This window comes from Ambystoma mexicanum, chromosome 4q, assembly GCF_040938575.1.
Source record: "Ambystoma mexicanum isolate Mex_15411 chromosome 4q, UKY_AmexF1_1, whole genome shotgun sequence".
Taxonomy (NCBI): domain Eukaryota; kingdom Metazoa; phylum Chordata; class Amphibia; order Caudata; family Ambystomatidae; genus Ambystoma; species Ambystoma mexicanum.
The window spans coordinates 158,397,976-158,470,064 of NC_090928.1; positions in this window are offsets into that span (position 1 = coordinate 158,397,976).

The window sequence follows — 72,089 nt, forward strand, 5'->3', positions numbered from 1 at the left end:
ATTAAGTAGCAAACATTTAATCTGTCTGTCTCTGCCATTAGTAGGAATTAAAGGTCTGTTGGATGGATATGAAGAGGGTATATCCTGCGCCAGTGATTGTCTAGCACAATCTGTTACAGAGGACTGCTCATTAGTGTGGGGGGAAGGGGGTTTAAGTCAGTGATTTGGCAGCAGTGTTTGATCCGACGATTATGTTCATAGCTGGACCACCCATGGTCTGGTTAATGTTCAGGTTCAGATTAGAGGCTACTTGTTTCAGCGTAATGATAGTCTTACTATTGCAAACGGTATCAGTACTAAGTTGAGAGTTGCATAATGCAACGTGAGGAGAACTAGTACGAGAATAACAAGTGAGTTAGAGGTTCCATAGAGTCTTCACTCACTTGTGCAGGTAGAGATGTCTGTGATGAATTGAGAGGGCAGTGCCAACATTCTCACATGGGAGGAGGGCTAGCACTTCATATTTCCCTAAAATAGATGTAACCCGCTTGCTCCCTTTTTTTGAGGGAGCAGAGCCGTACTGTTGGGCAGGGACCAGCTAGGCAGAGTACAATGCTGTATGTCGTAAACCAGCATTAACCGGCCTTGCAGAACGTGCCGGCGCTGACACGCTGATGCCAGAAATATAAACCCTGATAAGTGTCGGGGGATGTAGTTCAAAGAAACTACGCTTCTAGGCAAACAAGGTCAGTTCAACAGTTCGTACGGCAAAGCAGTTTTAAACCACGAGATTGTGTGCTGCTTATGTCGTATCTAGGATTCTGATCGAGTAATGTTAAACAGTGACAATCAAATGAAATCAAGTTCCTACGTCTTCTTATGTTGATTGTGGTTGGTTTTTCCGCAATGGTAAATCAAATTGACATGCGTCCATACTTCTTGGGCCGGTACCAATATTTTAACTTTGCTGAAGTCTGTAATTTTCCAGCAACTCCCCAAACTAGTGCACTGTCAGTGTTGCATTCTAAGGTCTTTGTAATGAGCGAACATAATCTGTGTTTGTTGTGAATTCGTTGTCTTCAATGACAGCCACGGCTTAACTCAAAATAGCTGATGATCAGCTTTGCTTGGTGCCATGGGCCGGGCTGTGGAGCTCTAATTTGGGGTCCTCATCTGTCGGTATCATGTCTGCTGCTTAGCTGCCTGAGATGTGCTGGTAGTATGGTATGCATTCTTCGACAATGCTTTCGGTGTCTCTCCATTCTAGCACAACATGCTGCTCTGAATGGACAAGTTCTTCTGGTCCCAGTCACAATTTGTTTGTTCTTGAGCACTTGCAGGGCCTGATTCATGGAACATTTGCCAGCTTCAGAGTGAATTTGTATTGCTGAAAAGAGGCTTTGCACTGCCGACACAAACCCTGATTCATGGAACCATGCAAAGTGTATTTTTGCCGCACAAAGTTGCCCGGAATTTGCACGGGAAAAATATACTTTGCTGAGTTCCATGAATCAGGGTTTGTTTCGGCAGTGCAAGGTCACTTTTCAGCAGTGCAAATTCACTTGATCCGGCAAATATTCCATGAATCGGCCCACACTGTCTAGTGGTGTTTGTTATGGTTCACAGGTATGCTGGAAGCAATACTCACAATACATCAAGGGGGATAGTCTTGATGCTACTGGGTGTGTCCAATGGGTGCGGCTGGGGGACCTCATCAGCAATCAAGTGTTTGGGATGCACATGAGAATTTGGCCAGCTGCAGACCCATTGCAGATTGGCAAGTACTGGGGCTGAGCGAACAGTACTTTATAGTTTCATTGCTGATTTGGGCTGGATGGAACACTCCAAGTGTTGCATGCCAAAGACTCAATGTCCTCTGAGGGTCCAGACCTGTCGTACAGTTGGGCTTGGGGGGCTGAATACTTTGTGACTACTGTCATTTTGAATGCTATAATGATATTTTATTTGTATGTGACCGAGGTAGCAGACCCAAGTGAAAGCCAGGAAGGATAGATCAGGGGCAACGCCTGTGACTTGGAAGCAAGCCAGCACAGGTTCAAGTCCTGATCCTGCTTATAAACCACTCGCTGGTATTAAGCACTTTATAAATGAACAATAAAATTACATTAAATCAGTGGATGCAGGAAGATGGCATCATTGTGGTGTGCAGTAGTAGCAGGGTTTCCCGTTCCTGGCACAGTTGTCTCAGGGCCAGCTGTTTGCTCAATAAAATCCATGTACAGTTGAATGACAAGTTTGATCAGTAAGTGAAACATGGATTTTAGATGATGCGGAGGGCATTCAGAGAATGGCGCTGGTGGACACAAGAGGATCATTTGGTTTGTGGCCTTCTGGGCTGTGATGGCACCATAGACTGTGATGCAGAACATGCCCCTTCCGTCTCTGTGGAAAGTGTTTTTGTTGTTTATGAAGCATTTACTTAATTTTATGTTTTGCCATATCACACTCATGCAAGGGCTTTTGCCTGTGCATGCAAAGCACATTTGCACATTCAGATGCAATTATGCCCTTCAATTGCTCAGTTCTGCGGACTATACAAATAGCATCATATTTTATGTGTCATCTAGCCTCCCTCCTATTTTTGCACTGCATAGATTTTTTATCCTCCTGCACTTGAGACCTTGGCACCCCATTTTCCTCCTGGCATGTGTAGAGGCACCCCAGCTTCTGCCTGACATGTGCATAGGTCTGGCGAATGGCATGGATCTCATGAAAGCCTATTTCTCACGTTGTACATGCACCGCACAGTGTTTGTGTTGTAGTTTCATCTGCTTTGTAGTTCTTTGACTTGCCCGAGTGACATGTTTCAGTACCATTGACCATGCATGGAGGTTTGTGGAAGGGCATTTCAATTGCTGATGCATTCATCAAGGTGAGCTGGTGGGTGTGTATAAATGGTGAAATCGCCTTGATCTTTGGTGTTGAGTTTGCATTTGCTGGGTGTTTCCGCTTTGGCCCCTGTGTGTGTTTTCCTTCATTGTTGTAGGCAAGGTTTTCATGTATTTTTGCGTTTTTGCAGTAGCACCGAACTCTAAGGTGATGACTGCTCGATTGGACCCGAAATATACAAGTTAACACAAATATTAATCTTATCAAATGTATCTGCAGAAGTTGATTTCTCTATTAGAACGTGTATTTCTCAATTTTTTTTGTTAAGATGCAACAGTTAATGGTTTACAGCTCTTCTCAAAAGTAACCTCCATTCACTAAGAACTAGTATTTTTGCAGTTAAAGTCATGTGAACTATCCAGTTGGATGAATATTTGTGTTTTATTGTTGATTAACAATAAACGTGTTATACTCGAAGTCTAATGATTTCTGTTCAACACCAGTTCTAATAACATTCTCGAAGTTTGAAGTTTGAGAAATGTGTGCGTGGTTCCCTTTTGCCTTTTTCCTTTTGCCTTTTTACAATTACCCAAAACCTTAAATTCCATAATTGAGAGTCTTCATAAGGGCCGACTACTCTTCTCTCCAAATGATTTTCTGTTTTAAACTGGTAAGCCAAAGACAAGAGTTATTTAAAAAAAAAATGCTTGAAGATATAAAACCTCATTATTAGAAATAAAAGTACAGTGGAGCTCAATTTGTTCTTAACAGGTATTGGTTTATGTTAAAAAGTTTACTCAAAGCCTCAATCTATCGCCATAATGGCTTTTCAATAACATCATTTGCATACAATTTGAAAAAAGACTGGGAATTGTTTAGCTAAAATGTAAAGAGCTCGTTTTATGCAATAATTACTTCCACACTTCTTTATTGCATGCTATTAAAGGCTTTATCAAAATCTAAAACATTTCTAAACTGGCCATGGAAAAGGCAGCCAGGACTTGTAAATGGGAGACAGTAATAACACACACGAGATAGATCGAATTTATTTGATGACAAACTGCTTTAAATGCTCCACAGTAGATTGTCAGGGCCTGTAAAACCACTTTATTTTGTTAATTGGTCATTATCAGCCACGAGCTTCTGGCAGTGACTAATATTATAGAAAGAGAAATACATGTTGTTGAAACAGCAGAGAAGGATTGTAGCCTTGTTCTTAAATGCAGCTGCTGCTTTGTTATTAATGGAGAATCCTGTCATGATAGTCTCAAAACTACTAAAAGAAGTGTACATGCTTATAGACCTGTTGGAATACACAATACACACGGATAAACAAAATAGAACCTCAAATATTTTCTTTGCTGTCTTGTGTGTAATACATTTCTTAGACTTATGATTATTAAAACAGGGGATGACTTAAATAAAACTCAAAGCCTTTATTTCAAAAGGTAAAGACAGAAAGCGAAAGATGGGAGTTTAATCATCATGAGCACTCACAGTAAATTGGTTATTTAAGGTCTTGAACAAAATCTACTGCAAAACAATAAAACCTGTAATTTTTCATTTTTAACCTTTGATACCCAAACTAAATGATGAAACACCACATGACTCAAAAACAGACAGCATTTACTGGGCAGCAATCTAGAAGTTGCTCCAAGAAGTAGATGTATCAGAGAGGAATTGTCCTTTGGAATGTCATGGCATAGCATTTTAAGGACATAAGTGTGCACAGGCACTTTAGATGTATTGCAAAAATGTGGCTATATGACAGCGTTTCAAAAAAAGATTACATAATGGTCCATACAGATAAGGGTGATGCTGGCAATATTATACGTAGATGAATTACCATCATGCAAAAAAACAGAAATTAAAAATTAATCCGGTAGCTGAATAGCAGATAAATGGGAAACTGAGAAGATTGGTTGCTAAACAAGTGGTAAACATGCATGCTAAGTACTTATCTTGGACAACTGTTCAATATAGCAATCACCTGCAATTCGGGGGGAGAGTCCATGGCCGCTAACGGCCCACCAGCCCGAGCGTAAGCAGGCCAGAGGGAAGCGAGGGCTGCAGGCCATTACCGTCCTTGTACATATGCCTGACAAAGGGGCGATAGCTAATCACACCCCCAAATTTTCCCAGGGTGCAAATAGCATAATTTTATGTTTTCAGGAGATGGTTTATGCGTATTGCATGAAGCCAATCTCCCGGGGAAAAAAAGATGGCCACCGCCACAGAAAAAGGGACTTAGTCCCTTTTCCATTTCCAAGGCAGCGGCTACAGGAGGGTGGAGTCCTGGGACCAGAGCACAAAACTCTGGTACAGTAGGTAAGTGGGGCAGGAGGGAGAGTGTGGGGAAAGGGTATTTATTTGGTGGGGGGTGGTGGGGAAATGGGGAGGCAACAGGCATAGGCTCCCTGTTGCCTCTCCACAATCAAGATGGCGACACCTGGGGAAGGGCCACGGATGGAGGAAAGAGCAGGCGGTATTCAGCATATTCTCGCCTGCACTTCCATGAACCTGATTGGCTGAGCAGCCTTCCCCGGGTGCGAATTAAGCAACAGTAACAAATACTGAAGTGTGATGTTTGAGCTCAACAATTACACAGGAAGTGGCATCACAAAAGTAGCATGACAACTTGTGTCTTAATTCACAAGCCACAAAGAACATCTTTGGCTCTCTTTATATGGAACACAATGGTGGCTGTACCAAATGGGTACAAGATTTTATCAGTAGACTTAACTTGCCTAACTAGTGTATTCATTTCACATGTGTTTCCCAGGTGTACGTTGTCTGTGGATTCTTGCATCCTGGTGCTGCCTGGATCCAATGGGATTACGGTCCCCTGTGAAACTGGATATTTCAGGTTTCACATCGTCATGCTCTGTAAAAAGCAGGTATTAATATCATTATCAGGAATGCTGATTCATCAGGTGAGTGTATGCTGTTGCTCTCCTCACAGTTATTTCATGGGGCAGGGTGAAGAGAATATTGTACAGCCAGAAAGTGTGAATTGGTGTTAGAGTTGCCATAACTTTGGTTAATCAAATCGTATTGCTGGTCTCTCAACTACAGTTTTATACTGTCATTTTATTGCAACCCTTTTGTCAGTTAAGGGCGTACAAGCAGGCATTAATTCAGGGGAAGGGGTCATGGGAGGAAATTCATTTCCCTTAGCCCATTGATGCAAAAGGCTCAGAATCTACAAGAAAAGTACTAATGTTTGATTGACACTGAGATGGGCCATATGCCTTTTAAAGTCCAATTCCACCAGAGCCAAGCACACTTGGTTGACTACGGCATGAATAAAAACAAATGTGAGGGGGTGACCCGCCACAAATAACCATACTCGAGACTGGAAGTGTCCTGGGGTTTTGGGGACAAGTCAGTCGTTGTCAGGAATAAGGGCAAGCATGTGTACACTGGGCTCAGAGGGCTAAAACACTGAAAAGTCCAACAAAACTACAATTCCCAGCAGTACTTGGGAGGCTCGGTAGTTTACTGTCGTGCGCGCATGGGGCCAGCTGATCATGATTGCTAACGGTTTATGAGCGGCCCACGCCGCGCGGCAGGTGTGGCTTATTTTGTTTGGAGGTCGAAGCTGCGTCGGTCGGAGCAGCATTCGGAGAAGTCAGGAGCCGCCCGCTATGAAATTGGCAGGAACACGGAGGCGGCGGGCGTGAGCACTTTGCAGCGGGGAGAGGAGTGATCTTCACGGCTGCTACGGGCGACAGCATTCGACGTCCGGGAAGGCTCAGGAGCTTCCCGGACACAAGATAAGTGCGGAAAGGGTTTATTGGTCATTAATGAAATGCACATGTGATTACGAGCATGCTCATAGAAGTACTCGGCGTTGAGAGACTGTGCACATTTTTCTGTTCTGCTGCAAGGAAGCATTCGACAAATCTTTATGTTCTACACGTTTAATTATTGTCGTGCTTGTTGTACTTGTTAGTTGCTATAAGTGTTGCATATACCAGCCCAAAGGGCCATGTGTCATGTCTTCATCTTGGGAGTATTCCCATTGTATGTTTCATCTGCTAATCATGCTTTGTTGTTTCATGTCAATGACATGCAGTGTGTGAGATACATGTATTAAGATGTTCTCAAGGTATGGGTTATCAGGTAACAGGCAGTAATACCACATATGAAATCAAGTAATCAGAGTATTGCAGAGTATGATGTTATAAGTATTACTAAGTGTAGGCTTTTTCCCTGTACTTCCCCCAGTCCTATCCAAACTAGGTTTTCCTATACCCTCTATCCGGTGTTCCTAAAACCCCTCACCCTGTCCACAACCTCTCCCTAACCCTCTTCCCCCCACTGGCTGCCACGTGGTGTCCTGTCTATATATATATATCAGGTACCTGTGCCAACCACGGTGGGAGGGTCGACTTCATTCGGCTTCTGTGGTTCGGGGGAGAGTGTCGACCTCTCCTCCTATTATTGTGTATTGTGACATAATAAGCCACCCCCATATTGGGATACTCAAACCACCCAAGCCAAATGGAAGCGACTCCTCCGCCTTTGGCCGATGTGCTAAAGGCCCTACAAGATATGCAGTTAGAATTAGCTCAGACAAGACAAGAAGCTGATAATTTGAAGACTCAAGTTCAAAGTTTGGTTGCTCAGAGAACTCCTTTGGAGGGGGTAGGTGCAATGGGAGTTGCCTCTTCTAGTCAGAATTCCACGGTAATTGTCCACCCTTCCAGTAGTGTCCCCTTGGCAGCCCCCGAGCGTTTTTCGGGGGATCCCAGAAAGTACATGATGTTCCTTACACAGTGTAGATTACATTTCCTGTGTAAACCTACGGCCTTCGAGACTATTCAAGCTAGAACGGCTTTTGTCATTTCATATTTAACCGGGGATGCTGCAGCATGGGCAATGCCTTGGTACAAAAGGATGATCCCCTATTATATAACTGGGATGGGTTTTTGACGGAATTTGGCCGGCTATTCGATCGCCGAGAGGTATCTCTAGCTCAGGATAAGGAATTGTTGGGATTAAAACAAGGAGTGCGGGACCTAGTAACGTATGTAACTCAGTTTAACAGGCTAGTCATAGAGACAGACTGGCCAACAGCCAAACAAACAGTATTGTTTTACCAAGGATTACGGGAGGAATTAAAAGATGCCATTGCACAAGTGGAGCCACAACCGAGCACATGTACTGCTATGATAGATTTAGCGCTGAGGTTGGATCATCGCATGAATGAAAGGAAAGGTGATAAAAAGAGACCGGAAGTAGCACCTTTTGTACGACTAGACAGAAGTAGAGGAGGAAGGGCAAGTGAAGCAGAACCAATGCAGATTGGAAGTGTCAGAGGGCCATTATCGGCGGCAGAAAAGGAACAACGTAGGTCCAATAAGCTGTGTTTGTATTGTGGGCAAGCAGGGCATTTTATACGAACATGTCCCAATACTCCTCAGAAGAGTGGTGAAAAGAGTTCAAAGGAGGCGGGAAAAGAATTGGGCCGGCCTTGAGTGGAACACAGGTGTCAGGCCCATTAGAAGTAAGATTCCCCAGGTGGATTGCAAACACGGTGGGTGGGACAACTTCCCATTTTTACATTCTTGTTACATTATGTTTTGCTTTGACGAAACAGGAGGTTAGGGCGATGGTGGACTCAGGGGCCACAGGTAACTTTGTAGACATATCACTGGCTACTCAGTTAGGGTTACCTGTAGTTGACAAGCAGCAGGTAGAAGGAGTCCAGTCGGTAGATGGTTCAACATTAATATCAGGTCCCATACGACAACAGACTGAGGAATTGGAAATGATTTGTGAAGGAGGTCATCAAGAACTAATTACCTTTGACCTTATAGCAGCCCCGCAATTTGGGTTGATTCTGGGAATGCCATGGTTAAGATTACATAACCCGCAAACTGATTGGGTACTACGGACAGTAAGGTTTGATGAACAACGGTGTCAAGAACACATGCTGCTTGAAACAGGCCCCACAGCATTGTTAATTGAGAAGGTAGTAGGGCCCCAAGTGGTGGGAGCAGTGGAAAAAGGAATTCCCTCACAGTACATGGAATTTGCAAAAGTGTTTGACAAAAGAGTGGCGGAGCAGTTGCCTCCTCATAGGACCTATGATTGTGTTATTGAACTAGAAGAATGGGCGAAATTACCTTCTAGTAGAATATATGCCCTTACAGAGAAGGAAAATGAACACTTACGAGAGTATCTTGATGAAATGTTGTCTAAAGGATTTATTAGGCACTCTACTTCTCCAGTTTCTTCTCCATTATTTTTTGTCCCTAAAAAGGAAGGGACGCTACACACATGCATAGACTATCGGGCATTAAACAAGGTGACCATCAAGAATCGATTCCCTTTACCTTTGATTTTGGTTCTATTGGACCAAGTAAAGAATGCAAAGATTTATACCAAATTGGATTTAAGGGGAGCCTATCATTTGATACGGGTGAAGGAGGGAGATGAGTGGAAGACGGCATTCAGAACAAAGTTTGGATTATTTGAGTATCTTGTCATGCCGTTTGGTTTGTGTAATGCCCCTGCTGCTTTTCAGTTTTTTATGCAAGAAGTATTGCATGAGTTTATTGATCTCTTTGTAATTGTGTACATTGATGATATATTGATTTATTCAGATTCCCCAGAACAACATGTAAAACATGTAACAGCAGTGTTGAAAAGGTTACAAGAATATCAATTATGTGTGAAATCAGAGAAATGCGCATTTCATGTAAGTCAGGTGGAATTTCTGGGTTTTATATTGACAAACACCGGGATTGTGATGGACCCAAGGAAGGTGCAAGCAGTAGTGAATTGGCCTTCTCCACAATGTATAAAAGATATACAATCCTTCTTGGGGTTTGCTAATTTCTACAGACGTTTTATTGGCAATTTCTCCAAGATCGTTAGTCAAATTACACAACTACTAAAAAAGGCAGTGAGATTTACATGGAGTGTGGAGGCAGAGCAAGCATTTCAACAACTAAAAACAGCGTTTACTACCGCTCCTGTGTTAAGGCATCCTAAACTAGAGAGAGCCTTTCAGGTGGAAACTGATGCTAGTAATGTGGCAGTAGGAGCTATTCTATCACAAAAGGATGAAGAGGGAATTTTGCATCCTGTGGCTTTTTTTTCTAAGAAATTGTCAGGGTGTGAACAAAACTATTCTATTACGGATAAAGAATTATTGGCCATTCGATTAGCATTTGTGGAATGGAGACATTATTTGATGGGTGCAAGACATCAGGTGGTGGTGGTAACAGACCACAAAAACTTGCAATACTTCACAACGGAACAATCACTAAGCCCTAGGCAACTACGTTGGTCTCAATATTTTAATGAATTTGACTTTGTGGTTACATTCAGACCAGGTAGTAAGAATGGAAAAGCGGATGCTTTGTCTAGACAACAAAATGTGGATAATTCAGTAGGGGAGATTAAAACTGTTATTTCACCTGAAAGAATTGTCGGGGCTATTACACAGAAAATCATTGAGCAGGTCAAGAAGGCTTTACCAGTTAGACAACTGCAGGAATGGTGTAAAACACATCCCGCACGTACCCTACGAGAAGGCTTACCCTATCATCAGGGTAGACTGTACTTGCCCACCAAGGAATTACAGAAGCAAGCATTATACTTGTGCCATAATTCTCCATTGGCAGGGCATGCAGGTTTGAGAAAAATGCAAGAGATGCTAGGGAAATATTTCTGGTGGCCCACAGTAAAACAAGACTCGGAGAAGTACTTAAGGTTGTGTGAGAATTGTGCACGTAACAAGGCAGAGCATGGGAAGAAGAGAGGGTTGTTACAGCCCTTACCAACCCCAAGTCAGCTATGGACTTCCATTTCGATGGATTTCATTACGGATTTACCTCCTGATAATGGTTATGATACCATTTGGGTAGTAGTGGACTTCATGTCTAAGCAGGCTCACTTTGTTCCATGTGCAGGAATACCAGGAGCAGGAAAGTTGGCAGAGTTATTCTTGCAACATGTGGTCAGATTGCATGGGTTACCAAAGTCTATAATATCGGATAGAGGTTCACAATTCACCTCCAGGTTTTGGCGTGCCTTTTGTCAGATGCTGGGAATCAACTGTGCGCTCTCTACCAGCTATCATCCTCAAACTGATGGGCAAACAGAGCGCGTTAATCAGACCCTAGAGCAATATTTAAGAGGGTACTTGGGAGATGGCAGAGATTCTTGGGTACAAGCGTTATGGTTGTCAGAATTCACCTACAATAATACCTATCACACTTCCCTGGGAATGGCACCAAATGAATGTTTATATGGACAAGTGCAGAATATGCTACCCGAACATTTGCCAGAAGTGGGACAAATCCCCGCGTTACAAGAGCGAAAGCAGTTGCTTCTGGAGATCAGGCAAAAGGCACGGGCAAATTTAGAACAAGCCAAAAGACAATATAAAAGTCAAGCTGACAGACATAGACAAGCAGGTCCTAAATATGCAGTGGGAGATAAGGTGTGGTTATCCACACGAAATTTAGCCTTGATAGGCTCGCGAAAATTTCTGCCTCGTTTCATTGGGCCTTACGTGATAATTAAATGTGTGTCAGCCACTGCAATGAAATTACGTTTGCCAAAAAATGTACCTATCCATCCGGTATTCCATGTCTCTTTACTTAAACGCGCAGCTCCGGGGATGACTGCTAAGAGACCACCAGCCATCATGAAAGAAGGCCAGATGGAGCATGAAGTGAAAAGTATTCTGGATGCAAAAATAAGGAATCAACGGTTATGGTACCTGATTAACTGGACAGGTTATGGGCCGGAGGACTGTTCTTGGGAGCTGGCAGAATCAGTACATGCTCCAAGGTTGGTTAAACAATTTCATCGACAACATCTGGGTAACCAGGTCCTGGGAAGGGCCCTCGGAGAGGAGGTAATGTCAGGAATAAGGGCAAGCATGTGTACACTGGGCTCAGAGGGCTAAAACACTGAAAAGTCCAACAAAACTACAATTCCCAGCAGTACTTGGGAGGCTGGGTAGTTTACTGCCGTGCGCGCATGGGGCCAGCTGATCATGATTGCTAACGGTTTATGAGCGGCCCACGCCACGCGGCAGGTGTGGCTTATTTTGTTTGGAGGTCGAAGCTGCGTCGGTCGGAGCAGCATTCGGAGAAGTCAGGAGCCGCCCGCTATGAAATTGGCAGGAACACGGAGGCGGCGGGCGTGAGCACTTTGCAGCGGGGAGAGGAGTGATCTTCACGGCTGCTACGGGCGACAGCATTCAACGTCCGGGAAGGCTCAGGAGCTTCCCGGACACAAGATAAGTGCGGAAAGGGTTTATTGGTCATTAATGAAATGCACATGTGATTACGAGCATGCTCATAGAAGTACTCGGCGTTGAGAGACTGTGCACATTTTTCTGTTCTGCTGCAAGGAAGCATTCGACAAATCTTTATGTTCTACACGTTTAATTATTGTTGTGCTTGTTGTACTTGTTAGTTGCTATAAGTGTTGCATATACCAGCCCAAAGGGCCATGTGTCATGTCTTCATCTTGGGAGTATTCCCATCGTATGTTTCATCTGCTAATCATGCTTTGTTGTTTCATGTCAATGACATGCAGTGTGTGAGATACATGTATTAAGATGTTCTCAAGGTATGGGTTATCAGGTAACAGGCAGTAATACCACATATGAAATCAAGTAATCAGAGTATTGCAGAGTATGATGTTATAAGTATTACTAAGTGTAGGCTTTTTCCCTGTACTTCCCCCAGTCCTATCCAAACTAGGTTTTCCTATACCCTCTATCCGGTGTTCCTAAAACCCCTCACCCTGTCCACAACCTCTCCCTAACCCTCTTCCCCCCACTGGCTGCCACGTGGTGTCCTGTCTATATATATATATCAGGTACCTGTGCCAACCACGGTGGGAGGGTCGACTTCATTCGGCTTCTGTGGTTCGGGGGAGAGTGTCAACCTCTCCTCCTATTATTGTGTATTGTGACAGTCGTGGCCAACCCGATCATCTTCATACGTTTATCAACCCCCTCCTCCATAAAGTATTCTGGCCCTTGTTGTAACAGAACAGCCTGCTATTGGGCTATCTCTTCTGGTGAGGGACCCTTCTCATCTTCATCTGAAAAAACGTTGGGTCTCAAGGCTTGGGGTCTCTTCTGGCTTCCGGTTTCTCTTCTTGGGATTTGTCATTTTCTTGTGGTTCTGGAACCTTTTTAATCGTATGATTCATTTGGGATATCTCCTCAATATCCTGGCAAGGTTTCTTGCTGGATCCATTCCCTAAAACATAATCTGGCTTTGGACATACTTGCAGGCTTGTTCTCTGGTTTTGGGACTTGCTGGAAGCGATAAGCAGGAACAGGACTTGCTTTCTTCTTGTTAGCTTCTCCCAGGAGGGTCATCAGTTTTGGAGACAACCTTATAGAGTCTCTTCGGTTTTCGGATAGGGTATCGCTGGCTCCAGTTTCCTCTGGAATATTCTGCCTCTCTGACCCGGATTGACAGTCAGTCTTCAGAACCATCAGGGATCTACTTGGTATGAACCTTGGGTCTAAGGAACCAAATTTAGAGATAGACCTTACTTCTCTGGATAGGGTAGCCTCACTCTCATTCTGGTATGGATCTACCTGTCTTCTGGGGTTTGGGTGTGGCCCAATCTCTGAATGCACAGCAGTTTGCTTTCGTGGCAGACTTTGGGTTCTCTCTGCTTCAGCTCCCCATATGCTTAATTTGGACACCCAGACAGTATCCAAACAAAAGTAGCTGAATACCTCCACTGCTCGCAGGTGTATGGTTCCTGTGGATAAGTTAACCAAGATGGGCTTGGATGTTAGCTGGATACTGTGCATGGCTGAGGACTGTGAGAATTTCATACTGGGATTTCTTTTAAGACTGATAAACTAGAGTAAAATATCCCACACAGTCCTGGGATAGGTCCACTAGCAAATCGGGCTCGATCAGGGCCTTCTAATTGATGGGAATATAATGTTCATATGCACTCCGGACCTCATAGGAATTCTCCCAGGGTGATCTGTGGATTGGTATATATGCACAAATTGTCAATGTTTGAAACATCAACTCGGCAACTCTCGTTCCTGCCGACAGATGTTCAAATGTGTCTTGCTGTGGATACATTTCCTCCATATGGATTGTGGTCTTCTGATAGATGTAGGCAATCTCTGTTTCGGGATATGGTCAATCCCACTTCTGACACCACATGTGATGGGGCTGCCCACCACAAGTAACCATGCTCTTCACTGGAAGAAGTTCCAAGGGTGTTTAATTAAAATTACAAGAGGTTGGTCTAAGGGATTCATGGGTAGGTCTCAGGGCTAATGGGTTCTAGGGAATTTGGCGCTAGGGCACCGATCAAGCACTGCAAGTACTGTTTGCGGGGGCAGCATTCTTGTCGGGTGCCGCCGTGTCTTGGAAGACTTGTTTCCTGGGTTTGGATTCGGACTGGGTCATTGACTGCAATCTCATATTGCCGAGCCGTCCTGAGTGAGAGGAAAGGACGTCTATTTCAGCTACACCAGCTTGCCTGACCTGTAGAAACAAAAGAAGGGCGATCAGAGTGTGGGGACTCCGCCCCCCCGTGCGCACTCACCCTGATAGGAGGAGCATAAAAACACAGGCACCAGCGCACCCGTGCGCGCACCGATCAAGCACTGCAAGTACTGTTTGTTGGGGCAGCATTCTTGTCGGGTGCCGCCGTGTCTTGGAAGACTTGTTTCCTGGGTTTGGATTCGGACTGGGTTGTTGACTGCAAGCTCATATTGCCGAGCCGTCCTGAGTGAGAGGAGAGGACGTCTATTTCAGCTACACCAGCTTGCCTGACCTGTAGAAACAAAAGTAGGTGACTGTTATGCACGTTGTGCAGCTTCCAAAAGTTGTGCTTGTTGTGCACGTTGTGCCTATTGCGCACGTTGTGCTGTAACTTATTTAGCATCTTGCTGATACATCTCTTCTCTAATTTGTTTAAGGGCGATCAGAGTGTGGGGACTCCGCACCCCCCCCGTGCGCGCTCACCCTGATAGGAGGAGCATAAAAACACAGGCACCAGCGCACCCGCGCGCGCACCGATCAAGCACTGCAAGTACTGTTTGCTGTTCACGGTGCGCGGCGCGGGGCGCGGGGACTTGTGTAAAAAGGTAAAATGTATGTCTAGGACAATATAGGTTACTATCGCACCGCACGTAGAATTGTTGTCCTGAGTAGTTTGTATCTACCTCAATTCTGACTTATTGTCCGGTCATACTTTCACCCAGTTACGACTAGGCTGCTGTGGTGATCCGTAGTTAGCAGTAGGGGCGTTTTATTTTTTCATATTGCTAAAGCTATAGTATAGGTAACTGGGATGTTCGAAAGGCACGTATGTGTTGATGCTTATGCTGGAAACCTGGTGTGAATTATAAGGGGAAAGGAATAATACAGTAAACAGTTAGTGGTAGCAAATGTTGCTCCCAAGGCTATTTTGTATTACCTACATCAGAGCATGGTAGGAATCCTACGGAGTGGGCCGATTCCTATGCTGGGTGGGGACCTAAAAAAAAAACAATAAACAAGGGAAAAAACCTACCCCAATTGCTTGCGGAACCTTCGTATTCCCAAACCAACCAGATACCCTTAATTCCTCGATAACTGTATCATTTGATGGGGCAATGAGTACCGTTGAACCAAAAGAAAAACTGAGAGAGGAGGTGGCTGCAAAGTGGGATTTGAGTAACATCGATTTCCCCCTGCTTCCAAATCTGGGGGGAACCCCCCCAAGAGTCCATAGGGAAGACGCTAATAATCAAGCCGACTCTGAGGCTTCTAAGGATATGAATGGCCTCGACCCCCCAGTAAGACCGTCTGTATTAAATCTGGACAACTCCTCACCAGGTATATCACACCAGGATACATCCCTCCTTGCCCCAGTGATCTCAGCTGAACTGGATAGAAGGGTAAGACTTTCAATTGCCCCCTCAACACCGGTAAGGATAAGGGGGGCAGGGTTTGACAACGTACATCTTCATAAACCCCAGATGGGTAGACCAGAGGAGAAAATGTGTCCAGATGAGCATCCATTGAAAGGAGAAAGTTGCACGTCTAGTCCTATTAACATAGGGGCGACCAAGCCAGGCTCCCATGCATGCTCAAGCCCTACCATACCCGTTCTCTCCCAAAAACATGATTTTAGGGAATCGTCCCAAAAACATGATTTTAGGGAATCGTCCCCCAATGAGCTGGAAAAGGAACTTTTGGTGGAGGAGTATGAATCACAAATAGAATCTTTTCCTGTCCTTACTAGGATTTTGAACCTCTTGGATAAGGGGCATGAAAGAACCCATGGTGACATACAAGAACTGAGACATATGTTGTCTGAGTGTTCTGGGAAACTTAGTAGACTGGAAGGATTTGTGCATGCCCAAAGCATCTACCCTACCTCACAACACCCAATAGAACAAACGTCGAAAAATGAAGTAGGGTCTCAAACAGAGGAGATGGTAACAAATGGTGGGAATATGGAAATGAGATACTCCTTAAACCCCTGGCTAAACTGTAAATTGCCCAAGGAGAATTTAGATCTGATTAAAGCTGTCCCTGACTCTAGGGAAAGCTACCCATGGCTGGTAAATAAGGGGGGAGAAACACAGGAATTGCTGAGACTCATATTAATTAATTCAGAAAAAATCAAATTGGTGGAAGCTTCTAGGGCCTGTACACCGCAATCTAAGGGAACACAGTTACAAATACTCCTGATTCAAGCCCCGGGAATAAACCTGATAGCCCCTCCACACTACTGAAAGTAATGGAGAAGGAGGTGGCCCAGAACAAAGCACCAAAGCAGGAGATAGACTACCCATATGTGCATGTTATATCTCGTAGAGAAAAGAAAATGAGAGCAAGGGCACTCAAAAGAAGGGCAAAGAGCGAGGGTGTAGTGAAAGAAATGCAAATTAAGAAAACTCAAAACCAACCGGCTACAAAAATAAAAAACTCCACCTCAAACATCAAAGACATCTGTGCCCTTTCGGGGGAAGAGGGAATCGTTGACTTTGCTCAACTAAACGAGGAAAGCAAGTTGGCCCTCGAAGTAAAGGTAGTCTTAGCGACCCCGCCAAATGGGATGGAGGGAAACCATTTGAAATCAATCATGGTAGACTCTTTGAGGCCTGAGTTTGGGGAAGCCACAAACACCCTATCAGAGGCTATCAATCACAAAGGAAAAATCATCAAATCCGCCAAAAAAATCAAAAAAGCGATTTACTTAAAAAGAATAAGAACGAAATAATAATAACAGCAAATTTGAATAAAACGGAAATAAGTAAAGACAAGCGAAGTATTCAACATCTCTTTAATACTAAAATTAAAGATAGGATCCCGAGTGTAAATGAAATAACAGTTAAAGGGGAAAGTGTAAAAGCGGCCTTGGCTAAGGAGATAGAGACTCCCTGTACTTTGGATATGAAAGAGGGGAGTGAAGATGTAAGTGCAAGTGATGGGAGAGAGGAAAATGTAAAGGCGCATCCCCTTGCCCCTATTGAGGATATAAAAAATGTGGTGCAGGAAGCTCTTGTCAAAATTCTCCAGCATCCATCTAAACATGGTACTTCTTTATCGAGCCTGTTGCGACAGCTGGACTGTGAACGCCAGGTAGATATACAGGTGAGGGACAATCCTGTTATGGATAGAGAAGCAATTGAATCTCAAACCTCCCAGGAAGAAACGCCTGATGTAACTGATATAGTAACAAATCAGAAAGCGGAGCCAGAAAGGACTCTGGTGTCTGCGCCTAAGCCGGCTAAGAATGGTCAGGGGGGAGGTACCTTCGGTTTTGGAGATAAGGATTTTGAAGACAGAATCAGAGAACAATTTGATCTGTGGAATCAGGATAAAGACAGGGAAAGAGTAAGAGACTCCAACAATGAGCCCGACAGCCCGCCTGTGATTCGAGGGGGGGTCGGGAGTAGGTGGGGACATGGTAGACAAATGAAGTGGGAAGAACCTAACATTATGTCTCAAGGGGTAGGGTCCGAAGACAATAGAGACTGGAGGGAACCAAAGTTCAGTGAAGATCCCAGCGTAATGCTGAACTTTGTACTTACAGTTGGAGGGCCGCCATCTTTACATCGAGGGAGAATTCTCTCCTTGTTCAATGAAATTCCACGTCTCTCTTTAATAACATCGGGGGACATCAAGCTTATTGATTTTATTCACCCCACAAGATATGATTGTGTGAGGATCGTATTTTATTCAAGGGTAACCTATGAACTTGTTCTGGTAGAAGGGGCAGCCCTTCAAAGATTTGGGTATGATATAGTTGATTTCAGTAAAGGTACAGAATCCGATGGGGCCTGGGAAAAATTGGGTCATCCCTTAAGGTCATATGAGAGCAACACAGATGTGTGTAATACTTTTCCGGGGAAAGTTCTAAACGAAGTGGCAGAACTCAAAATGTTGGCAGAGTCCTTAAAGGAAGCCCTGGGGAAGATACAGTTATTGAAAAATTCCAACTAAAGTACTACTAGGTTGCACTTGCTGTCATGGAATTCTCGAGGATCCCGCCCGCTACTATATTCGGGTCAGGTCTGTTCGGACCTGCTTAATTACTCCATAGTAGCTATCCAGGAAACATGGGCAGTAAATAATATATCACTAGATGGATATACTATTTTTCAAGAACTAGCCCTAAAACACCCATTGGGTAGACCTATGGGGGGCCTATTAATTGCCATTAAGAACATCATCAATCTTAATATTATTAAGAATTTTCGGATAAATAGTGGTTGCATAGGGGTCCTTGTAAAGGTGGACGGGAAGGGCACAGGGAAGCACCTACTAATTATCAATATATATTGGCAACCAGGAAGGGACCTAAAGTCTTCTATTGACTCGACTGGCTATATTATTGATGAATGCCTTGAATTGGATAATGAGCTCTATTACATCCTATGCGGAGATTTCAATTCAGAAATTTGCATTAAAGAGGAAGGTGGCAGTGACCTGGGGAGTATGTGCAAAAATAAAGGGTGCGATGCGAGAAAATCTGCTCAAGGGAATCTATCGACTCAGTCTCTCGGAGGCTGGGGGATGAGATGTGCAAATGATTTGATGGAGGGATTGGGAGACACTACTACATGGTCAAGTGGGAAGTGGAGCTCCACTATAGATTATATTTTCGTCTGTACAAAAACCTTCGCTCTTATTGAGGGATTCACCCTGATTGACTCCATGGAAAGTGATCACAAGATGCTGACTGTTATAATGGCAATGATGGAAAGCGTGGGTGAGGACCCCATTTATGATGTTCAGGTACTCCTTAACACCCAACATAATAGAGTTGTGTGGCACAAGGCTAATATAGCCAAAATAAATAGATATTTTCAGGAGGATTTTGATAGTTCTACTTTCGGTCATAAAAATGTACACCCACAACTCTTTTTCGGGGTATGTCTCTTTTGCAATTCACTCAAAACTAAAGAAAAAAAATAATAAATTAGTTTTGAGGAGACAAGAGCCTCACAAACACGCGTTCTCGGAAAAGATGCAATGCCTTAAAAAAAACCGAAATCGCAAAATACGGGGCATACTAAGTGCCCACAAACAAGGCCTAGTGAATATAGATTGGAGGGATCTAAATCGTGCAAAAAATAAATGGAAAACAAAAGCTAGATGTTTGCGTGCTCAACTGTATCAGGAGGACGCTATAGATATGTTGACTACACTTAAGGAAGTGAATTCCCGCAGGTTCTGGACACTAATTAATAAGCCTGGTTATACACAGATCAAAGCCCTAACAACTTGTGTAAGTGCAGAGAAACGGGTAGGACATTTTGGAGTATTATACTCCACTCCAACTGGAACCTGGAATCCCCCATCTTACATTGTAAATACCCCGTGGAACATCACATTTGGGGTTAAAGAATTTGAAAATAGAATTACCAGATGCTCATCTTCTAGGGCGCCGGGGCCGAATCGGCTTAGCAACAATGTCATGAAATACAACCCTAGACTATGGGCTAAAATGTTATTTCTGTTATATAAAGATGTCATATGCACGAGGATTCTGCCATCCAGTTGGAAAATGTCTTATATTATTCCCATATATAAAAAAGGGGACAGGACTGTACCGGTTAGCTATAGGCCTATAGCCCTTTTAGATGTAGACTCGAAAATCTTTGCATGAATTGTCCTTGAACATATCCAGACGTGGATTGACAAATTTAAAATTTTATCACCATATCAATTCGGATTTAGGAAGAATGTAGGCACTGTTGCAGGAGGCCTAATAATTAACATCCTACAAAACACTGCATGGACTCCTGGCAACACTTCAATTTATGTTGCTTCCATTGACCTGACTACTGCATTTGATCTTGTAGACAGGTCAAGTTTGTGGGCTAAACTGGACCTTTTGGGAATGCCGCCTCAGTTGCTATCGATCCTTTACTACATGCATGTGAACTCAGATTGAAAGTAAGATTTAGTGCTGAGGGAACCCTAACCCAGGAGATTCAGGTTACAAATGGGCTTAGGCAAGGGTGCATATATGCCCCTACCCTTTTTAATCTCTACTTTTCAGATCTAGGCAACAATTTTGTAAATCTTAACGTCTTTTCACCCAAAATAGAAGGCTGTAAACTAATGTGGACGGCTTACGCCAACGACGTTACCTTATATGACCACACTCCGATTGGTCTCCAGCGACTCTTATCAGCTTTTAGTAAATACATCCACCAAAATGCCTTAAAAATCAATCTCACTAAGACGGTAATAATATGCTTGTCTAGCAAGAAGAATTCCAAATACTTCTCGTGGTTTCTAAACCACGAAAAACTTTTAAGGTGTCCTTCTTTCAAATATCTTGGTTATCCCATATTTGGAAACAAAAAAAAGCAAATTTAAGAGATTACTTGGAAACCAAGACTAGAAATATGATTGTTCAACTCCGTAAAATTGATCTGAAATACGGCAAGTTTTCCCTCCTACCTATCATTCGGTTATATAACAGCAAAATCGTAGCACAGTTCTGTTATGGACTGGAGTTGGTACCGTCTTGGTGTAGAAACGAGGTTGGGAAATATGAATCTAAGCTGGTTTGATCCATGGTAAGTTGCCTTCCTAAATGCATCCCTATAGGGGCAATTAGGTACGAGCTAGGTCTTCACTCCTTGAGGAGTATTCTTGAATGGAGAAGACTATGCCTATATCGGAAACTGATGACGAGCCACGAACGTACACTCTATTATTTCTTGGGAAGGAACATCAAGAAAGGCGCTCCCTTCTCAATCTATCTGAAGGATTTGATGGCGGAAGTTAACAACATACTTGACAACCTGGGAGTCTCAAGAGACCTCCTAATCGGTAATCCTCTGAAAGTAAAATTACTACTAGCACACGCAGATTGGAATCTTACTGTCGATGAGATTCAGAAAACCAATCTCTATTCTCAAATCATAAATATCCATAAAAAGATGGGCGAACCTGCTCCATACTTACGAAAATTTCCGAATAGAGATTGGAGGCAGACCTTTATGAGGTTTAGATTTAATGTCTTAGAAACAGGAGACATTTTGGACATCAGGAACGGTAATCATAAAGGACATTCCTTGTGTAAGTTTTGTAAACAAAAAGACAAGGTGGAAGCATTGTGCCATTGGCTGACGACATGTGATGGGCGAAGAGAAGAGCGTATTGGGTATTTTAGTAAGTTTGTGCCCAATACTGAGCGAGTCGACCTGGAGCTCCTGTGGTGTGATATGTTACATGGGGAAAGAGTGACTTTACAGATTGAGGTTGTTAGGTTCCTGAAAGTGTGTTGTGACGTGAGTAATTTCACGAAACCATCTGTCACCCCAATATGATATACTCCTGCATCTATCTTCTGGGAAATCCAGGTTTTGGGGAATAATTTGAAATAACGAGCCAAGATGAAGGGCAGATAAATATTATCATTCATAGGAAATTATGTATCTTCTATACTTTCTAAAATGGTTTTATTATGATGAAGAATCGCATCATTTTACATTTTAAATATGTCTATATATTGGCCCTCATTACGACCCTGGCGGAAAGTGACTGACCGGACCGCCACAGCGTAAATAGCGTTTCCGCCATTGCACGATGGAGCAAAGTGCGGCCCATTCCGACCCATCGGGCACGAGCACCACGCCATGGCGGAAGTGCAAAGTCCGCGATGGCGGAAATGACCCCAAAACGGCCCACACCGCCGCCGTACGGCGCCCTAGGTGCAATACCGCCACCCATCATAGCGGACACCGCAGTGAGCGCCAACCGGAAAGTACGGTGACCGTAAATATACGGAAACGGAAGTAAAAACATGGGCCCGGAACGGGAAACAACACCCCGTACACCTATAAAACCACAAAATACACACAACCACTAAAAACACCACCCTGAGACACATCCCAACCCGTCATCCACCCTAGTGAAACCAAGAAAAATGGGAAAAGTAGCGAAGAAAGCGTGCGACCGCAAGCGGCAGGTCCACTTCTCCCGTGAGGAACTCACCGTGCTAACAGAGACCCTCCAGGAGAATGCTGCCGCCGTCTTCTCCACGCAAATGACCAGGACGGCACTTGCGAACAAGAAGGCCATATGGGCCCTGGTGGCACAGCGGGTAAGTGCGGTGGGGACCGCACCCCGCAACCCACAGCAATGCAGGAAGCGGTGGGACGACCTGCGGATACGCGTCCGTAGCATACTTTCTGCCAACCGCAACATTGCCACAGCCACCGGGGGAGGATCGGAATCACCCATCAAGTTGACCCCCTGGGAAGAAATCTGTGCCTCCACCATTGGAATGGAGAGCATAGAGGGAGTCGGAGGGATGGAGAAAGGAGTGCAGACATCCGGAGAATCAGGTAGGTGGCCCAAATAAAACCATGCCAAATCCACAATGTCCAATCATGTGACTCACATGTGTCCACATAGCGCAACAGCAACACATGGCCAGGAGAACGTCCACACACATTGGCCTGATAGCGCACTTTAAAACTCACAATAAATACATAAATAAGTAAAAACCCCAAAAACACCCACTACACGTGCAGCAGGCACACCCTAACTGCAGGCTGCCAAACAACTGCACCCTCACTCCACACACAAATGAAGGCACCTCCAAGGCCCCGACCCAAATCACCCTCAGGTACCACCCCAATGCATGTGACACATTGCCATTCCAATTCCCACAGACCCATTAATAACGCTCGCCCTCCTTTACTCCACCACAGGGTCCGATCCAAACGACGAGCACCAGGACACCCCTACCAGCACACCTGCAAAGAGGGCCAAGACCGACGGCCAAAGACCCTCCACCTCAGCTGCACGCATCAAGACACGGCAGCAGCACATATCAAGTGGCAGCACACAGGAGGGAACATCAACAGGCACCCCAGCAGCCAGCATGCCCACAACAGCACCACCACAGGTCCCCCCAATGGATGCCACAGAAGGTACTGCCTCTGGTGGCAGCAGCACCATAGGTGACACCCCATTAATGGCAGCATGCTCCGACACAGAAGACGGTGATGTCGAAGTCAGATCCATCCATGACCTGTCCCAATCCCCCTGTCTGTTCCATCCCGTACACCATGAGGATACCACGCAGGGGCACCCACAAGACGACGACTGGCCATCCCCCACAAGCCCTGTGGCAGGGCAACATGAGGCGAACAGCCCCTCTGTGACACCACCGCAAATGGCCATGGCCCAGCACAGGCAACAGTCCCTCGACCAGTTAATCGTGCAACAGCAGCAACTGGCCACGCTCCTCAAGGACCATGCCGATGGATGTGGGGGCACTAAGGCAGACATAGAAACATCAACTGAGACACTTAGGGCACAAATGGAGAGTAGCACCGAGAGCCTGAGAGTCCAAATGGAGAGTAGCACCGAGAGCCTGAGAGTCCAAATGGAGAGTAGCACCGAGAGCCTGAGAGTCCAAATGGAGAGAAGCACCGAGAGCCTGAGGGGGGAACTGCATGCGACGTCCAAAGACGTATGTGCCGAACTTGCCGCAGTGCGCCGTGTGCTCACTGAGCTCTCACAAACCCTTAGGGACATGCATGGACGTGAGCAGGCAGAGACATCATCCGTTGCAAGTTCCGTCCAGGGCAGCCCCCAACGTAGATCTGGGAGGAACCTGCGCTCCACAGGCAGGGGTGCCCCTGATACCCGCAGAGGGGGCTTGCAATAGCGACTGCCCACTGACAATGAGCATCTTTGGACACTGGTGTTCGGGGGGGAGGTAGGAGGGTGGAGGGGGTGTGTTGGGCTCACTTGGGTGGCGGGTGGATAGGGTGTTCAACATGATATCACATATGCCATAAACAATGCACGATCAAACAATGAGATGTGTGGACAATGACCTTTGTGTACTAGGCCATCATAGGCGTACAGTCCATATTGTGCATGTACCAGACACACACAGTGCCACGAGTCCCGTGTCCATGTATCAGCCACCAGGCGTGAGTGCTAGAAGCATGCATCTATGAGATGCTGACGAATTTCACGGCCCTCCTGTGCCTCGCAGACTCCTTGAGGTGCTGCCACATCCCCACCCTCATCATGACCATCTTCAGGTGCTTGCAGTTCTGCGTCAGGGGGCATGGGCACATTTCTACGTACGCACATGTTGTGGAGCATGACACATGCCATCACCATCTTTGCAACCTTCTCATGGCGGTACAGGAGTGCCCCGCCAGACCTGCTGAGGCACCGGAAACGGGTCTTCAGTAGGCCGAATGCCTGTTCAATGACTACACGGGTACGTGAGTGGGCATGGTTGTAGTCCTCCTCATGCTGGTTCCGTGGGTTCCGGACTGGTGTGAGGAGCCATCTCTTCAGTGGATATCCGGCATCACCTGTATGTGGACAATAAACGAATTATGTGGAATGCCATTGCTACGTACGCACCCCCCCCCCTTCCTGCCAGGTCATTGCTGCATCACATACCCCACATCATCATGCATGAAATGAGACTCACCGAGTAGCCAGGATCTGTTCCCTGCGTGTCGCTCCATGTAGCGTGGTATTGTAGAGTTCCTCAAGACCATAGAATCATGGGTTGATCCAGGGAATCGGGCACAACAATGTGTAATGATCCTGTTGGAGTCACGCAGCATTTGTACATTCAGTGAATGAAATTGTGTTCGGTTGCGGTACTGGGCCTCCATGGCATGTGGGACGACCAATTCCACATGGGTGCAGTCGATGGCACCAATGCAACCCGGTATGCCGGCAAGTGCATGGAATCCCACTTTTGTGTTGGTTATTTCCTGCTCCGAGCGTGGTAGAGAGATGTAGTCGTCTGCGTGCTGCAGGAGGGCATCGAGCACTTGCAATAGTGTCCGTGAGAACAGTGGCTGAGAAATGCCATGCAACTGTCCGACTGTGTGCTGGTAGGTGCCTGTGGCCAGGAAGTGGAGTACAGACACCACCTTCGTTAGGGGTGGGATGGCGGTTGGGCTATCTATCATGCTGACAAGGTCAGCCTGTGTCATGTCCACAATGGCGGCTATGGTGTCCCGGTCCAAACGGTAGAGGGTGTGGATCTGCTCATCAGTGAGGTTGAACGGATGTGCTCGGAGGCGTGGGATTGCGGGCTGCCTGCGTGGTGGTAGTGGCTGTGCTGGCAGCCCTTGCTGGCCCTGCCTTGCCCTCCTCCTCCTCCTGCGTCTCCTCCGTGCGGCCGGTGTAGTTGGTGTTCGTCTTCTTCTTGGAGTTGGAGTACTTGCAGTGCTATCAGGTCCCCCAGGGCCAACATCGCGAGTCCTGCCGGTAGCATTTCGGAGTGGGTGTGGTTGTGGGAGGAGACTGGGTGTGCAATTTATGTGTTTTCAGGCTGTATGGCCTCCACCTGTGGTGATTCATTCCACCTGTGCAAGCTGCTCTCCCCTTTGGGCGAGCACGTCCCGCACACAACGCTGCAATTCGAGGAATGGCATCTTGCTATTACAATCATGTATTAGTACCCGATGGCCGTGTAACATTGGTTGATATGTTCATTCGGCTATGGTCCCATTGTTTCACATGCATTCTATGCAGTCGCGAACATACTTGTGAAGGGTCAGTGGAACGTAGTACTCGAGTAACGGTGGACCCTCATGCATCACTGTACCGAGGTTCACCGACGGGCGGGGTGTGCCATTTGTGAGTGAAGGCAGTTGCCATTTTCACACACAGCCGCACTAGATGGATTAATTTGTGTTTTCAAGCGGCCACAGATGCCTTTTCGACGTGATGTTGCAAATGAGGAATTCGAAGGGCGGCGCTTTCGGTCTTCAGCTAGCGGCGAGGAGATGCCCACAGGTCTGACTGCAAATATAACGTTCTATTGTTCAGTGTCCTTGGGACAGGGGCCATGGCGAGGATGCAATGATTGATATGAATAGTTTGGGATGCGCAATAGCGAAGTGGATGATGAGGCCGGACGTTCCCAAATACATGTTACTTCACAACACTGGAATTACGGGCTGGGGCACAGTGGATTTTGCAGGCTGCACAACGCACAGACTCAATGGAATTCTCACATGTTATGTGAGTATGGAAACAGGCGTTATCATTACGGGATGAGGGAATGATGAATGGATGCATGGACAGATGATTTGATACGGTGTTTGCCATGTACAGGGCTTCTTGGAATCTGTCCGCCTCCCCTGCGCTATGTGATGCAGGGCTGCCATAGTGGGACCATCGTCTATCTGGCCTTGTTGAGCCCTCCCTGTCTCGACGCGCCTTCAGACACTTGTGTCCATGCACGTTACCAATCCCATCTGATGGATTCTGTTTTCACAGACGCATGCACAGGTACACTCGTTTGTGATGGTGTTTTCACCTCGATATGGATAGTTATGAGTCGCAAGTGGTTTTGGGGTGGTGATGATCCTTTGGAGTGGGCTAGCATGCATATGGCTGTGGATCTAGTGTGATCATTGAAGTGAGTTGTTCGAATGTAGTTCTGATGGCCATTCTATTCTTTTTCTTTTCTTTTGGTTGACAGGTATCTCCTCCCCTTTTGCCACTGCCATCTGTATGCCACTCCTGCAGATGGGTTTTACTCCCGACACCTGCTGCTTCGTGTTAATCAGTGGAGCAGCATTACGATCTTATGGGACGATCGCCAATGGGCCACATGCCCTTACGCAGTACTAGTGGCTCGGAGCAACATTTCGGCCTTTCAGCTGGACTAGTGCCTCCCTATTGGGACGGCCCTGCGGTTCTGGGCGCTTCCATGTTGCCTTTTCGTACGAGAATGTAGCCCCTGTGTACCACGAAGGAACAGGGCGTCACACAAGAAGTAGCTGGTCATTTATTGCGGATGCAGCCCACAATGGTGAAATGTGTTTTGGAGTTCATGGCCTAATGGCTGTATGGGCTTGGTGAATTTGTTGTGCATTAAATTTCTATTCTGATATGGGCCGTGTAGCGTTCTTCTTTGCAAGTGATGTGGCATATTCCTATTTGGGGAGCGATGTATTGTGAGGAGATCTGCATTGGGTTCCAGCTTCGGAGTATAGTTGCGTGGTACTGTGCTGGGCGCGTTTGCCTACGAAGCCCAGTGAGGTCAGGGGTGAGGGCTGCCAATATGACTGTTTGAATGATGTCATGCTCAGGGGCGGGGGATTAGGTTTTGTGTAACAGATGCCGGTCAGCCAGGTGGATTGGTGGAATGATGTGATTATCGGAATATTGCTGGTCACAGGTGCCTGTGTTTGCGTGCGTTTCTTGGTGGGAGACTGAGGTCATGTCCATTGGTATAGCTTCTGTATTCGTGCCATCTGTGCCCTGCAGCTCCCATTGGCCCCTCTTGTGATTCTTTTGTTCGTTGGCATGCATGGGTGACTTGTACATTTCACTGGTTGCATTGTGACTTCGTTGCACCTACGGGGAGTTGTACTATGTGGCCAGGGAGCGGTGTACAGGCACTCAGTGGGGCCGTTTACGGTTGATTCGCGATGCCGTACTTCTCACCATGGCGGAATGGTACTTTCCGCCGTGCTTGATGGCGTTAAGTACATGTCCGCTAGGGTCGGAATTCGCGTACCCTTGCGCCATGGTGCTAATTACGGTTTGGCATGGCGCGCGCGCGCGTACTTGGTGCAGTTAGCGTTGGCGTTCACTACGGTGTCGCTAATGGCATCGTACTTTACGGTGACGGGTCATAATCGCACCGAGCGCTATTCGATGGCGGTATTGCACTTCCGCCATCGTTTTTCGATTTCCGCCAGGGTCGTAATGAGGGCCATTGTTATTAAGCAAATGTTGGAAATTAATGTCAATCTTGTCTTTTGTATGTCACGTCTAAAATGTAATGAATGTTCATACCATGCTCAGGCTGGTATCGTTTTAGTTGGAATCTAAAGATGTTTTTGTAAAAGTTACTTTGTAACTATAAATAAAAAAAATTTAAAAAAAAAGCGGTCCATCTTTCTCTCAATTTCCCCACCTTCCCCATCACCCTAACCCAGGCAACCATAATGGGAGGTTAGTAGCTAGCGTCACATAACCCCTACTGTCTATTGTTCTTTTTAAGACCTAAGTGTGGCTTCCCTAAGATGTTGGCTACCTGACTCCCTAGGGGTCTTCTAACTCTCCCTCTCTTAGTCCCACTTAGTGTTCTAGGGGTGTTATGAGATGGTGCCTCCTTCCCTCCAGTTCCACCTGCTCGTCTTGCACACACGGTCTTGCCTGATCCTTCCCTGCACTATGTCCCAAGATGGTCTCCTCCCACTGTACTACTGTCCGTCCGATCTCTCACTCGGCATTTCTACCTCCACCCCTTTGATCTGACTTCCTCTCTTACTTCTCAACTCCTTCACTTCTTACTGTCGTTACCTCATGTTTCTTCCGTTGTTCTCCTCCTCCTTTCTCCCAATCTACTTCCTTGTCTGTTGACGTTCTTCTGTTATAATCACTCTCTGCTGCTACCACGACTCCTATTTGCCCAATCCTTGTTGCTTCTACTGCTCTCCCTCTACTGCTATTCCTACTCCGTTATTAACACTCACTACAACTCTCTAGTGCCAACTATGGCTGTACTGTCTATTCCACCTCTAAACATATTCTTCACGGCCACTACCACTACTACTATTTACTACCATTCCATCACTTGCTACTCCCCTAGTCCCACTATCTCCACTTCCAACTACTACTAACTCCACCACTACCACTATGCTACTTCTTCTTTATCTCTATGTAAGGTGGAAATGCCCTGACCTCATAATATAAAAGGGAAACAGAAGGTTTAGTATGTCGGATCAGCTACCTGTGGGTAACTCTGTGAATGGGCACTTAAACCTTAACGCACATGTGCAAGTTGTGAATCTGGGAATTATAAAGGATAGGAACATCAACCATAGACCTGTCCTAAGAGCATACGTGCCTCCACTGGGGTGAAATAGAGGGCTAGCCCCAGGTCCCCTGTACCGTGAGAAGAGACTCTGCAATGACCTCCATCGGGTTGGCAACAGGTTATAAATTGGATCTGTGTTGAATGAACAAAGTACACCAATGAAGTTGTCAGCCCAGGTGGGTAGCTTTATATAAAATAAATGGATACATAAATATAGCAGCACAGCATTAGCGAGGCTGAGTAAAGTGGAGAAACAAATAATGCACTAGGCACGTTACATGGCTTTATGACAATGGTACCAGGTGCTTGTTACAAACATAAATAAATGTGCGCATACTTACAAAACCAGAATGGCCCTGTTAACAGACGCTTGGGGAATAAATATAAATTAGTGAGTCCATACATTAGGTTTTACTTCAAACTCTGAGTAGACAGTGGCCTAGGCAAACCTGAACCCACCACTAAATACAACTCCTCATTCCTGGCCTCACTCAACTCCTCCTTCTCAGAGATTCCACCACCCACCTGTATGCCTCCTGTCCTTCCTCTGTACTCTTTCACGACCTCTGCGACTGTCTCTCACTCACTATTCTCCCCTCTGGCCCGACTCACTCTGCAGGGCACACTCTGGATCTTCTGATCTCCTCAGACCTTCCCCTCTCTGTTCCTCTCTCTACTCCTCTCTCCTGGAGTGATCACTGTCTCCTCTCCTCCCACCTTACCCTCCATACCCCTCAGGCCAAGCCACTTCCATCACTGCCACCGACCTTCTCGGTCATCCGACCCATAAGGCGCGTTTCAGCTGAGGCTTTCGCCACCACCTTCTCACCCTCCCCTCCCCATTTGACTGACTCTCACCCTGACACAGCACTCTCCACGCTCCACTCTGCTATCGCTGATACTCTTGATGTCCTTGTTCCTGTCATGAAAATCCACCTGAAGCCCAAAGCCAAGTACAATTCAGACCTCGTCACCCTAAAATGTAAGTGCAGGGTGTCTGAGAGGAAATGGCGTGCTTCATGCACATCCTCTGACAAACTGGCCTGCCGCTTGCTGCAAAGGCAATACCGGCTCTCTGTCCTAACCAAGAAGAGAGCTCATATCCAAGCCCGTGTCTCTGCGGCATCTAACAACTCGGCTGAACTCTTTAAAATCTGCAAGGAACTGGCCAATCCTCTACCTCTCCTGTCCCTTCCCAGGCCCTCTGCACGGCATTGGCCTCTCATTTCATCTCTAAAACTCAGGACATCTGTCCTCACTCTCCTCCTATCACCTCCCTTCCCCTACTCCCTGTTCTTCCTCTGGCCCTTCTGCAGCCACTCCTCCTCCCTCCTTCTCTTCCATTCCCCTTTTCTCTGCAGACAAGGTTTCTAGACAAGTCCGATCTATGAAAGTCTCATCGAAACAGGTTCACCCCTGTTCCTCCAAAACTATCAAGGACCACATCGACTCCCTGGCACCTGCCCTGGCTGATTTCTGCAATCGCTCCTTTGCCACCGGAGTCTTCCCATCCCCCCCTGAAACACTCCCTTGTGCACCCCCTTCTTAAGAAACCCTCTTCTAACCCCTCATGCCCGGATAATTATCGCCCAATCTCCATCACTCCCTTCCTGGGCAAGCTCCTGGAGAAACTGGCCGCCTCCCAGCTTAATCTCCATACTGAATCTGTTGTTTGTCTTCATGACCATCAGTCTGGCTTCAGAGCTGCCAGAAGCACAGAAACTGCTCTCCTGAACATCTGTGAAGATCTGCTCTCCAACCTTGACTCTAACGCCCTTTGTGTCCTCATCCTGCTTGATCTCTCATCTGCCTTTGACACTGTCAACCATGCCATCCTGCTCAACCGTCTCTGTGATAACCTGGGTATCACTGGTCAGGCCCTGGCGTGGCTGACTTCTTTCATCTCTGACCGACCCTCCCAGGTCCAACTTGGGTCCTTCCTCTCTGCTACCTTTTTCTCTACCTGTGGTTTCCCCCAGGGGTCTAACCTCTCTCCCTGGCTGTTCAACCAATACCTGGCACTCCTTGCCCACCGCATCGCTGCTCTATGCCCCAACTTTCAGTGCTATGCGGTTGACACCCAGCTCATTTTCAGGCTACCCTCTGCCTCCTCCTCTCTTTCCCTCATCTCCGACTGTCTGTCTGCTATCCAGGACTGGTGTGCCGCCAATGACCTCTGCCTTAATGCCAGTAAGACTCTGATTCTCCTCATCGGCACACCCGCTCCCTCCTTTCCTGTTGCTCTCTGGCCAGCCTCTCTTCATCCTCTTCCCGTCCCACCTGCAAAGCCAAAAACCTCAGGGTCATCTTCAACTCCACACTCTCCTTCTCTCCTCACATCTCTGATGTCTCCAATAAGTCACACTACCAGCTGCACCTCCCCAGAGGTATTATGCCTTTCCACTCCTTCCCCCAGAGTGTCACTGTCTCCAGAGCTCTGGTTCTCTCTAGGCTGGACTATTGCAACAGCCTCTTGCTAAATCTGCCTGCTTCTACTCTCCGTCCTCTGTAACTCATCCAGAACAGGACTGTGAGACTTGCCCTTGGCCTCAAGCCCAGGGATCGGATCTCTCCAGGACTGAAATCTCTGCACTGGCTCCCAGTGGCTACGAGGATTAAGTTAAAAACCCTCTGCATCGTCCACAAGGCCTTCTGGGGTCTGGGGCCTCAATACCTTCAACTCGCTCTTCCTAAATATCTTCCTTCTCGAGCTGTTCGCTCATCTGCCTCCAACTCCCTCAGGGTCAGTGGCTTCTCCAAGCAACGAGTTGGTGGTAGATTTCTTTCCTCGGCTGGTGCCTCCCTGCCTCCCTTAATCTTATGGAGAACCATCTTCGGTTCCAGAAAACACCTCAAAACCTTTCTCTTTGCTTCTGATTCCTCCCATCCACTCCTCTGCTGACCTCCTGGCTGTAACCAGTACTGCACTGGATACCTGGACACTCTTGGATCCCGGTCCCAGGTCCCTCTCCTGCCAGAGTCACACATCTGCGCTGCCCACCTGGCAACCCCCACACTTGGGGACTGTTCTGTATCCCTACAGTCCCCCTACTAGACCTCGAGAGCTGATGTCTGCACTTACCCATGCACTTGCCACATGCTGGTCCGTTATTTTACTTACTGTTATTATCTATTCCCATGTAATGCACTTCACTTTCCTCCCTTCCCACGCACTTACACGTTCGGAATGATACCTGGCCTAGTAGGATCGTTGTCTGTCCCCCTTGTTCCCCTCCCTTGCCTTATCGCATCTTGAAACACTTGTGTATAGGCGCGTTATAAATGCCATATAATATCATATCATCGGACCATCATGACAGAATAAATGAACAAAGCTAGTCTTTGAATAACTTGCAACAGAGACAGCCCTCCCTGTCCTCCTTAACTATCCCTCTCACACCTTGAATTCAGGAACTTGGAACCTGACTCACTACCAAGCAACGAATGCGATCGAAAATGAAACAACGCAACAAAACTCTATACGCTTAAACAGCGCTAGCCATATAAATGATTTCCCCTAGGGGAAAACTCAGAAACAATCCAAAACGGCCTGTTTTGCTCAGACAACGGGAGTGCCCCAGGGTTTAGGAGAGCCCTGTCTCCCGTAACCACCTCTCCTCAGTATCCTAGCTCGCTCACTGTGCGCCGTCCAGTCCCCTGGGATCCTCCACCCATACCCCTCTCGCAGGGGAGTTCTCTCTGCGCGTGAGGTGAAATCCCCTCAGGAGCCAACATGTTCCCCTTGCAGGCGGACGACACCAAAACCGTCCATGTTTTCACTAAAGTATCAGAGCCCACAGTAACCCAAAATGGACGACAGGGCAGTGTATATATGAAATAGAAGTGGATTCCATTCCCCACAGATGCACAAAACACAAACAAAACACAGAACCCAGGAAAAGCACATGACACACAACCTAGCTTCCACATTACCTTCTAGACAGGTCTTTTATTTATTTATTTATTTTTCTTCTGATATGCTATTGCAAAAATTAGGAAATAAATCATATTTCATCATTTTTTTTACAGGCACATACAGTTAAATGGCACTTTATTTACCCCATCATAGAATGCAGGGTTACACTCACCCCCCTGTCAGGCAAACCTCTTGTCCCTAAGGGTGTAGTCTATTGAGGAGGTGTAGGCAACAACAAAAAACAAGTCTCTCTCCATGCCACTGAGATATCCCATCATGACTGAGTAGTGGTAACTTGCATGGGTGTGTTAGAACTTGCATATTGGGAACCTGTAAAAGAAATCCCCTTCTAGTAGTTTCATGTTGTTCCCCAGAACCATCATAGCTCCACATTCTAATGGGTTTGACTTGCTGGTGCAATCTCCTGTGTTCAAAATCTGTCTCCAAATGGGGTTCGGACACTGACTCTGCATCTTTCCTTGCTGCTGAAGGTTTGTTCATAGTTCCAGATCCTGAACTCTGCGTAGGAACCTCTGGCGGTGGGATAAAAGTTCAGTGTTAACAGTGAGAAGCACCTCTCTCCTGCTTTTAGGATGCACTATATGACCTGAGGGCTCTGGATTTGTGTTTTCACTTTCATGCTAGTATGCCACATTAAGGTTTTCTGAGTCACCCTGGCTCCCTTCCTCTTCTTCTAACTTGCCTGAATCCCAGAGGGACTCATAGCCACTTCTTGGCTCTGTGACTCTCCATCTCCATCACTTTCTTTCCACTTTGGGCTGAAGGCTACAGACTGTTCAGTACTCGGCCCGGTGAGTTTCGAGATATTCTCACCACTAGACTCCTATCACCTATTCCTAGTAACCATCTTTTGGTGGCAGAGATGAACTTCAGCAGCAGCTGAAACCATTTGAATGTCATCCCCTAGGGATAAGAGGCAATTCCGGCGGAGAGTCTTCACATATCGAGGATTTCAATCTTCTCTCAGCTGGACCACAGGCAGTCCTGGTAATTGGCGATCAATAATAGGGCTGGGACTCCCACCGATCCCCCAACTCGTTGTGCCCTTGTTTCCCTAAACTTCACATGAGCACCCAAATGCCCGGCTGCAGGTTTTGGAACCTGACTTTGTCATCATATCTTCTCTTGTTCTCATTAGCATGATGCTCAGAAGTAGCCTAACATACTTGCAGTAGTTTTCCACACCAGTACCATCTGAAGAGACCCTAAAACAACAAGTCTATGGGAAGTCTGCATCTCTCCCAAACATAAGCTGATATGGGGTGAACCTTATGATGTCATTTCTTGTGCAATTATAAGCGTGAATACTTGTTGACATATACTGACTCCACCGGGAATTTCCTTTAGCTGTCAGAGTACCCAACATGCTAATACCTATGGACTAGCAGCACGCCTTATTGTTCAATTTAAAGTAATGTTCTTTTCAAACAGGTAGTTTGGCGCTGAGTGAACAATAACCCTGACCCTAGGTTGTGTTACTAACTAGACAAGCAAACAAGTGTCCACAAACTTGTGGAACACTCCCGTCCCCTGCACACCAAATTATACTGTAATCCATACAATATTTAAGAATGTATAAATAACACATTTAGGTTATAAATTTATTAACCCTTGTTCAATTATTAATATACCAACAATCATCATTATTAATATGAATAATTCGTCAACCCAGTATTTTGTACAAAATTGTATTTTTTAATAGTATTTTCAATAACATGAAATTCATAAATCCACAATCCATAGATCACATGATCTACGTGCTTCGGAATATTCCCTCCCTTCCTCGGGAGCAATTTTCTTGTGTCGATTTTCACATTGCTTCCCAGAACTTCAAAACAAAATAGATAGTATACTTATTTAGTAAGATAATCCCTGAAAAATCTTTCTTCAACATTAACATCAACAGATCAATGTCTGTCATGATTCTTTTCCTTAATATTCATCTGGTGTCAGTCTGTAGAACACATACCAAGCTGTGTGTACTGTTTTACATAAATGCTCAGGCCTTCAGAGGTGTCCACAAAGTCCAGCAATCCCTAGTGATTAAAAGCAAAATATACCAAGAAATGTTTTAACTAATGCTGTCTATTGTCCCAAATAAAATTTGAATTCTCTATAAACCTCACCTCAAATGGAGGATGTTGGGCTTAAATCCTTCTTCCCTTCCTAGTCACAATTTCTCACTTCTCACTTCTGGGTGGTAGATGCTATTTGAGGAAACAGAACATACAATTGCCATTAGAAAATCATGTCACCCCTAGGTAGTATTAAAAAAATCGGAATTGTGATGGTTTGTATTGTGTCATTATTTTCTTAACCCTGAATGACACAAGTACTTACATTAAAATTGATCAAGATCCAACTGACTCGGCTGTGGCGAGTCAACAGCCGAGTCAGTGGATTGCCAAGATGGCATACCGTGTCTAAGCTCTGCATCGTGTGGAGGACCTGAATTGAATCCTTGCTATTATAGTGGATGAAACCTGACGAAAAATCAGTTTATGATAGATCCTTGATTGGTGCACAATCACTGCGAGTCTCGGAAGAGGCAGGACTGCAGGAGCATAGTGCGGAGCAACAGAGTAGGATGGCCTCTCTGTGAGTGTGCAGGGCTGGCTGTCACTGAGGCCCCACCTGGCTGCAGCCCTGATCGTTGAGGAGGGGAGTGACTGCAAGCCCACATTGGCGGGTGGCCATGGCGGTGTCCTGAGCGGGCGCTGGACTTGGCTTGGACTGTGGTCTCCTGACCCTCCCCCCAGATGGTGGAGGGAGACACGGATGTAAGTGCATTGTCACAGGAGGGGGTGTACTAAAGAGTGTGTGAGCGGCCAGGAGTGCAAAAGGTGGAAACCTCCCGTATGCCGTCTCGCCTTCAGTTGAATGTGCTTGCCCCCTGGGGGCCCCGACGAAGCAAATTATTGGATGCTCGGATAGGGACCTAGCTCCTGGCTGGGCTCCTGCTTGAGCGCTGCCCGCCATCCCTCATCTTCATCAAAGCGGCTACCTCCCGGGGGACCTTAAATAAAGAGAGCCACTGAACGTTGATGGGAGCCAGGCTCCTTGCACAGATCCTACAGGAATGCATCTTGCTTGGCCCTGATTGCACCCACCCCGTGGATCAGAACGGGACTCTGAGATAAAGCATTACACCCGGGACGTGGTGCGTTGGCTGTTGTGGACCTATTAAAGTAGACTCAGACGCAGCAATATCGTGTTGACACTGCTTACCTTCCCTACCTGCTACACCGGTTCATATGGTTTATGTGGCTTTATAAAGACCATACTGGGCGTGTGAAGAAGGCTTTTTGAAGTATTGCAGCACTATTACCTTATCTTTTACATCAGGTCCACTGGTACACGTGAATAGCCACAGGCCCATACAGAATTGGAAAAGGGGGCTCCTCCCCCAACTCCAAGCAGAACCAACATGTGTGCTGACCTTCATGAACCAGGGCAAGCAGGTTGCTGACAGCACATACTAGGGAACCTAAAGGAGCTGCACAAAAGAAGAGCGGCACAACCGATAAATTCACGAAGCCCGTCCCTAAGTCTGCAACAAGGCATCAGGGAAAGAACCACAAACCACACCTCCTATAGATCTACAGGGTGTCATGGACACTATGCAACGTGGCTTTGCACCAATAAACGACTAGTTAGAATTAAATCCAATGTCGCTTCAATCCATACACAATTGGAAAAAGCCACTAAAGGTATAACAGAGGCTGAGAATCTAATTAGCGGCACAAGGACGCAGTGACGGCCCTACAGGGTAATGTGACAACACTAGCCAAAGATATGAGCGCAATGAAGGCTAAATGTGAAGATCTGGAAGTGAGATCACAGCGGAACAATGTACGTACTATAGGGGTGCCTCGAGACGCACTCACAGGCTCAATGGAGAAGGCTCTGGAGGAGCTGCTAAGATAACTTTTGGGTGATCCTGGATGGTGTCCGTAGTTCATGATAGAAGGAGCACACATGGCACTGATGGTGAAACCCAGACCAGGAGGATACCCGAGACCAAAAATGTGCCCGCCTGATGAACTATCGAGACAGGGACCTGGCACTGAGGGTGGCTCGAGAAAAACAAGAATTGAAGTTAGGATCTGTTGGAGCTAAGAAACTCCTCATGGAGCGTGGGTTAGCATACGCCATGCTTTAACCTGCCAGGCTGCGTATACAGGTTAAAAACAAAACGTACTTCTTCACGTTCCCTGAGGAGGCTATAATGTTCATAGAGGCCCAAATCCCACTACCATCAGGGCCCGGGTCTGCGGTGTCGTGATAAGCTGTTTTGGAACACCCACTACAGTGATGTGTTAATGGTAACGGTTTAGCAAGTCCACAAGTTATGAGGTCATGGTCCCACAAGGACATGTATAGAGTCCTCCACACATAGCACTGGCAGTTTCCTCCCTATGCAAATGCAGTTTGTTGTTGGGCTAGGATGGGTAGGGTTGGGTAACACATAGTCAAAGTTTCGGGTAAAATGAGGGTGGGAGTGGTGGTGACAATGGGAAGTTGGGATGTAAAAGTTATGAAATGCACATGGTGAAGAGGTTGATATTTGTAATTGCATGGACGGACATATTGTTAAGAATGATCATAAAACTGTGCGTAAGATAACAATAACTGTAAAAGGGGCTTCCATTATAAAGCTGCTAAGGTGGAATGTGCTTGGGCTGGGGTCTCCAATAAAGACACAGAAAGTTCTTTCATATGCTAACAGATTGCGTGTTATCGGTCTTCCCTTTCCCCCCCCTTTGCCTCGTCGCACCTTGAAACACTTGTGTATAGGCGCGTTATAAATGCTATATCATATCATATCATATCATATCATCATAGCTAATAGGGAGCTAGCCTTTTTTGACAGACCAGCTGCAGCACAGCGCTATGGAGAATTTACCCCTGAATATTCAATATCTAGGGATTGAAATAGCACGCACCCCTACCCTGGTTAAATCGCTTAACTATGACAATCTGGTGACAAAAATAGCTGCAAATTGGAAAGGTGGAAACACCTACATATATCAATAGCAGCGTGGGTTGCGCTAGTGAAAATGACTTTTCTACCTAAAGATCCGGGGCCACCGCACCTGAGACTGGAGAGGTATAGTGCCTCCCCAGGCCCGATGGCACATCTGATCGCAGGAAATGGGTATAAAAAAAGACAGCTACTTGACCCAGTGGGGGCAACACAAGAGGCCTGGACAAAGCTTACGAACTGTCCCAATAACTCAACACTATATAATAAAGCTATACCTATTTGGGGCCTGACAGTCTTAAACCCCATGCAGGATAAGTCACTGGCAACATACTGGTGGGAGGCTGGGATCAGGTCATTGGGTGACATGTTTCAAGTGGGCAACTTTCTTGCATGGGACATGATCAAGGTGCATATAGGCGATATGCCACTTCAGCGATTTTATTACCATCGAATTCGCTCAGCGATGCTAATGTGTGGCCGTCATTCCCTTTAGAATCCGTGTCACACCCATGCCTTAATTACATAATGTCACAGAATGCGGGGAAGAAATCGATATCATGGTTATATAAAGTTCCACAAGCATCTCTAACATCGCATACTGTTGATGTTAGGGGTAAACGGGAAAGAGATCTTGGCACTTCTTTCACAGATGTACATTGAGCACAGATATGCAGATTGACGAAACAGTCCAGGTATAGATTAATACAATTCAAACTACTCAATAGAAAACATTATACTCCTGTTGGTCTCAAGAAACTGTTCCCCACTTTGGAGGGGCAATGCCTGAGATGTGGAAACGTGTGTGCAGATATATTACATATGTTGTGGGATTGCTCAGCTCTCACAGCATATTGGGAAAATGTGTGTCAAACGCTGGATGATATAATAGGTCAACACCTAATGTGGTCATCATCCGTCTGTGTACTGGGTTATACTACAAAATGTAACCCGACTAGACGTACGTTTGTTAACTTGGGACCGGTTCTTGCCAAAAGTACTATTCTCATGCGATGGACACGAAGAGAGGCGCCTACATTGGAAAACTGGATGCATGACATGATATGGGCTAATGACATGGAAATAATGTATATAAGTCTTCAAGCATCCTCGTGCCGGCCCTGAGATAATTGGACAGACTTTTGGCTGTTTCTTGCTCGCAACAGTGCTGAGTGAAAGATCCAATATACACATAGCTGTAGAGTGAAGCATCAAACCCATGTAATAGGTATGATGAGTACTATTGTTGAAATGTACTGTAACCATGTGCAATAAATAAAATGTAAACAAATAAGATCCAACCAACTCTATCACAATGGTGGTGAGGGCTGAGAAACCAAGAGTAAACCAACAACAGACACTTCACAAGGGAAAGACAGGCACATTTCCATGCCTTAGTTGCAACAACTGCAATAACTTCATGAGTGGGTGCCATGTCTGACACCCACAAACTGGTGCTAAGATAAAAATGAAAGACTTCGCCACCTGTGACTCACAATCTGTCATTCATGGACTTAGTTCTCCATGAGGAATTTTTTATGTGGGTCAGAAAACAAAGAGAGCTAAGGAACAGTGGAATCAACATAAAAGTAATATAAGAACCCAAAATGTTCATTCCCCAGTAGCGAGACATTTTACAGAAAAGAGGCACACAGTAGCACAATCATATTGGAAGTGGTACTGAAACCACAGAGGGGAGGAAACATTTATAGAAATTGGACCAGAGGGGGTTATTTTGGATAGAGAAATTGAACAGCTTCACACCAGATGGGATGAATGAGGATTTTTACTTGGGAGCCTTCCTCTGAAGGATATTGGGGTACTGTAACATGAATATGGAACACAAAAAATTGAATGGAGAAGAGAAAATGTGTTAAGTAACGTTGGACAAATGCCAATATCTGTATCTGAACATGAGAGCAACCAGTGATACGTATTAACCTACAGATGAGAGCTAGGAAAAAGGAAATGCTAAAAGTGCTGTATTTAGACAATAAGTAATGTGTCTAGAAAGGTCCACAAAGGTTAGCATCTGACACAAAGAACATTACTTGATATCCTTTGTTTGAATAGCCCAGGTGATCATTCAATAAGACTTTACCCATACATTATTATTATTGGGATAATGAAGATGGCAGAAATGTACAAGAATGTAAGCATGAGGTTTTCAATAATATTTAACCTGGAGAAGTCCATATTGTGATTTATAGCAAAACCCAGACTGATACATGACATCATTTAGAGACTTTGGGCCTCATTACGACCCTGGCGCTCCCGTAATGAAGGGTGCCGACACGGGACCGGCTGTCATGATCGCTGCTTCCAAAGGGTCAGACATACCCAACTCCCTTGGAAGCAGACCCATAACCCCGGTTCCGGGTGCCGGCCAGTCCCAATTGGGACCTTTTGGACCCTGTCCTGGCGCCAGTGGCACCAGGCTCATAAATATGCCCAGTCCCAGCGCTGGAAGCGCCGGGCTCATAATGCTTGGGTGGACTTACCTGCAGCAGACCATGCTGCTTACTTACCTGCCAGTTGAGCCCCTGATCCTCTTCTGTTTGGGACTACTTTTCCTGTTGGGTGGGGCAGGAGCCACTCCCTAGGTTCAGAACACTGGAACTCTTCTGGAAAGCAGGAACTCTTTTCTTACCTAGGCGAGGCCATGGAAGGAGACACCTAAGCACTACAGGAGGCTATTTAAACCACACCCGATGGATGAATCTTGCGTTATTCTGCATTCTCTGCAGCAGAACGCTCACCGTGTCTTCTGATCCTGTGCCTAAGGGAACAAAGGCTTACCATCCTGGAATCCAGTCTTCAGCAGCACCTATAAAGACAAAGAAAGAACAGGTTAGCACTACGGTCTTCAGTGGCAGCGCATCTCTTACCTGGTCCAGCGGCTGTCACCAACGCCTCGCGCTGCATTCCGGCATCTGAAAGTCAAAGGCACGCTCCGGAGGTCTTCGCGCTGCATTCCGGCATCTGAAAGACAAAAGCTTACCGGCTCTTCGCACGCTCCGGAGGCCTTTAACGCTGCATCCCGCATCTGAAAGACAAAAGAAGGTGCGTTTAGAGACATTGGGCAACTTTACTACTCACTTGCCATCACTCCTTCCCACGCCGAAATCAGCGGGTATCCCAGCACCCTTCAGCTTCTCTAAAGCTCCGAACTTGTACCTACAAGGTAAAAGAGACAGTTAGTGCGCATTGTGAAGCAGGCAACAAGCGCTCACTTACGTGCTTCCAAGCGCTTCTATTCCTCACGCGGGTTCGATCCTCAACTCTCTTCAGCCCGCCATCCGCCATCGCCGGAACCCTGCAAAACAAGAGGTATCATTACAAAAGAACTTTACATAAGTCAAAAGCCATACTCACGTGCTCCTCGGCACCGCTCCACAGCAGCCACGCCTTACGCACTTAAAGACTTTTAAGACATTTGAAGTGCCCAGAACTTACCGTTCGTGCAGTAAACGACGGACAGCAGTCCTCTGAGGTCAAGAGGCCTGCACCCTTATCCAGTGAAGAAACTGGTTACGGCACCCTGCCCCCGAGGCAGATGGAGAGCTCGGCGTTCACCTACCTAAGGTGAGATCGTTAACCTTTGGGGTCCTACAGGAGAAGAGAAAGGGAAGAGGAGAGAGGCACCCAATAACCCCAGTTCATTAATCCCATATTTTCTATCTGCAGACATCTTACTCTCCGAGTCAGACACACAGTGCACAGAGGTCCAGCCCGAGGAACCAACCGTGTGTTACACATCACCTTTGAAGACACGGCATTCACCCAGTCAAGACCGGCGCCTCTGCGGGAATCAGGTGAGCGTTACAGAACGCAAAGCCCACCGCAAAACTCCCACCCAGGCGCTATGGAAACCTCGGATACCGACCAGCTAGCCCAGTTACTTGGGGAACTAAGAGCAGAAGTGCATGCAGCCCGCCAGGAAACGAATGCTCTAAGAAGGGAACTGATTATTTCCAAGGAGCGAACAGATGATCTCGCTAGACAATTGCTACAGTCACAAGCCGGACAAACTCAGTTGCCCGCATCAGGGGCAAATCATCCTTCAACATCCTCTACGAACCCAGTGCAGATCAACCTACCCAGGAATGTGCCTCTGGCTCCGCCCGAACGATTTTCTGGTGACCCAAAGAGGTTTGCAGTATTCATTAATCAGTGCCGCTTGCACTTCTTATGCCGGCCAGCAGCCTTCCCAACAGATCAAGCTAAGGTAGCTTTCGTGCTTTCGTACCTCAGTGGCAGTGCGGCAGATTGGTCGATCCCTCTAGTTAATCAGGATGATCCGGTTCTCCATGATTTTCAAGCTTTTCAGCTCAGCATGGAAAAACTGTTCGCAAGACATTCACTGGGGCAGGCCTTGGACAATGAGCTCCTTTCATTACGACAGGGTAATCAAGACCTTTTGGCTTATATTGCGTCTTTTAACAGACTGATAGTGGAAACCCAATGGCCTGAGGACAAAAGGATTACTCTGTTTTATAGAGGTCTACGTGGAGAGCTCAAAGATGTGTTAGCCCAAGTAGTGAATCCCCCGCAAGACTGCTCGGACTATATTGACTTAGTCGTTCAAATAGACCACAGACTACAGAACAGGAAGGCCGATCGTTCCAAGTTTGATGCTCGAGTGTTTTCCAAACCACCAACTCCTACCAAAGGAGCAGACTCCGGGGAACCCATGCAAATAGGGGGCCTGAAAGGACCACTAACCCAAAAGGAGCGGGAAAGGGGAAAACAGCTGCAATTATGCCTCTATTGCGGAAACTCGGGGCACTTTCTTCGAGACTGTCCGGTGAAACCAGCCAAGAAGGCAGTAGGAGCTGCAGTTACCAGGGTCACAAACTCTGAGCAGGGAAACGACCTTGCCCGACAAGAATAGAGGTCCTCTTGCCGAGCGTTAAAACCAGTTCCGTGACCTCGCATTTCGTGATACCTATGGTCCTCATTAGCCCTGAACGTCCGGATCGATTACATGCGATTGAAGCTTACGTCGACAGCGGTGCCATCGGCAATTATGTGGATCATGGAATGGTATTGAGGATGAATCTGACTCTTTGTCCAAAGGCTGTAAAGGACATCATTACTACGGTGGATGGTACGGAGATAGCTTCCGGACCAGTAACGCATACCACCCAAGAAGTGACGTTAGTAAGTCAAGATGGACACTATGAGAAGATCGTGTTCGATGTGATCAAGGCCCCTCAGTTCCAGATTATTCTAGGAATTCCTTGGTTAGAGAAGCACAATCCTCAGATCGATTGGCGAGCAAGAACGGTTCAGTTTCCAGAATGTGTCTCCATTTGTTACCCTCGACCTGATGTTGCACTGGCAGCAATTTCTTCGGAGGTTCCCCAGTTACCTACCAAATACCTAGAATTCCAAGATGTCTTCCGGAAGGATCAAGCTAACTCTCTACCTCCTCATTGGTCTTACGACTGTTAGATAGACCTGATACCTGGATCTACCCCTCCTTGTAGTAGAATTTATGCCCTCACCGAGCCTGAGAATCTTCACCTCCGACAATACCTGGATCAATACCTAGCGAATGGGTTTATCCGTCCTTCCAAGTCCCCTGCTTCCTCAGCTTTGTTCTTCGTTCCAAAAAAAGAAGGGGACCTTAGAACTTGTATAGATTATCGCGCCCTGAACCAGATCACCGTTAAGAATAGATATCTGTTACCTTTGATCCCTGAACTCCTGGACCAAGCCAGAAAAGCATGCATATATACAAAGCTGGATCTTAGAGGAGCCTACCACTTGGTATGAGTAAAAGAGGGCGATGAATGGAAGACGGCCTTCCACACCAAGTATGGGCTATTTGAATATCAGGTCATGCCCTTCGGACTTTGCAATGCCCCGGCCGCCTTTCAATATTTTATGAACGACGTCCTCAGAGAGCTCATAGATGTGTGTGTCGTTGTCTATATTGACGACATCCTCGTTTATTCTTCATCGGAAACTGAACATCGGAAACACGTGAAAATGGTCCTCGAGAGGTTGCGTCAACACAAACTTTTCGCTAAGTTGGAAAAATGTGTTTTCAACGTGACTGAAGTTGAATTCTTGGGATTCATATTATCACCTAGCGGAGTGCGTATGGATTCAAAGAAGGTCGATGCAATTCTCAAGTGGCCTTCGCCATCCTCCGTAAAAGGTGTTCAAACCATGTTAGGCTTCGCTAACTTTTACCGCAGGTTTATCCCCGAATTCTCTCGAATAGTCCAGCCCATCACCGCCCTGATAAAGAAAAACAAACGTTTTGAATGGTCTACCGAGGCGGAACAAGCTTTCCAGAATTTGAAGACTAAATTTATCTCTGCACCGATCTTAAAACATCCTCGCCCAGAACTCCCCTACATTGTTGAAACTGATGCTTCGAGTCTTGCCATGGGAGCAGTTTTATCACAAAAGGACCCAGTAACCAATCAGTTGCATCCCGTGGCATTTTGGTCCCGCAAATTCTCGCCTCCTGAAATCAATTACACTATTACTGATAAGGAACTTCTGGCTATCAAGCCCGCCTTTAAGGCTTGGCGGCATTATCTTCTGGGGGCCCGACACACCGTTACTGTGATCACAGATCACCGTAACCTGCAATATTTGAAAACCGCGAAAGCTCAATCCTCTAGGCAACTCCGTTGGGCACTATTCTTTGCCGAGTTTGACTTCATAATTACCTACCGACCTGGTACGAAAAACGGTAAAGCTGACGCCCTTTCTCGGATGGGAGTGGAAGAACACTTGATCAATCCTAAATCTGTACCTATCATTCCCGAACAAAGAATTCTGGGTGTAATCGCCACACAATCCATTGAAGAAGTTAAGGATAAAGCCAGGCAACTGGTAACTCCAGCAGACATACAGAATTGGCATCTGCAGGGAAAGGACTTTACGGTGAAGGACAATCTATTGTATTTCCAAGGACGGTTATACCTGCCCAGCACAGATTTACAGAAAAAGGTAATCTCCTGTTATCACGATTCTTTAATGGAAGGACATCCCGGTATGGCCAAAACCTCGGAAAAGATCAAGCGCTACTTCTGGTGGCCGTCTTGGAAAAAAGATATCAGAGACTTTATAATGTCCTGTGGAGTATGCGCCCAAAACAAGAGTCAAAAGGAAAAACCAGCCGGCCTCTTACACCCTATTGACATCCCACCTCGCCCTTGGCATACGCTTTCTATGGACTTCATCACCGATCTACCTCCATGCTCTGGATACAATACGATCTTAGTAATCGTGGACCTATTCTCCAAGATGGCGCACTTCATTCCACTCAAAGGCTTACCATCAGCAGCAACTCTGGCCCGAGAATTTCTCGAAAACATCGTCCGACTGCACGGTTTTCCTTCGGTTCTAATTTCGGATCGAGGAAGTCAATTTATTTCTCATTTTTGGCGAAGTTGCTGTCGGTCGGCTCAAATTGATGTGAGACTTTCGACCAGCCACCACCCCCAAACCGACGGACAAACCGAGAGGACCAATCAAACTCTGGAACAGTATTTACGCTGCATGCTGCAACAAACTGAAAAAACTTGGAAAGATATCCTTTGGATAGCCGAATATTCCTACAATAACTCTGTCCACTCGGGAACCGGGAAGACCCCGTTCTTTCTTTTATACGGTAGTCACCCTCGAACCTCGGATTTGAATCCACTCCAAGATCTTGGAACACCAGCAGTAGACCACCTGCATTCTACAATCACCCAAGCCTTTAAGGAAGCCGTTTTTTCACCTTCAAAGGGCTAAAGAACAATACAAGAAAGGAGCAGACCAACATCGGAAGGAAGCCCCCCAATATCAAGTAGGAGATCAAGTCTGGTTATCCACCAAATATCTACCTCTAAAAGGACCACACACATTCAACACAAGATACCTTGGTCCCTATTCAATCACTACCATAGTAAATCCGGTAGCGGTCAAGTTGGACTTGCCCCCTCACATGAAGATACACCCGGTCTTCCACGTCTCTCTACTAAAACCCGTGCAACCTAAAACCCAACTAACTAAATCTCCAAAACCTATCCTAGTTGATGGAGAACTCGAGTTTGAAGTCAAAAGTATCCTGGATTCTAAGATCTCCAAATCTAAACTATTTTACCTGATTGACTGGAAAGGTTACGGCCCCCAAGAAAGGTCCTGGGAACCTGCAGAATATGTCCACGCGCCTCGTCTAATCAAAAGATTTCATCGAACATTTCCTAACAAGCCCAAACCCCCGGAGAAGCCCGGTTTGGGAGGGGCCTTGAGGGGGGGTGCTGTCATGATCTCTGCTTCCAAAGGGTCAGGACTTACCCAACTCCCTTGGAAGCAGACCCATAACCCCGGTTCCGGGTGCCGGCCAGTCCCAATTGGGACCTTTTGGACCCTGTCCTGGCGCCAGTGGCACCAGGCTCATAAATATGCCCAGTCCCAGCGCTGGAAGCGCCGGGCTCATAATGCTTGGGTGGACTTACCTGCAGCAGACCATGCTGCTTACTTACCTGCCAGTTGAGCCCCTGATCCTCTTCTGTTTGGGACTACTTTTCCTGTTGGGTGGGGCAGGAGCCACTCCCTAGGTTCAGAACACTGGAACTCTTCTGGAAAGCAGGAACTCTTTTCTTACCTAGGCGAGGCCGTGGAAGGAGACACCTAAGCACTACAGGAGGCTATTTAAACCACACCCGATGGATGAATCTTGCTTTGCGTTATTCTGCATTCTCTGCAGCAGAACGCTCACCGTGTCTTCTGATCCTGTGCCTAAGGGAACAAAGGCTTACCATCCTGGAATCCAGTCTTCAGCAGCACCTTTAAAGACAAAGAAAGAACAGGTTAGCACTACGGTCTTCAGTGGCAGCGCATCTCTTACCTGGTCCAGCGGCTGTCACCAACGCCTCGCGCTGCATTCCGGCATCTGAAAGACAAAGGCTTACCGACTCTTCGCATGCTCCGGAGGTCTTCGCGCTGCATTCCGGCATCTGAAAGACAAAAGCTTACCGGCTCTTTGCACGCTCCGGAGGCCTTCAACGCTGCATCCCGCATCTGAAAGACAAAAGAAGGTGCGTTTAGAGACATTGGGCAACTTTACTACTCACGTGCCATCACTCCTTCCCACGCCGAAATCAGCGGGTATCCCAGCACCCTTCAGCTTCTCTAAAGCTCCGAACTTGTACCTGCAAGGTAAAAGAGACAGTTAGTGCGCATCGTGAAGCAGGCAACAAGCGCTCACTTACGTGCTTCCAAGCGCTTCTATTCCTCACGCGGGTTCGATCCTCAACTCTCTTCAGCCCGCCATCCGCCATCGCCGGAACCCTGCAAAACAAGAGGTATCATTACAAAAGAACTTTACATAAGTCAAAAGCCATACTCACGTGCTCCTCGGCACCGCTCCACAGCAGCCACGCCTTACGCACTTAAAGACTTTTAAGACATTTGAAGTGCCCAGAACTTACCATTCGTGCAGTAAACGACGGACAGCAGTCCTCTGAGGTCAAGAGGCCTGCACCCTTATCCAGTGAAGAAACTGGTTACGGCACCCTGCCCCCGAGGCAGATGGAGAGCTCGGCGTTCACCTACCTAAGGTGAGATCGTTAACCTTTGGGGTCCTACAGGAGAAGAGAAAGGGAAGAGGAGAGAGGCATCCAATAACCCCAGTTCATTAATCCCATATTTTCTATCTGCAGACATCTTACTCTCCGAGTCAGACACACAGTGCACAGAGGTCCAGCCCGAGGAACCAACCGTGTGTTACACATCACCTTTGAAGACACGGCATTCACCCAGTCAAGACCGGCGCCTCTGCGGGAATCAGGTGAGCGTTACACCGGCACTGTTCATTACAGGATGCCCTATTACGAGGTCCCCTTGCGGGACCCGGTAAGGACGCCTGGTCAGACCAGACGTCCTTTGCGGGTCCCACGAGGGGACCAGGGAGCTAGTAACAGGCCCATTATTAACAGGCCTGTTATTAGCTCCCGCCCCATTGAGCCCTATGGGGGCTCAAATCGGAATGGGGATGGGTTCCTTCAATAAGGAATTACCGGGTCCTCCAAGGTTGGAATGACCCGGTAATTCCTCATTGAAGGAACCCGGACATGGAACCGGGTATGGAGGCAGCCATGCCCTTATTAAGGGCATGGCTGCCTCCATACTCGTAATGAGACCCCTTCTGTCCATATAAAATTAAAGATAATTGGAATGTTTAATAACGACCAAATATTCTAGTTTGAAATTTGGGGAGTTAAAACAAACTGATCGATCCAAATATTCATACTATGTATGGTAAACATGCCGTAATATAGGACAAAGCGACACCTCACTTCTATAGCTATACCTTTAGTGGGACAATCTCTTCAGTTGAGATACATTGGGTATGACTTGGCCAGCTTGACACATATTGACTCAAACACTACACCATGCATTGAGATAATAGGACAATGTTATACGTGGACAGAGTTGATAAACACAAATGACGTCATCACGCTAGGACATAATGATGACACATGTTAAATAGCGGCCATTTTTTAAATGGCCGTGTCTCAGATGACACAGGAGTTTGTCACAAGTGGATGGAAGCAATAGGTAAAACATCTGGAAAATGGTCAGTTTAAGATCTGATAGATAGCCAGAAAGAATGGGAGGATGTACTAGAGGCTTATGGAGTGTAATCCTTTACACCAACAGGCACGGATGTTACGCTCACCTGGTCTCTGTGGGGACGTTGGGGCACGGTTGGAGCCCTCCCTCGACTTGGCTCCCCTGGATCGGCTCTCTCACCCAGCTGCTGCGTAATCAACTGCTCTGGATGCTGATATTGCCCCTCAGAGAAGATGAGAGCCAATGAGAATGGCGTGGTGGTGTCGTGAATCCCGTCGACCCTTTCATGCCAGAACGAAGTGCGCAAGCGTTTTCCCATGCAAGCTCACGTGTTGTTTTGTACCACTGAGTTCTCCTTCCTGCTTCTTGTAGCAGGGGCACATAGAATGGACCTAGTTGCTTCACTGGTCCGTGGAAGTGGAGATCCAGACCCGCTGCGACTAACCACTTAGAAGGTGAGTCTCTTGGCAATGATTATTGTTTGTTTATTATAATGTCTTTTGCTGTGATTGTAAATGGTAATTCTTTCAATGTCTTTTCTCTCCCCTATAGGTGTGAAGATCGCTGATCAGAGTCGCAGAGCGAGTCCGGTGGTTCCCCTGAGGAAGATGGAGCCCTCAAATTAGATGGTAAATTGGCCTTTAAGATAGAACTCTAGGCTCAAGTATGGCGCGGCCAAGTGTTAGTTATTTATGTGACTTCTAACCTGTTGTGTTATTTTTCCTTTTCAGGAGAAGTCTGGCGGCGTCGAGCAGAGTCTGGTTGTTCGGAGTCTGATCCGCGGCTGCAGGATGGAGGTACTGCAAAGATGAAGAAGAGAAGTGGAGCTCCCTCGTAGCTGGACGCCCGGATCAGGTGAGGAAAGACTCCAACTCTGATAGCGATGGGAGAGAGGTAAAATGCATGCACATCGATGGAGCGGATGGAATCAGGTAAGGTGCGCCTTCAGCGATGGAGAGGCTGGAATCAGGTAAGATGTGCCTTCCGCGATGGAGTAGCTGGATTCAGGTGTGATGCGCCTTCAGTGATGGAGTAGCTGGAATCAGGTAAGGTGTGCCTTCAGCGATGGAGTAGCTGGAATCTGGTAAGATGCGCCTGCAGCGATGGAGTAGCTGGAATCTGATAAGATGTACCTTCAGCGATGGAGTAGCTGGAATCAGGTAAAGTGTGTCTTCAGCAATGGAGTAGCTGGAATCAAGTAGATGCACGACGAGATGAAGAACTGGTAAGGACAGCGGTAAGCGTTACGCTGCAGAAAGCAGAATAATGTGAAGTGCTAGCACGTGGGCAGGTTGTCCTTAAATAGGCTGGCCCAGGTCCCTCCATTTGGTCCTGCTTTGTGGCTCCACCTTGCCACTCCCAGAGGTTCTTGCACGTGCCCTCCAATGATTGTCTATCGCCATGCCCGGCCCTTATGCAAAGCACACTTTTCCCTGAACCTGGACTGGGTCCATTTGGACCCTGGGGGTGAGGAAGACCTGGGCCCTTGCCCAGTGACCATGACAGCACTCCCCCGCAAGGCCCCTTTCATGGGCGTTCTTCTCCCTGGTCCTGGTTTGGCGGGGTTATTACGGTGGAACCGCCTGATAAGTCGAGGTGCATGGCCAAATTAAACAGGTTCCCAAGTGTGATATTGAGGTACCTAACCCTCCCAGTCGATTAAGTAGTACAGTTTAGATCGTACTATTTTAGAATCCAGGATGTCTTTAACCTCGTATTCAGGTTCTCCTTTGATAACCTCAGGCTCCAGTGTTTTTTTGATCCTAGTCTCTGGCTTCAGAGGCTTCAGGAGGGAAACGTGAAACACTGGGTGAATTTGCATATTGGTGGATAGATCTAGTTTTACAGCGGCCGGATTGATGATGGCCTTGATGGGATAAGGTCCGAGATATCTGGGACGGAAGACCCGAGGGGACGGAAGACCCGAGGTCCCTTTAATGGTATATTTCTGGCAGCCAACCATACTTTATCCCCAATGTGGTAATGTGGAGCTTCCGTTCTATGCCTGTCAGCAAACTTCTTCTGTTGTTCTTGTGACTGGTGAATATGCAAAGATCGATTGGCGCTATTTTACAACAACTCCTCCAGAAGGCTGAGACAAATTGCGTTCCTCGATCAGAAATCAGTACCAAAGGGAAACCATGTAGTTTGATTACTTGTTCTAAGAATACAGTAGCCAGAGTTCCAGCAGTAGGAAGTAATTTTAGTTGAATAAAGTGTGCCATCTTGGAGAATAAATCTACCACCACTAAAATTGTGTTGAATCCGTCGCAGGGTGGTAAATCTGTAATGAAGTCCATGGATAACGTATGCCAAGGAGCTGGTGGTGTATCCAGTGGACGCAATAATCCTGCGGGACTTGACTTTTGGGATTTTTGATGTGCGCAAACTCTGCAGGTTGCAATAAATTGGACCACATCCTTTCTCCAGGTTGGCCACCAATAGTTCTTCCTGATTTTGGCCCGTGTCTTAGTAATTCCTGGATGTCCCTCCACTAATGACTCATGGTAATTGGCTATAATGTTGTTTTGAGTTCATTTGTCTTTAATGTATAGTCTCCCCCAGAAATAGGGTAAATTATCCTTGATGAAGTACTGGTCCCCCATGTTCAACCATTCTTGTTGGGCGGTCTGGTCTATTTGAGACTGGAGGTCGACCTTCAAATCTTCCCAGCAGGCGGTTACTTCGATCTGGTTTTAAATTCGCACTTCAGGAATGATGGGTACTGGTTCTGATGGTATAAATGCATCTTTGTCCTCTCCCATTCGCGACAGAGTGTCTGCTTTTCCGTTACGCACTCCTGGTCTGTATGTGATCACAAAATCGTACTCCGTGAAGAAAAGAGCCCAGCAAAGCTGACGTGAAGATTGGGCCTCAGCAGTTTTTAAATATTGCAGATTATGGTGATCCGTGATAACGGTAACAGCATGTCTAGCTCACAGGAGGTAGTGTCTCTAGGTTTTAAGGGCTCCTTTGATTGCTAATAATTCTTTGTCGGTTATGGCATAGTTCATTTCCAGTGCCGTAAACGTATGGGACCAAAAGGCTATGGAATATAAATGCCCCTTGTCCGGGTTCTTTTGTGATAGACCGCCCCCATGGCCACGCTGGAGGCATCAGTCTCAACTACACAGGGCAGGTCGGGTCGAGGATGCCGAAGAACGGGTGCTGAGGTGAAAGACAATTTTAATTCCTGGAAGGCTTTTTTGGCGTCGGGAGAACAGGAAAATGTTTTATTCTTTCTTAGTAAAGAAGTGATAGGATGAACGATTTGAGATAATCCCGGGATGAATCGTCGGTAGAAATAGGCAAACCCGAGTACGCTCTGCACTCCCTTGGTCGATGTCAGGAATGGTCACTGAAGAATAGCTTCCACCTTGCGAGTGTCCATGTGCACCCCATGTGGGGTAAGCATTAAGCCCAAGAACTCGACTTCCGTGACATGGAAAAAACATTTTTCCAATTTGGTAAACAGCCGATGCTTTTGGAGCTTTTCCAGAACGGTCCTTACATGGCCCCCATGATCTTCCTTGGATGCTGAATAGATGAGGATGTCGTCGATGTAAACAAAGACACAGACGTCCAACAGTTCGAGGAGAACAACATTCATAAAGAACTGGAATGCTGTTTGTGCGTTGCATAACCCAAAGGGCATGACCTGATACTCGAAAAGTCGGTATTTGGTTCGGAAGGCTGTCTTCCATTCGTCACCTTTTTTCACTCTTACCAAATGCTAAGCTCCCCGTAGGTCCAATTTTGTATAGATTTGAGCATTCTTTACTTGGTCAAGTAACTCGGGAATGAGTGGCAGAGGGTATCTATTCTTCACGGTAATCTGGTTTAACGCCCCATAATCTATACAAGTTCTGAGGTCCCCTTCCTTCTTTGGCACGAAGAAGAGAGCTGAGGAGGCTGGGGACTTGGACGGGCAGATGAACCCATTAGCTAGGTACAGATCTAGGTATGTTCTCAGATGCTGATTTTCTTGCTCAGTCAGAGCGTAGATTCTGCTGCAGGGGATTTGTACCACTGAGACCAGATCGATTTGGCAGTCGTAAGTCCTGTGTGGAGGCAGGGTGTTAGCTTGTTCCTTTTGGAACACGTCCAGAAAGTCTTGGTATTCGGAAGGCAATGAACTAGAAATTCCTAGCATGGGTTTTCCCTTGAGTTGTAGATTCCTCACATCCCTATGGTAGCAGCTCTTTGCACATTCTTGAGGGAAGGTCAGCTTCCTTGTGCGCCAGTCAATCCTTGGGTTATGGGTTTCAAGCCACGGCATTCCTAAGATCATTTGGAACTGGGGGGCCCCTATAAGATCAAAAGAAATGCTTTCCTGATGACCATCCTGACATATCAGCATTACCTTATCGATGTGTTGAGTTACTGGCCCTGAAGACAGCTGAGAACTATCCACGGCAGTGACGTTTTCCGAGTGTGGTTTTTGCTGAAGTGGAAGGCCTATCATGTGGACAAATCCTGATCGATGTAATTTCCCACCGCACCACTATCAATGTAGGCTTCTAGAGCATGTACTCTTGATGGCTGTTGTTGATGGGTTATTAATACCCGGATGACCAGGTGTGAGGTCTGTACAACTTTCTTTATTCCTCTCGACAAGTGGACCCCTACACTTTGCCGGGTGTCTGAGTTTTCCGACTTCTGTTCCTTTTCTTCGTTGCCATTGTCTGTGGAACCTACCATCTTCTTGGGGGGGTTTAATAGGGCAATCCCGAAGGAAATGTCCAGCTTTTCCGCAATATAAATAAAGTTGTTGTTTTTTGTCTCCTTTTTTCCCTCTCAGCCTTGGAAATAGGAGCTCGTAATCCCCCAATTTGCATAGGTTCAGTGGTTTAATGAGTTCTGGTTTGATTGTCCCGAGGGCGCATGTAAACTGACCTCCCTTCAGCCCTCGTGCAGTCCATTTTTCGGTCTTGTAGCCGATGGTCCAATTGCATCGTCAGGTTGATGTATTCCGCACAACACTCGGGCGGGTTGACCACTTGGGCTAGTACATCTTTTAACTCACCACGTAGCCCCCGGTAAAAAAGTGTGGTCCGTTTCTCCTCAGGCCAATTAGTCTGTGCTATGAGACGGTTGAAGGTGGCAATGTAAGTCAACAAGTCATGGCTTCCTTGTCTAAGAGACAGTAATTCGTTATCTAATGCTTGTCCTTGGGTGTGCCTGAAAAACAACTTTTCCAATTCCCGTTGGAATTCCCCAAAGTTCTGAAGTATTGGATCATCCTGGGTTACTAATGGTATGGACCAGTCAGCTGCACAGCCTCCCAAATGGGAAAGTACAAAGTCCACCCTTGCGCTGTCATTATGGAAGGCTCCAGGTCGGCACAAATAGTGGAGACGGCACTGGTTCATGATTACAGCATATTTGTTCGGGTCGCCATTGGTGGAGCCAGTGAGACTGCCCCTGGAAGTACCACTTGCAATGGTGGTGATGGTTGTGGCAAAGGAGTTGGTGCCAAGCCAGGTAACGGAACCTGTTCTGCGTGTGTCTGGAGGATTTGCCTTGCCAAATCATCCGTCTTTTCCCGGGCTACAATAGGGTCTTTCCTCAAGGAATTAGTCTCTTGTCTTGAGGCATGCACTTCAGCCCGCAGCTCCCCCAGTAGTTGGGCCAACTGGTCGGTTTCAGAGGTTTCCATAACACCCAGGCAGAGATTCGGAGAGGCTTTGCGTTCTGTTACGCTCACCTGGTCTCTGCGGGGACGTTGGGGCACGGTTGAAGCCCTCCCTCGACTTGGCTCCCCTGGATTGACTCTCTCCCCCAGCTGCTGCGGAATCAACTTCTCTGGATGCTGATATTGCCCCTGAGAGAAGATGAGAGGCAATGAGAATGGCGTGGTGGTGTCGTGAATCCCCTCCACCCTTTCCTGCCAGAACGAAGTGCGCAGGCATTTTCCCATGCAAGTTCACCTGTTGTTTTTTAATGCTGAGCTCTACATCGTGCTTCTTGTAGCAGGGGCGCGTAGAGTCGACCTAGTTGCTTCACTGGTCTTAGGAACTGGCGATGCAGACCGGCTACAACCAACCACTTAGAAGGTGAGTCTCTTGGCAATTATATTGTTCGTTTATTATAATGTCTTTTGCTGTGATTGTAAATGGTAATTCTTGAAATGTCTTTTCTCTCCCCTATAGGTGTGAAGATGGCCGATCAGAGTCGCAGACCAAGTCCGGTGGTTCCCCTGAGGAAGATGGAGCCCTCAAAATAGATGGTAAGTTGGCCTTTAAGATAGAACTCTAGGCTCAAGTATGGCGCGGCCAAGCGTTAGTTATTTATGTGACTTCTAACCTGTTGTGTTCTTTTTCCTTTGCAGGAGAAGTCTGGCGGCGTCGAGCGGAGTGTGGTTGCTCGGAGGCCGATCCGCGGCTGCAGGATGGAGGTACCGTGAAGATGAAGAAGAGAAGTGAAGCTCCCGCGTAGCTGGATGCCCGGATCAGGTAAGGAAAGGCTCCAACACCGATAGCGATGGGAGACAGGTAAGATGCGCGCACAGCGATGGAGCGGCTCGAATCAGGTAAGGTGCGCCATCAGCGATGGAGAGGTTGGAATCAGGTAAGATGCGGCTTCTGCAATGTAGTAGCTGGATTCAGGTAAGATGCACCTTCAGCGATGGAGCAGCTGGAATCTGGTAAAATGCGCCTGCAGCGATGGAGTAGATGGAATCAAGTAGATGCCTGACGAGATGAAGAACAGGTAAGGACAGCGGTAAGCGTTACGCTGCAGAAAGCAGAATAACGCGAAGCGCCAGCACGTGGGCGGGCTGGCCTTAAATAGGCTGGCCCCGGACCCTCCATTTGGCCCTGCCTTGTGGCTCCACTGTGCCACTCTCAGAGGTTCTTGCACGTGCCCACCAATGATTGACTATGGCCACGCCCGGACCTGGTGCACGTGCCTCAGGCACAAGGTGTGCAAAGCACACTTTTCCATGAGCCTGGTGCCAGAGGGGGTGAGGAAGACCTGGGCCCTTGTCCAGTGGCCATGACAACGGAAGAACAGTCTGACATAGAATTAACATTCTCACGTGGGAGTCAACACTTTCCCCATATCATTGGAGATAGAACCCTGGATCGCAATAAGTAAATAACGGCACAATACAAACCATCACAACTCCAAAAAATGTTTAATACTACCTAGGATTCACATGATTTTCTAATGGCAATGGTATGTTTTGTTTCCCCAAATAGAATCTACCATCCAGAAGTGAGAAATTGTGACTAGGAAGGGAAGAAGGATTGAAACCTGACATCCTCCATTTGAGGTGAGGTTTATAGAGAATTCCGATTTTATTCAGGACAATAGGCGGCATTAGCTAAAACATTTCTTGATATATTGTGCTTTTAATCACTAGGGATTGCTGTTCTTTGAGGACAGCTCTGAAGGCCTGAGCATTTTTGAAAAACAGTACACACAGTTTATTCTGTGTTCTACATACTGACACCAATTGAATATTAAGGAAAAGAATCATGACAGACATTGATCTGTTGATGTTAATGTTGAAGAAAGTGTTTTCAAGGATTATTTTACAAAATAAGTATACTCACTATTTTGTTTTGAAGTTCTGGGAAGCAATGTGAAAATCGACACAAGAAAATTGGAAATAATAGCTCATTAGAAAGGGATGGAATATCCCAAAACGTGTAGAGCATGCGATCTATGGATTGTGGATTTATGGATTTAATGTTTTTGAAAATATGATTGAAAAATACAATTTTGTACAAAATACTGTATTGAAGAATTATTCATATTAATAATGATGATTGTTGAGATATTATTTAGACATTCTTAAATATTGTCTGGATTACAGTATAATTTGGTGTGCAGTGGACGGGAATGTTTCACAAGTTTATGGACACCTGTTTGCTAGAGTGCCCAACATGCTTAGAAGAGTGCAGTTGAATCGCTCTGCATGTTCATCACCTCAAGGGTAATAAGGAGAGGTCCTTGTTTTTCGCACCCCAATCAACTGCATCAGCTCCTTAATCAGTTTGGACTCAAAATCAAGCCCTTGATCTGAGTGCAACCATGCTGGCAGCCATAGTTCACAAAGAATTTGTCCCACAGTACTTTTTTTATGGTGGTGGCTTTTTGATCTTTCGTTGGGTTGGCTTGCGTGTACCTAGTAAAATGATTGGTTACCACAAGTACATTTTGGGTCCTGCTGCTCTCTAGTTCAAGGCTCAGGAAGTCAGCACAAACCAAATCCATGGGTCCAGAGCGATTTAGATGTTGAAGTGCTGCAACCGGACGGATGAGTGTCTTCGTGATGATGCCACAGGCACATGTACGGCAGTAGTCCACCAACTCAGGGCCCAATCAGGGCCAGTAGGAACGACTGCAAATTAAGTCCAGTCTAGGTTCACTTCCCAGATGTCCATGCTGATCATTCAAGGCTTGTGGTGCCACTGAACGGAGGGGGAGAAGAAGCACAAGACTGTGAATAAGTCACCCTTGAACTTGGCTCTCTTTGAACAGCAGACCACTTTTTAAGACTGGAGACTTCTACTCTTTGCTGTAGCACTGGCGATCTGCCACGTTTAGATTGTATTATGGTCTCTCTGCTTCATTCTCTTTTGCTCGAATCACCGCACATAGATCGAAATCCTGCATTTTAGCTTGTCTTAACTCTGTTGTAATGTCGCAGTTTTGGGGCCATCAGACTAGTAACATCACAATAACTCACAGGAACTCCATTAGCACTCTCTCCGAGAAAATGAAGATTCCTCCTGCTAATAGCGCAGGGAGCTCTTGATTCTATTAAAGACAAGGAGGCGAGCATTAAGCTTCATCTTCTGTTTATTCTACTCTCCAGTAGTTTCAACAAATAATGTACATTTTAACTTTCTTCTTTTAAAACAACACTTTTTTTTTGTTTTGAATTTTTACAAAAAATTCAAGTCCCATCATTTCTTGTAGTTCCTTTAGTCTCTAAGCCATGTGACCGAGTCCTTCCTCTTCCTCTGTTCCTCCACTTCTTTGACTGCTTCGAACTGCAATCTTCTCCAAACTCAATAGTCAACCGGGACAACTTCTATTCTGAACTTCCTGCTTTGTACCGGATGGTCTCTCGCATTTCAACTTGCGGGCTCGCTCCGAGCAGCCTGTTCTTCTCTCTAATGATTTCAGCCGTTCTTTTGCTCATCTCCTAGAGTCAGAAATAACAATAGCAACATGTTAGGGTGGGGAATACACACCCTATTCTGGAAGGAATAATCTTGTCAGTCATATGCAATACATCACTTTATTCAGTTCATAATGGCTTCATATCTTTGTGTATCTGGGTCGAGAATTTAATGCTCGCCTCCTTGTCTTTAATAAAATCAAGAGCTCCCTGCGCTATTAGCAGGGGGAATCTTCATTCTATGTCAAGACGGAGGCGAGCATTAAGCTTGTTCAAAGCTTCTTACTACTGCTTCTGCTATCGTGTTAATTGGTCGAAAATAAAACGTTCTAAACGTTGTATCGCCAGCCCAATCTGCTGCCTTCATAATATCTTGCAAAGCTGTGCCTTGCCCTAGTGCTTTAGAGGCCATTGCTCCTCTAACCGAAGACTCTTCGGAGTGCCACAGATTTTAAGAGACTAGGCCCCCACATTCTGCCAGCCATTCCCAAGCCCACAAAATCAGGGAGAGCCTAGAAGATCAGACAGCCACCTCTGGTAGCAGTGCCTCTGAGTCAGAGGATGAGTGGACCAGGGTGACCGGAACTAAAAAGGCCAACAAAATGAAGAGGGCCCTACTGAAAGATCCCCTGAAGAAAATCCATGCTATTAGGAGCGTCATAACGCCCGACCATAAAAATGCCAAATATTCAGTTTGGGAGCGCCTCGAATTGTTTGAGCAAATGATGGAGACTTTCCACCTGAAGGACAGCCAAAGCTGTATTCCGTATGTCAAGTGGACATTTTCACCTGAATACTCCGGGGCTGGAGGATCAGAACCATTCAAGATGGTGCATCTATAGGGCAGCCATCTTAAAGCACTTCTCAATACACAGAAACCCTCAAGCGGCTCGCAAGGCGGCCTACAATCTGCAATGTGGGGAAGACCAGGCCCCACAAGAATTTGTCCAAGAGCTGAAATGTGCCTTTGCGCAGACCACCAGGAGGGTGCGCACAGACAGTATGGAATTTATCAATACCTTCTTTCACGCCCTCCCTATATACATTATGACCCAGCTGGTGAGGGACTTTCATGAGAAAAGATCATTAGACTGGGTCATTGAACAAGCAACTCGCATCTACGAAGTGCAGAAGCCAGTAGAAAATATAAGTGCCAATAAAAGCCCAAAACCAACTAGCACCCCTGCTGCTGCTAAAGTGGCAGAGGTGAAGGTTGCCCCCATTTTAGATCTGGAGATGGGGGGGGCCTAAAAACATTCCTGAGAAAAATCCCACCAACCAAAGACCCAGAAGGCCCTCGGGCCAATCCCAAACAGGGAGTCAGGGAGGTAACCCCACAAATGGGACCCCTAACTCCCCAGACTACATCAGCCCCTGTTACAAGGGCAACAGACCCATCCCGGGCTATGTGTGGACTCCCCCAGCCCAAGGTGGGGGAATACAACCAGGCAGCTGCTAACCCAAGAAACTTCCCTCCTCACTTTCCCCAGGAGGGCAGTAATCCCACAAATGCCGGGTTGAATTTCTTTCCCTGGTATCTGCCGAACACCAACCCCCAAAGCAACCCTCCTTTCTTTCCCCACTTTCCTGAGCCCAGACAGACCAATCAGGGAGAGGGGAGACCAAGGGTAGAGGGGTACCAAAACTATCCCAACCAAGGGTATTATGGAAGAAGGGACAGTTACTCTTCCCGTGATCAACCAAGGGTAGACCAGAGGACCCCATACCCACCAGAGCGGTTGTCCCAACTGGAGCACCAGGTCCAGAACCTGACACAGGATCTGGGTTGCATGCTAAGGGCTCAACAGAACCCTCAGATGAGCATGGCGACTCAGAACGCCTCAAATCAAGGGTCTGGTGCTCCAGAGCAATGACGGGGAGAGAACCCAGACAACTCACCGGTTCCCAGGGAGGAGGCACAAGGGGAGTGGGGTGTAAAGCCTTAGAGGAAGCTTCCTTCCCCACTTGTGAAAAACCCCTGGAAACCCAGGAACCGGAACAAAAATCTCCTGCCACCGAAAATCTGCACCCTAGGGAACAGAGTGCGGGTAAGAGAAGTAAAGAGCCTTAACAGGCCCATTTTGTAGAGGAGGTTTGAATTTTCCAATTTGAAGGAGAGGTCCTCAGAGGATTCTGGTTAAATGATCTTCTCCTTCAGGGATGGGGGAACTCCTCCCAAAGAAAAATGGGTCCCAAGAGATCCTGATCAAGACTGGGTAGATGTGGGGACTGAGATAAAACCACCCAATATTGAACCCCAGAATGACCAGCAAGAAAATCACCTTGTTCAAACCAATTCTGGTGACTGCCTCCAAAAAGGGGGGGCAACCCAGAATCAGAACTAGGGGAGCCCAAAACTCCCCCATCTCCAACTGTCACCTTTTTTTTACAGGTTCCAAAGATCCCAAAAAAATCCTGCCTAAATCACCCCTCTATCAGAATCCAAAGCAAAGAAATTAACCCACCAATTGGCCATACATGTGCATTATCTTTGCCTCCTTGAGGAGAAGGAGGGAAGTTTTTATTCCATAGTCCAAATACAGGGTCAATGTACATTTTTGGCACTGGTGGACACTGGATCCCAAGCCACCCTCTGTCAAAAAGGGCCTTTGATCAGCTGAATTCGGGAAGGGGGAGAAATACCAAATCCCTCTCACCCCTCTTCCTGTACAACTTCAGAACTTCGATGGGAATGAAAATTCTGTCGAGGGTACTGCAGATTTACACATTAAAATCAGGCGACACAAGGTGAAGCACCCGGTCATAGTTGTGACTCCAGAGGGCACACCCTGTTTACTAGGGAATGACATCCTGCGTAGATTGTCTCCCCTCATAGATTGTGTAAACAAGGTCCTCTGGACCCAGACTAACCGACCAATAAAATTAAAACTTAGTGTCAACCATATTAGTTTAAATGGCACATGCCACATAGTTGAACAGAAACCTGACCAAATTGAATTCCATTTCCAAAATAACCAAATCCCTGACGTGACAGTAATTGCAGTGGGGCAACAAACTGTTGATCGGAAGTCCTCTCCATTTCTGAAAATCAACCTTCCTTCCAGTCTCAAGTGGCATTCCACACTGGAAGGGAATACTTTGAAACTCTATACAAATTCACAATCAGAAAATCTCACTCCTATAGTCCAAAATGATGAAAAACCAGCTCAAAGTTTGGCTGACATTCAGAACATTGGACAGCAGTTGTTCATCCCTATTCAGTTAAATGAAGGGAAGGACTCTGTTCTCGCCCGAGTGTGTGTGAAGAACGGTAAGAGCTTCATCAGCGAGACCATCTTACGCAAACTCCCAAAAGATCCAGCCATTCCCACATTTAAACTGTTAGACAAATGGGAAATGGACCTGGAAACAGCCAAATCCAAACATCTCCTGCCTAGCAGGTGCACGCTCAAAATTTCCATAGGAAACAAGAGCATAGTCCAATATTTTTGGGTCGTGCGAGATGTCCCTGCTGCATTTTATTTAGGCAGTGACATTCTCAATCGCTTTGCCATTAGTGTCGACCTAATACATTTCAAAGCCTGGTCCCGATTAGCATGTAATCCCATGGACTTTGATGATCCAGAGAAAGCATTTTGGTCAGCTCAACTACTGCCATATGCATTTGAAATTCAGATTGGAAAGGAAGTCACCATTCCAGAACAAACCCGACTATTCCCATTAAAAGAGGACAGAAACTGAAAAATCCTGATGCCTATGTTCACCTCAATGTCCATTTTCAACAGCAAGGGTTGGGGTTAAACCCAACACCACTATCAATACAGAACATAACATCATTCCAATAGAGGTGGATAACAGCGACCTAAAGAGTATCACTCTGGGAGCAGGCACCATTATTGGAATGGCGGTTGATGACCGACATTTTTCCATAGATTTAGGTAACAAACTGATAGGACCGATGCCCAATGACTGTTTTGACTGTGATAGCAACAATGACACAACAGCAGACAGGATCTTCACCCGGCATGGGGGGAATTTCCTGGTGTCCTCTTCCTGCCCTTACGGTAATGAAGATGTGACCTTTGACTTCAGGAGGGATGAGGTGATCTTTCAAGTCCACCAGGACTGCCTTCCCCACCTGAAGCCATCAGTCCAAGTCAGTACTTTGACCAGAGACTTCTCCACCCAGCTGGAGGAGGCCGCTGAGATAGCCAAACCAGAAGTCTTTCCGGGCTTCAGGCAGATGGTTGAAGAGAGAGTCAATCTGGCTGATGCCTGTGAGACTCTGGAGCAGAAGCAAAAATGTAAACAAGTTTTCTTAGATTTTCAAGATCTCTTTGCGGTGGACTCATATGACTGTGGTCGCACCGACATCCACACAACAACAATTCCCACGGACCCTGGCATGACTCCAGTGTTTATGAAGCAATATCGCTTGCCTCTCGCATCAATGGAGTCCCTTACTGAAATAATTAAGAACCTTGCGTCCCGTGGGATAATTCATCCAGTCCACAGCACCTTCAATAATCCGGTGCTGGGGATTTTGAAACCAAACGGCCAGTGGAGACTCTGTGCTGACCTAAGGGAGCTCAATAAACAGGTCCATACTTCCCGATGGCCTCTTCCCTACATTGACCAAGGACTGGCCCAGATCCAGTGGTCAAAGGTATACACTGCCATTGACCTGACCAATGGGTATTGGACTGTACCTGTCAGTAGGGAGGACCAATACAAGCTGGCCTTTACCTTTGGGGGGCAGCAGTACACTTGGACCCAGACTCCCTTCGGATACATCAACTCCGGCAATGAATTTAACATCTTTATGCATAAGGCCATGCCCGACTTGGGTGAAAGGGGAAACCTAGCCTATGTAGATGATGTTCTAATCAAAAGCTCAACTGTGGAAGAAAAATAGCGGAGATCCGTTATGCTCTGACCCAGTTGAGGGATGCCGGAGCAAAACTTTCTTTCAAAAAGGCACAGTGGTGCAGGACCCGTGTCAATTTCTTGGGGCATGAGATAACTCGTGAGGGTCTCTGTCCCTAGGAAAATAAAGTAAAAGCACTCCAGAAAATAAAAGACCCCACAACTCTGTGAGAACTAAGGAGCCTCCTTGGACTGACTAATTACAGCAGAAAGGTCATTGAGGATTAGGCAGAGATCACGAGACCCCTGATCCATCTGTTGAAGGGGGTGTCAAGTGGGAGTGGGGTCCAGAACAAGCCGAGGCAGTAAGACAACTCAAAAGAAGCCTCTCACAAGTGCCTTGCCTAGCTTACCCTGTCAAAAACAAGGAGTTTTTCTTGGAGACAGGGTTCTCAAATACATGCTTGACTAGAGTATTATATCAAAAGCATGACAAGTTCCATAAAGTAATCTCTTATGCGAGTAAGACTTTATCCACTGTGGAGGAAAAATTCAACGATTGTGAGAAGGCACTCCTGGCAACGGTGTGGGCATTGAAGAATTACCGCCCGTTTATTCAGGGGGAACACTTCATAGTGGAGACTCCACACCAACCTTTGCAATATCTTCAAAGTGACAGATCAGGGCCGGAAATATGAGTAATTTCCAAATTACTTCCTGTATTCTGTCAATGCAAGGCTTTCCTGTGGAGGTCAGATATGGCCAAAACAGGAAGAGCCCCTTCATGCAAGGTCTGGCTGACTTGCATGATTGTGCCAGAGAAAACTGTCTTGAGGACGAAAGTCTTAAAACCAGGACAACATGGAGGCGTACCTCAATTACCCACCCAAGGTCTATGAAGAAGACAAGTGTGAGGGAATGCCCAATTTCTATGTGGATGGGTGCTCCTACCATGTTGACAACAACAGGGAAAAGGAACTTGTGGCCGGCGTGGGGAATGCATGGGTGAATGATGCCACAGAACCCTCCGCTGGGTACAAAATCGGTCCACGAAGTAGTCAAGTGGCAGAGTTGAAGGCTGTGCATCATCCCATCCTCACTGCCTTTCAACACCAACTCCACAAACTGGTCATAATCACTGATTCAGATTATGTACGGAACGGGTTCGTGGAGCACCTATAATTGGAAAACCAGAGGCATGCTATGTGCTAATAATAAACCGTTAAAACACGGAAAATTAATACAAAATATTGATGATCTGGTCACCTCGAATGGGATGAACAGCTACTGGAAAAAGATCAAGGGTCATTCTAAAGTAGAGGGACAGGACAAAACTGGAAATGACCTAGCTGATCAGCTGGCCAAAACCAGAGCCATCCAAGTGGATCTACTTGAGATCAAGTCCCTGTTGGGGGAAATCCAGGTCACTGCTATCACTAGGTCCCAGACAAATGCTCACAATGAACTCTCAACTGCACAATGGAGTAAGGAGACCCCGGATGCTGATTTGATCACGGCTCAAAAAGAGGATGCAATTATTGGTACATTTTATCAACACATTGAGGACCCTGAAAACTTTCCCCTGACGGATACTGATTAGATTGGGAAAGAGGACCTCAGAGTGTTGATGAAATGTCCAAAAATGTTCTGAATCCAAGATGGTTTGTTTGTGAGGAGATCCATATCTGACCATGACCAGTGGGTGGTCCCTACCTCATTCCGAAGCCTGATGCTAAGTCACGCCCATGATGCAGCCACAGCCGGTCATCAGGGGTTTCATACGACATTAGAAATCTTGCAATAGGTTGCATACTGGCCACACATGGGGCAGGATCTTGAGGGGGTGTCTTGTGTGTGCACAATTTCAGCCAACATCACTCACACACCGTGCTCCCCTCCAAAAGAGGGGGATGACACTGCCTTGGTCAGATTTACAAGACGATTTTATCAGGCCCGTGATTCGCTCCTCTAGGGGGAACATGTACATGTTGACCGTAACATTCGTGTTCACTAAATGGGTGGAATATCTCCCGGCCCCAAATTGCAAGGCAGAAACACCAGCTGCCCTGATGATCAATCACATTTTCTCGCGTTTTGGACTACCCCAAAGGATTGAGTCAGACCGAGGTAGCCACTTCACCGGTGAAGTGATGACAAAGATGTGGTAGATACTTGGGGTCAAAAGGAAACTACATATTGCCTACTGAAAGTCCTCTAGTGGTAGAGTTAAGAGGTACAATAAAACTATTGTGAGCATATTAAAAAAGTTTGTGGCAGATTCTGGGCCAAGATGGGACATTCAATTACCCCTTGTCCTGATGGCTGATGACTGGACGAAGGATGGTGCTACCCCAGCATCTGCTCTACTTAACCCAAGAGCAGACCTTGATAAATGCCTCCACAACTCATGAGTATGTTGAGAATCTGAGAAAACATCTTCAACATGCTTTTGCCTATGCTCAGCGAAATCTAGAAAGATCTGCAGACAGTCTGAAGGCCCACTATGACCTTAAGACAACTAAAAAGGAATATCAAGTAGGAGACCGGGTCTACTTGTACAATTTCCAAAGAAACCAAGCCAAAGAGCGCAAATTCCTCCCAACTTGGCGGGGTCCTTTTGAAATTGTGGACAGAATCCCACCAGTCGCCTACAGAATCCACATCCCCAAGGGCAGTTTGACAGAAGGGGAAGACAATTGGGTCCACATAAACCAGCTGAAGAATTGCCATCCCAGCCATATTTTGCTGCAAATAGAGGAGCCGACCGGAAACCCACAGGGGGAAAATCCGGAGACATAAAAGAATTACTAAATGTTCACCGTGTATGTGCGAGAAGAGTGTTAAGACCATTAGTGAACATAGATGGGGAATACTGCCAATGTTAACCAATGCAAGTGTCTTTCCCAGTGCTGACATCCCCCCGAAGATGTGTGGACACAGTAGTGGGAACATTTCCATAACCATGCTATGTTCTATATTCTAGCAGTGGACTAAGAATCATCCCAAGAATTAACAAGGAGGACCACTCAGGGACCGGGAGGAAAGACCCAAGGAGCCCGGAGTGCCGCTCCATATTCCCAACCAGAACCAGCGAGGAGAGCGTGTCGCTCCATCACTGACGGGAGAAGCCACTGAAGTTCTCCACACAGACAAAAAAAGAACATCCCAATCTCCCAACGGGAGGTCAAAACCAAGTCGGCAGGGGGGCTCTGTGGGATGTATTGACCCACTCCACTATGCTATGCGGCATCACTCTGTAAGTATGGTACAAGGAACTGCAACAATGGCGGCAAAACTCTTGTGTGCTCCAAAAACCTACTAAAACTGTGCGCTTCAGCACACAAAAAGAGGGATGCACAACCTGCCACCCATGGTGCATATGTGGTGGAATAGGGCACACACTGCAGAAAATGTGTCAGTCGGCTCCATGACCAGCAAACACATGCAGAGAAAGAAGCAGCGCTTTGCAAATTAAACTTCAAAAGGTACCTATAAATCGCATTTGCTTTGGTGATAAAAACTCCAAAATGCCTATAACACAACACTGCTCAACATTCAAAATCTTGCTTGGCGCTAAACTTCATGTAATCTTATGAAGCATTGTGAACATACAAAGTCCTAATCTGAAGAGCAACACATTCTTCAAAAACATTGGATTGTCTGTAAACTGACAGCCCCTGTCAGAATCTGGATACAGTACCCCTGGGCTACCTGAATGACAGCTGTCAGATGAGTTACTGATGAAACTTCAAAGTGATCTAAACTAAAAAGTCTGCCAGATTAGCAAACATAAACACAGATCTCAGTTGCTTTTATCCCACAGAGTTAAAGCTAAGAAAGTAATGTATTTATGTTTGATGCAACAAGTTTGGTTTTCCTGGATTTTTAATGAAGAATAAATTAGCTTGGCTGAGCTTCAGTCTTTTGGAAGTGGACAAACAGGTTTCTCCCAGGGGGAGGGATATCCTCTCAGCTGAAACTCATGGGGAGATGCTAATTGTGGGGTAACCCAGACTCTTTTCTACAGAAAGAGAATGAACAATAGCAGGCCCTTCAGCCCAGGAAACGGAGGTGTGAAAGGGTCGTAAATGGCTCCTGGAAGGAACAAACAAGGAGGGGGATGCTCCTAGAATCCAGGGATAGAAAAAGGGGCGTACCATTTGCTGATAAGCATGAACAAAGAACAATTTTTAAAGACTCATAACTTGTGATTCAAAATGGTGAAAAATGTACCAAGGACACATCTGTTAGTTTAATTTTTGGCTGCACGTTTTAAGAGGCGGCAGAACCGTGTAATATGTTCTGGACAGGAATGGCAATATATGTGGCTTTATGTGAAATGTATTCATTCTAGAATTGTGAAAATGTACACACACATTCCTATGTTAAACACACACACATTTGTGGAAATTTGCATACATAAAGTTTGGAAATTTTGCTCATAGCAAAAAGGACAAAGTTCTGTAGAAAGTTGAAACAAGATCTCACAGCTGCAGGATTTTGAGGAACATATGCTACATAAAATATGGCATCGTTGTGTGTGATTTGTGTAAATGTGACCAATGTAGAAATTAGTATAAAATCCGATTTTGAGACCTATAGCTAAAGGGAGGTTTCTAAGAACTGTAAAGTAAACCATACAATGTGACATCATCCGGCCTTGATCCAATCACTCAATTGCAAGGCTGAGATTAAGTTTTGACCCAATCCCAGCTCACAGGGGCAGGCTTAGCTAAACTGGCCCATACACCCTTTTTGTAATGTCATTTGAAAGGATAAATAGAGACAGCTGACAACACATAGGGACTCACTGATTCATTCACTTTCCTGATTCCGGCAAAGCACTCTGATCCAGCATTCTACATCCAGCTTTAACATCCTTCCAGGTCCAGATGCCAAGACTTTTGCAAGCAGTAGAGAACTATTGACTTTCTGCAAGGCCTAAATCTTCAAACTTATTCTTGCAACCCAGTGAAGCGCTGTGGTGTGAGTAGGCCTTTTGAACTAGTATCCTGAAATTCTACGGCTTGCTACCACTAGGCTTGCCTGAGAAAGCCGCTATCCAGCTGATTGAAATACCCACAGACTAGGAGGGCTGATCCTGTGCAAATCCGTTGACCGCCTAGCTGACCCGATCCCGTGCCTGATGTGCTGTTCTTCCTAGACCTGATCCAATCCATGACCAGAACTGACGGTCCCATTTAATAACTTATCCTGTGAGTATTAATAGGAGGAACTGTGACCCATAGTATAATCTGCCTTGTATGATCCCAATCTCAAACCCATCCTATCTGTCATTCAGAACCATAGTCTTGCTAAAGAACTATCTTTGCGCTGATTCTTTTCTCATCTGAAGAAGTAGAGTATCCACAACAGACGGGTTACGCTGATCACGTGACTGTAAGATCCATCTTTGCAAAACAGTGTGATTCTCCCGTTATAGCAAATATCGCTTAAGGAAATGTTTGCCGCGATTTTACATTCTGAGACATTTTACACGTGTGAAATAGCTTTAATGTATTTCCCACTTGGGCTTTGAGATTACAAAACTTTTCTTCTGACTAAATCATTGCTTGTGATTGTTTGCAATTGTTCAAAGTGTCTCCCATAGGAATTTATAATAATTTAAGTATTTTTGACCACATTTGGTGTTTTTGCTCAGTCAATTCCAAAGACAATTTCAAATCCATTCTGACAGCTGCTAAGTCAATTACGTTTTTCTCTTGTGTTTGAAGGGGGAGGGTGGGACTGATATTATGTTTGATTTGTGCTATTCCTGAATACCTGCTCTCTCCTCACATCTATTTAATTTCTTATTGGGGGGGTTCAGGGGTGTTGCAGGGGGAACTCCTAACCATAGTGCCATCTGTGCTACACCAATTCCAAAGTATTCTTTTCTGTGCTGCATTTGTTTTGTGCTCATTACTTTCATAGTGTATTAAAGATATCATTCAGTGTTCTGTCACCCCATTGGTGATTGTTGTTTACCTATTAAAATATATTGCGATTAAATTTTAAATACATAAATAAATATTTACCTTTGCAAACTAGTCTGATTCCTGGTTCAGTGTGACAGGGATGGGGGGCGGTATTCTAGGAGAAGGGTGTGTGATACGAGTGGTATATTGTTCAGAATATTGAACTTATAGATAAAAATTAATAAGGGTTTCAATTGTGCACTAAACGTTGGGCGTGACTGGAGTGTATGCCGGATTGAAATCACTTACAGCTGACTATATTTCCCACACAGAAAGGCTAACTTGCCCTCAAACACAAAAACCTATTCCTAGAGGACAGTGGTGTGTAGTAGAGATAGGAGAGAAGCTAACTCTAACTCAAAACCAAAGTCACTAAAAACAACGCTGCAGCTATCTTTTAGCCCGCATGCAACTCTACAGGTATATATCTAGGCGCAACTACACCCATCCATCTTTTCAAGTCCTTGCATTAACTTTAAAAATCTCTTTATTTAATGATATAGAGTGGAACATGTGTGGAAGCTACTTCCCAACTTTTATTACTTCCCCTCATCTGTTCCAAAACTAATATTAAAAAGTTACTCAACAAAAAGGGAACTAATATAGGACAATTTAAAAGAGTCTGATTTTCTGTCGAAAAGGAGAGGGCGGAACTACCAAACCCTTTTGTCCCCATCACTCTACTTCTCAGTTGGGGTATTTTATCTATGTGTTTGAAATCCCATCATAGTGAGTGGTCGACCAGTTTCAGCAGCTCAAAATATTTTTTTCTGGCTGCTTTCTTCAGGACCCAAAACCATACAGTTTCTTCTGCATAACTCTACTGCGCTCCTACAACAAAAAATATGTCCTTTACTTTGTTTGTTGGTTATCTTCTTTTATGGTTCACTCTTCGTTAACATCACATATTCCTCCTATTTTGATTATGGATTTTGGACTGGGGAATGTCACTCGTTCCTTTTCTTCTAAAGTGCTCCCCTAGTCCGTAAAACATCAGTGTATTTGCATCTGCACTCAGAGTGCCTACACCAGACACGCTTACTCCATTAGATGGTATTCACCAGAAACAGTGGACAGCAAACCACCATAAACCGAAGGCTGGAATCGAATCGGATTTCTGACAATGCAGGTGGGTTGAGCCAGTCTGTCAGGACCTCATCTCAGCATGATGGAAACGCAAAGAGCATCTAGGCTGAAGATGCCACCCATCAGAGGAGTTAAAGCAAGGACACATGCCACGCATGTCATCATTTCGAGGTCCTCGTTCCCAAAACAGGGAGTGTTGTAGAAGAAAGAGCAGCTGTGAAGAAGGCTAATTACTTAATTTGAGGACACGTAGGAAAAAGTCAGCTGCAGGACATCAAAGTGGTGGACAGTTTGACCAGCTTCAATCAGTGGAGATGTAAAGTTCTACACAAGATGCAGTTCCCGCAGAGGCGTGCAGCACTATCAACACAGACCCATAAGAATACACTCATGTAAAAACGACTTTAAGACCATAAAGCACATGCTTTGCATTGTTAATATGCAGGACATGTGCACCATTCCTGCCTTTCTTTTAATATCTACCACTTTTCGCACTGGCGCTACTGGTTTATTACCATTGGTTGACCTTTGAAGGTACTCACAAAACTTGGCGTCACTGAGCACACTCGATCCCTTGTAGGGACATCAGCCCTGCAAAAGAAAGCAAGCCACGAGACCCGCAACTCATTCGGTAGAAAGAGTGTGAGCTATCTCCTTGGAGTACACTAAACATGTCCTATTAGGCTGCAGCATTTATAGGATAACTGTTCGAAAGGATGTATTAGCGATCTACTAAAACCTTTAAGGAACATGTGTTTTCAGTCAGATCTCTAAATGGTTCAAGAGCACATCTGCAGTGAATTTATGAGAATGCCTTTTGCAGAGTTCAAAGCAAAGAGTTCAGGACGGCTATCCAAAAAGCGTTCCCTTGGGAAATAAAGCATTTACACTGCAGTCACTTTCAAACCTTCCAAGAGATGTGCAGCATCAGTGTGTATGAAACCTAACCCGTCGCTGTGCACGCAAAGGATAAAAGAGGGCCTATGCAATCCTGGTGCTTCCAAATAAACATGGAGCAGCAAAAACAACATCTGCTTTCATTTTTGTGGAAATGTATTGTGGGCGAATTCTCTACGTCTGTTCCTCATTGGGTTCGCCCCACGCGAGGGAAGGCAGGTGCACATCAGCATGCGGACGCAGCATCGCTATGGGGATGCGATGAGGCCGACTGGTGGGTGGCAGACGTAACTTTCAAAGCAACACAGAAGCTCATAAACCTACATAATATACCACAAGATGGATGCATTGTTGTCGCTGTAAAAGGAGTGTGCCCAAATGACCATCTGGACAGCTTGTTACAAGTGCCCTGTTTTATTTATCTGTTTAACAGGTATAATCCCCTCAGCTAGAAAACATATTTGCCAGGCAAACATTGAAGACATGTTTATGATTCTACTTTCTCGCTTGTATGGAAAGGAATGTATCAGCTACACTCTCCCGCGGATGTGTTGCACTCTGCTTCTCTGAGAAGCAAAGCAAATGTAGTATTGCTGCATTAGCTATTTGACAAGGAGCGCACCTGGTGCACAATTCATTTCCTATTGTATATCGTTAGTCATGATATTGGGGAATATGCACCTAGACCTGAAATCACACACCTTTGTAAAAATAAATGTGGATTGACATTGAAATCTTTATAATTTCAGAGAAAATAGTCAATAATACAATCAGATTCTTTATTTAGTCCAGTCCGACATTCATGACAGTTTCAAAATGGCTGTTGCTACTACATCCAAAAATGATCATTGCATAACCTTAATGACCAACAGGTGCTTGGCTTACCTTAGGAGCATCCAGGGGGCCTTAAGAATGATGTCACATGCACGTTCAGTTCATACAGTCGTAGTTTTGTACATTTGGGGCAAATAGTGCCACCTAAATTCGCCAACAGATCCAGGCATTATGTTGTCATAAGTCCTTCTGTTTCTTAATATAATTGTTTAAAACATTTCAACTATTATTCTGTAAATGCAATGATACAATTCTTTAAAAAAATCTCTAAACTCAAAAAAAGGACAGAGACAGATAAAAGAAACATACTTAGTATTTAACTACATGTAACTACCAATTTACAACAAGATTAATGTGAAAAGTTGCTGTATTTAGATCTGAAAAGTTTAACATACATTTTATTTTGTATGAAATTGATTTATAAGGTGTGCTCATCTTAAGAGCGTTCTTTAAGCCTTAAGCCTGTAAATCTTTATTCAATGCAATGTGCCAATTATGTTAACTTGTGCCATATCCTAACACCCAGAATTTACCAGGAGAGCCAGAAGTTGATCCTCATCAAACGTTGTATTTCTTTGGAGAGCACAACATAATTGTTTACAGTATGCATATTCTTTGTGGTATATTGTAATTGGTTATTTATAACGTGCTTAATACCCAGAGAGTTCTAAGCACAGACCCGGCGATCGAACCTGTGTTGCGTTG